The sequence below is a fragment of the Strongylocentrotus purpuratus genome, unplaced genomic scaffold, assembly GCF_000002235.5.
Source record: "Strongylocentrotus purpuratus isolate Spur 01 unplaced genomic scaffold, Spur_5.0 spur5_contig_864, whole genome shotgun sequence".
In the NCBI taxonomy this organism is placed as follows: Eukaryota; Metazoa; Echinodermata; class Echinoidea; order Camarodonta; family Strongylocentrotidae; genus Strongylocentrotus; species Strongylocentrotus purpuratus.
Window position 1 is genome coordinate 1 of NW_022145573.1, and position 60,289 is coordinate 60,289.

The following is a 60,289-nucleotide window of genomic DNA, read 5'->3' on the forward strand; positions in this document are numbered from 1 at the left end:
GAATAAAATTAAACGTGTTCAATATTGATGCTTTTACATAAACATAATTAAACACAAACTTATTTGCAGTATAATATAACTTAACAAAAAAGTAAACGTATAAGTACCTAAACATAATATGTCAATTGTAAATGTTATTTACTTATATATTACAAAAAAAAAACAAATCTGGAGATATTTTACTGAAACAATCCTGCCCCCCTCCCTGCCCCCTACATCCACAGACATACTCACCCTCTATCACACAAACATACTCACCCACTCACACACATACTCACTCACCACCCACCCACCCACCCCCCCCCCCACACACACACACAGTACTCACTCAGTGATGTCTGCCAACATTCTCAACTTAAGAAAAATATACTAAATAAGTTATCCAGGCCGCAAAATCGAGTTACGCTTTTAACAAGCTCACGGTGGAGAAGAAAGCAAATCTTAATTAATCTTAAGCTGCTCCACTTTAAAAAATGTGATCCTAGCTTTCCCATTTTAATTGCTATTTTCTTTTCCTCATCCCTATACTTAAAAATGCTTTTTTTCATCTTTTCTAAAGTTAGTACTCGCCCCCCCGATCTTGACATAAAATGTAACATACTTCACATGAAAATGATAGTATTACACATTTTTATTCTATATGAACTACCTACCAACCCAACAAATATATTCGCCATTCTAAATCTTTAATTTCATCTAACTCAAAAAGTTGTATTAAAAGCCTGCCATAACCTTTGAACGCTCCCACAAGATAAAATAATGTTTGTTGTTTCTATTTCCTGCTTACAAAACGAACATAAATTATCACCAACAAAACCAAATCTATGAAGATGCTCATTAGTGTATATGGCTCCATGCAATAATTTAAATTGAAATTCACGTTGTTTTCTAATGAGTATAGTAATTCTTGGTCTCACAATATTTCTTTAATTTTTATCTATAAAATCATAGTCATTTTGCCCATCCCTTACCTGCAAATCATACGTTCGCTGCAGTGCTTTGATGAAATAATCATAGATTGTTCTTGAACCCACATCCACAAACTGTATTTTTTTACTAGAAATATGGAAATAAGTATTAAAGCTTATCAAATCAACCTCGAGGAATTCTATTGACCCTGAATCATCCTTCCATAACCTGGGTATCGCATCATAAATATCAATAATCATAAGCAAATTATTACCTTTCATACCGAGGTTCATAAATATTTAACAGGCTTAACATGACCTTTTCTCAACCAAATGATTCATTTGAACAATCCCTCTTTCAAACAAGTATCTATCAAATATACTTTTCCATTTATACATATATTCTGATTATTAAAAATAATGGATTAATATAACCCTCCAAATATCTTAAATTACTTGTCTCTTGCCATGCTTGCAACATTTCCATATAGTATGGTGGAATATCTAAAACGAGTTTAATCTTGTTTTTAAATCATAATCACATAAAAATAAATCTACCACCCACAAACTGTAAGCAATGATCAAAAAACAATTTCCATCCCAAACTTTTCTCTCCATATAAAAGACGTTTTATCCACATTATGCGCTGTATTTTAACGGACATTTCAAAATTAATCATTCTTAATCCTCCAAAGTCATAATCCTGATACATTATTGCCCGTTTAATTCTATCTTTCCCCCTCCATATGAATTCAAATGAAATTTTTGCAACTTCTTTATATACCCAATGAGGGACAATAACGAGAGATGAAATATAATTTAATTTTGAAAGCGCATAAGTTTTTAGCAAATGTATTTTACCCATAATAGTTAAATCTCTTTGTTTCCACCATACAAGCATTTTTTTTATTTTACTTAGAATTTCTTTATAATTCAAATCATCTTTTAAACTTCGATCTAATGAATAACTAACCCCTAAAATATGTATTTCCTTAACCAAATTTCCAAATAAAGGCCCATCAGGTTTTTCTCATCCTCACCCATCCACATAAAATGTGTCTTTGTTTTATTCACTTTAAGACCACTAATTTTTTCAAATGATTCAAAAATATATTGCAACCTTCTAACCGAATCAATATCCTTCAAAAATATTGTCATATCATCTGCATATAACACTTGCCTAATTTCAGATTTTTCCAAATGTAATCCCTTTAATACCGTTGTCCCTCCTTACTGCATGCGCCAAAATTTCGATGGCAACCAAAAACAAATATGGCGATAATGGATCCCCTTGCCTTACTCCCCTTTCTATTTCAAAATACCCCGTGGAGTGACCACCGTTCATAACACAACTACTTATCCCTTTATACAATAATTTTACCCAAGAGCAAAATGAATCTCCAAAACCGAACAATTTCAATATTTGAAATAAATATCTATGAGATACAGAGTCGAAAGCTTTCTCAAAATCCACTGCACACACACACAAACACACACACACGCACACACACAAATAATATTAATATATAATATATATATATATATATAATATATAATATATATATATATATATATATACCCTCCCTCACTTTCTTCCCCCTCTCCCTCTTGCCCTACCCCTCCTCTCTCTATCTCTCCTTCCTTTTTCATCCGGTCTCCGTTAGAGATATTGGAAGCTCAGACCCCAATATATGGTGGATGAAAGTGATGTATAGACTGATTATGATTTCTTGGTGGGTAAGATGAGGGAGAGCGAAGTTGAAATAACAGAAATTGTAGATTTTGATTTTGTCGTAAAATTTGTGGGGCTCACAAGACTTTAAAGGGGCTTTAAAGCCCCTGTACACTAGTTTGGCATGGAGGAATTAGACCTCCCTGCGAGATCAGGTGGTTATCTCATCAAATCAGCTCTCTCAATTAACATAAGAAAAAGGGCATCATGGGGGATCAACGGGTATCGCTTTCGGCATTGTGAGCTGTATAAAGGGCGCAATAAGCTATAAGTAGTACAGTAGGGCTTCAGTACTTATGCTATTGAGCGATGTATCTTCTGGTGTAACCTCACTCTGTGTGCCTTTTTCTTACCCACTGGTAAATGTTATTTATATGTTCACATTCTCATGTTCAAATATGTTCTGATATTCTAATTAATACAACGCGTTTTTTCTAATTGAACATTTTCTCTTCCAATTCTTCTAATGGGACTCCTATAAACTAATATTATAATACTGTAAGTTGTACTTTGTTTGGGTATTATGAATATAATATTGTCTAGGTATTATTGTGTTAATGATCTTATTCAACAAATGTTTATTCTCTTTTGTTGGCCCTGTCGCTTATTCTCTTTTTGCACCATATGCAATCAGTAATAACAAACTTTCGTGATTTTTTTATTTGAGTTTAATTGTCTTTCTAATATTTGTATTATAATCTTGAATACTTTGAAGTGATTTTTGTTTGGCATTTACATATATATGAACGATTTGTTTGATATTAACTTTACATGCAAACAATTTGGGTACATTGGTAAACTGATATCTTTGGCCATCAGTCTTCTCTTGGTCAGGATGTCTCGAGTTCCAGCGTTCAATAAAACTTCCACTGGCGTATCCATAAGTGAGAAACCGTACATGGGCAATGGAACCCCCCCCCCTCCCCCACCCCGGAGTATATTATGAGAAGAGCGTGTGTTGTATCCCGGCAGCCCCGGAAGATGTACAGTATATACACTGATTGCAAGTTTCCCTCTCGGTCAGGATGTCTCAAGTTGCAGCGTTCAATTAAACTTCCACTGGCGTATCCATAAGTGAGAAACCGCGGGAGGGGCGGCATCCTCGCTAGAATTATACGTAGAGAGAGTGTGTATGAGAAGTACAGGGTGATGTACACCCATTGTATTAAAGTTACATTGAGTTTCATTTTTCGCGAGGTTTAAATGTGTAATGAGTGTGTAAGGGTGTGTGCTTTAATACTCCGGCTTATAACGTTATCCTCTATATATACGCCTCTGATTTTCGATATTTCTTTGCCCCCCCCCCCCCCCCAAATCAATAGGCCTCGATCCATATGTGTGTTTGATATAATTATTCTTCAAGGTAAAATCAAGATTTTGAACACATTCTCTTGCTTGTTATCCCTCAGGGTTTGACATATATGACACGTGCACTGATCCCAATATCGCCGTGAGGAACTCGGTCTACTTCATCGCTACACAGGATTCATCAAATTGCGACAGGTAGGTTTATACGCGATGAGAATTTACAATGAGAAAGAAGGAGAGAGGGGGAAAGATTTAAGAGGGATGAGGAGAGCAGAGATATGGGGTGGGCTGGAAGAGATGCGGAGTGAGGGAGAGGAGAAGGGGGAAATTTAGGGTGAATAAGAGAGTGGCAAGAGAGAGGTAGGGAGAGAAAGAAGCGGAGCTTCACAGATATCAAAAAGCTACATAATGAAAGAAACGAGAGAGAGAGAAAGAGAGAGAGAGAGAGAGAGAGAGAGATAAAGAAATTAACGAATGAAAAAAATTGCAATGAGGGTACATGCAAACATTTCACGAATGCCTACCGACACCCCCCCCCCCCCCCCCCCCAAAAAAAAAAAAAAAAAAAAACTTTAAATACCCCTCAATCTCCATATTGCTTGCAGCGATCAATCATTACGTATAAGAAATTAGAATCGGAAAATTTCATCGAAAATTGCATCTTCTTCCAAGATAATAACCAATTTCTTTAAGGTGTCTGGTAGCCGTAAGCAAATTAAAGTAAAATTACATACTAGGTGGTAACGTCCCATTCACACCGCTTAGACTAACACCAGACCGGAAATAGACCAACCATAAATATTACCCCCGAATGACCTAGTCCATGTCTGTTATTGATCGATTCGTCGGTGTGACGGGGTTGTAAAATAGCAACAGCTCGAGTCTTCATAGTTATGATTGATGTTGCTTGAATAATTTAAGTCTTACACGTATCAGAAACTCATCGATCGATTGCTCTTTAACTATGCATAATGATGTCTATCCTATATTCTCATAACACAATTTTGTTACCTTTTTGCACTCGAAGGCAAACCTCATTCTATGTCTGGTCGAAGATGAAATAACCTTCCCTTTCATCGAGCCCGATGTAGTTTACACGTTATTCGTATTGTGCATTATATCAGAACATTGCGACGCACATTAATAGATTAATAAGCCAGAGGCCCACGTCCCCTTTAATATGTTTTTTTGCCCTCAAGCAAGCGCTCCGCCCCCAGGATTTACCTTTTCATACAATAGAGTGCATTTCTTGGAAAATATGGGAAGCGGCATTATCAGCAAAACAAAAAGCCCAGCAATCTTTGATTATTAATAAAATAAAAAACAATGGTGGATACAAACAGATTTCAATGTTTTACATTTGTTGAAAAACAAGCTCTAAACTGGCAGTGCAGAAAATGAGAATTTTTAGCAAACTGTACGAAAGGAACGTATAATGGATGCTACTTTGCGATTATTTGCGATGATTTTGTTTGTTTACTTACCTCTTTTCCATTATCACTACTTCAATTTTATTTTCTCACATTACCCGTTCCCCACCCCCTTCCTCCTCTTCCATCAGCCTCTTCATTGTTTTCATTTTCTTCTTTTTTTCTTTATCGGTTGCCTCTTCTTACTCTTTCATCTAACTCTTTCTACTTCATCTTCTTCTTGCTTTCCCCATTTCTCTCTCTCTCTCTCTCTCTCTCTCTCTCTCTCTCTCTCTCTCACACATACACACTCTCCCCTCTCTCTCCTTCTCTTCTTCTTTTTCTTCTTCTTCTTCTTCATCTTCTTCTTCTTCTTCTTCTTCTTCTTCTTCTTCTTCTTCTTCTTTTTCTCCTTTTTATTCTTCTTCTTCTTCATCTTCTTCTTTTTTCTTTTCTTCTTCTTCTTCTTCTTCTTCTTCTTCTTCTTCTTCTTTCTTCTTCTTCTTCTTCTTCTTCTTCTTCTTCTTCTTCTTCTTCTTCTTCTTCTTCTTCTTCTTCTTCTTCTTCAAAGATGAGCACTCTTGGCTGCACCGGCCTCCCCTATTCCGACGATAAAGATAGTAATTTGATCTGTCCACGATCGGAAAAATCCTTCTCGTCATCATAATGAGTAATTACGGGGAACGTGCTTACCCTCTTCCCCTTCCCCGTAGCTACGCAACTGGATGTTGCATTCTAGTTGATAGGGATTATTAGAATGCTCCTTAATCAAACAGATTAACATCATTAGTAGTAGGACCATCAACGCGACCAAAGGAAGGAGGGGGCCTCTCCCTCCATTGGGAAACTTTTCTGAGTTTGCACCTAAAAATTATTTCTTTGTTTTTCTTTCTTTCATTTGAATTCAATGTTCTAGTAAAGCAGTCTATAGCTCCCTCCAGTAGCACCATCGACCACCAGTGCGGCCCTAGGAATGGGGTACCCCCCTTTGCTCTGGGGATCTTCCCTGCATGATATTCATGATTTTTTTTTTTACTCGATCGCAACCATTTTTGAAAAATCGACTCAAGAACAATTCGAATACCTTATTTTACATTCATTAGAAATCATGATCGGATTACGTAATACATCATTGTCATGTTCGCACAATTCAACAGATGACGCACAAGCCAATTGCATCGCCCATGGTTGAGTTTTAGATAATCTTTGTGATAGATCTGTTTGTAATATCCATCTAGTTGATTTTTTTCACGCAGCGAATCTGGTTAATAGTCATTAGCTGCTGTAGCAGTAAGAACATTGAGAAGAAGCATCTCCCCTCAGTGATCTTTTCTGAGTTTGCTCCTAAATGTGAAAACTTTCTATTCATGTTTCTTACTCGACATGCAGTGATTCAGGCCATCAGTCTATAGCTGCCGTAGTAGGACCGTCCACAAGCAGTGCAGCCGTCTCTGTGGCAAGCCTTTTTAATCTCTTCACTCTGCCTCAAGTCAGCTATGCTGCTACCAGTGATATACTCAGCGAATCAAGATTCAAGTAAGTACAACAATCATAGAAGTTCAGAAAACATGCATTTACTTTCTAATCTTTACTTTAAGTTGTATTACAATTTCCATTTATCAAAATGCAAAGGAGTTTTAACATGAAGACGGCGTAAGCACCTACCCCATCCCCCCCCCCCCCGCTTAGAGCCTATTAAAAACTAAGCAAAACTAGCTCCCTAATGGGAACCTGCTACAAACAAAATAATCAAAAAGTATTAAAATCTGAAGCATTCATCCTTTGATATGAAGGGCAATGTATATGCGCCATTGTTGTGGGTAATAACAGTAAATGACTTTCAAAGTCACTTCAAAACGATTTGAAGTTTCTATTTGGAATGCAAGCTAACCGCTGAAAACTGTCACTTTAATTTAAAAAAAATAAACATCCAAGACCATCCTATTTCTCTACGGCCCATTTTGTATTTATTATGGCACCAATGTCATCGAAACCAAAAAAAAACAGAGATTTCCTACAAACTTTACCCAAATTGCTCTTTTTTTTCAAAGAATTCAAAACACATATCATATTTTAGCATCTCTTTGCTACACTGTTTTCTCAACACAGTTAATTTTCTACATATATTTTTCGTTATCTATGAAATTAAGTTTTTCCCTTCATTCTTTCTTCTAGTTACTTTACCCGGACTATCCCGACGGACACGTTCCAAGCCCGAGCCATGGCCCACCTCGCCAACCACTTCGGCTTCCATACCGTCGCCCTGCTCGGTAACGATGAGGGGGCGTACGGCGTGAGCGGCGTCTATGTCTTCGAAGACGAGGCTTCCAAACACAACATCTGCATCGCCTACAAGAAGATCTTCGGCGTCAGCGATGACCGGTCTGACTTCGAGAGAATCGTCACTGATCTCAGGTTAGTGTTCGATGACAGCTACAAAGGGCACAGAAGCAGGTGCCCCGGTCAAATGGCGTTAAGAAAATGAAAAGGGTGAAAAGGAGAGTAAAGGGACAGAAGTAAAGAAAACGTAGAAAGCCACACCTTTCGCACGCCTTCATCTTCTCAGCCCTCTCTGAATTTCATTCACCTGATAAGACCGATGCCCCCCCCCCCTCCCAATGAAGTCGATACCCCCTCAGTGTCTGTACCCACCCAACGCCACTCGTTGATATCTGGGCGCCATAATCTGGGTGCCATAATTGCGTCTATCGCAGTTAGTCTAAGCAACTTTAATTATTAGAAAAGGTCAGGATCCCGTAGAGGTTGGAAATAGCGTAATAATGGCAAGAGTAAATAGGACAATAACACACAAGATATCCTATCCATTATTTTTTTTAAATATAAAAACATACATAAATAATTAACAGTGGATGATAAATATAAGGGGAGCTTAATCTAATCTTACTCCCTATCATGCAAAGTGGCGGATCCAGGGCGATTGGGGGGTGGGGGAATACAAAATCCCCTCTTACAACCAATGTGACATACCTAAAACACACGAACCTCCCTCCCCCCCCCCCACAATCGTGTTTTTGAAGCCCCTTTGGAGGTCCACAGAAAAGTGGCAATCCAATTTCAGGGGAAAGGTTTTAAACGTTTTTTTTTTTTTTTTTTTTTTTTTTTAAGTTTTGAATTTGCCCCCAAGAAATCTTTCGTACAGTTTAAAAATATGGATCTGCCCCCATACATCTTACCTAATTTTTTTTTTTTATGGTCAGTTTTTATTCTTTTCTCTCTTGAAACAAATTATAATCATAGTACAAATTACAATCATCATAACTCTCACTGCAAATGTGATGACATTATAAATCAGTATAAATTTTTGTCTTACAAACGGCTTCAAAAGAAACTTACATAGTTAGTTCCTATACATCATATTTGAAACAAAAATTCATATTTTCAAAGAAAACATATGCAGTTGTATAATCCAATTTTTGTTTTGTTTTAACAATGTAGCAACTTATACTTCTTTTTATACTGTTGTCCTGAGAGAAAAGTTTTCTCTTTTTGTTAACCCTACCCTACCCGACCTCTCCCTTATCCCCATTCCCCCCGGTGGACGACTGGCTCTGGGTTCCAATTGTTTGTCTAATACTCAGGTTTTCCCATTTAGAAAAATGAATAGTGAGAGTTCCCCTCATTGCTGCCAATTTCCTTTCTTCTACTTTATCCCCTATTATACTATTCTTTATTTCATTAAAAGAGGGTGGTTTTTTAAGTTCTCTATTTCTATAAATCAGATATTTAACAAGAATTAAAACATGATTCATTAATTGATATTTTCCTTTATTTCTCTCCTCTTTCCCATACAGAATTTCCTCCAAACTACAGTTATGTATTTCAAAGTCTAAAAATCTCGTGCACATTTCCCACACTGATTGTGCAAATTCACAAGTATAGAATAAATGTTTATATGTTTCTTCATCTTTTTCGCAAAATGAGCATAAGTTAGTCGAGACAAGACCAAAACGGAAGAGGTGATGGTTTGTATATAATATATTATGTATAAGTTTGAACTGAAACTCTCTTAATCGACTGTTAAGTGTACACTGTCTTAGTCTTAAAAATATGTTTTCTATTTCCTTACAAGAAAAACCATAGTTCCTTCCAATTCTCTCAAAAACCAAAGGTTTAAAATCATCTTTCTTTATTAATTGTACATAAATTTGTTTTGATTTTAAATCAGCTATATTAGTTGTTTTCTTCCCCAAAGTGAAATCAGTTCCAGAATTATTTTTTTCTTCTCCCTTTCTAAAATTATTTTTCCAACAAACTGGTAAACAGGTATAAAAGTGCTTGATCTTTTCAATTTCATTTACTTCAACACCTAAATCGATAAAATGCCTGTCACTTTTTAGTTTACCATCGTTTTCCAGAATATGTTTTAATTTGTAAATTCCTTTGTCATACAACCTCTTATCGTATATACAACTTCCTTTATATCGAATAAGTTTATTATTAAAAATTACCACATCACCAATGTCTATACTCCTTATATGTCTCGTATTCACCCAATCTTCTAATAAATCCTTATAAAATTGTGGAGCTGTCACTTTTAATAAACTTGGTATATAGTCACATGAAAATATCAAATCTCCACCCACGTGTTCAGTGACAAAGTTAAAATATTGTTTCCATTTCATGTCTTCATCTTTGTTTAGAAGTTTTTGAATCCACATAATTCGCTGCGATTTAACTTGTGCAGAAAAATTTAACATCTTTAACCCCCCTTGGTTATAGTCTAAGAACATGGTGTTTCTATTGATTTTATCTGTTTTTCCTTTCCATATGAAATCAAAAGTTAATTCATCCAGTGAATCATAAACCCATTTTGGAACAGGAGTAAGTGACGCCCGATAAAGAACTTTAGAATAAATGTGCACTTTCAATAGTTGAATCTTACCCATAAGTGTTAAATCCCTTTGCTTCCAAAAATTTAAAAGTGTTTTTATTTTACTTAAGATTTCTTTATAATTTAGATCTTCTTTCTTGTGTTCATCGAGGGAAAAGAAAATCCCTAAAACCTTAAGAAAGTCAACTATTTCGCCAAAAGCAAAATCACAATCTAAACGTTGACATGAACCTAACCTTAATATTTTAGTCTTGTCGTTGTTTATTTTCAGTCCAGAAATTTTTTCGAAATCTGCAAATAATACTTTTAACCTATTAATTGATTTTTTATTGCGAACAAAAATTGTCATATCATCCGCATAAAGTACTAGTTTAGTTTCCTTATCTCCAAAATTAATTCCGTCCACCAATTTATCTATTCGTAATTTGTGTGCCATTACTTCAATACACAAGATAAAGAGGTACGGAGAAAGAGGGTCTCCCTGTCTTACTCCCCTTTCTACTTTGAAATAACCAGTGGACCCTCCTTCATTTAATACACAACTTAGAGTGTTCATGTATAAAACTTTAACCCACTTTTGAAAGGACGGACCGAAACCAAATGACGACAGAACTTTTTGAAGAAATTGATGTGAAATTGAGTCAAAAGCTTTTTCGAAGTCTACAGCTAACAAAAAACCAGATAAATTGTAACGGGATGTATGAAAAATAATATCATCTATAATGCGAATGGCCTCGCCAATATTCCTCCCTTTCATGTAGCCCACCTGATCTCCCATAATGATCTCATTTAATACTTTCTTGATTCGCTTAGCCAAAATTTTTGTTAAGATTTTATAATCGACATTAAGAAGGGAAATGGGTCTATAATTTTTCAGTGAAAAGGGATCTTTCCCATCTTTAGCGATTAACGTAATTACAGCTTGTTTTTGAGACGATGCTAATTCTCCTAATCTATATGCTTCATTCAAGGCATCTTTAACTAAATCTCCAATATTCGGCCAAAAGGTACGATAAAATTCTGAAGAAAAACCGTCATTTCCAGGTGATTTGTTCTGTTTTAATTCTTTTAAGATTTCTAGGCATTCTTTATTACTTATAGATCCTTCACAGTATTCTCGAGATTTTTCAGTCAATTTCGGTAAACCTTGAAAGAAACTATTATAACAATTATCCGAGCACTCGTACTCTACTTTACTGTACAACATGCTGTAAAACTTCCGGATTTCTTCAGTTATCCTTTTTTCATCGCAGCAAATAGCACCATCTGAGGTTTTAATTTTTTTAATAGTACTCTTTCTTTTGTTATTTTGCATTAATTGATTGAAATAACGCGAATCCCTTTCTCCGCTTTCGTACCACGAGGCTCGTGATCGAATCCTAATTCCTTCATTTACATAGCTATAAACTTCCTTTAATTTCTTTTTTGTATTTTCCAATTTTTCTAAAGTATCTGCATTAGTGCTTTCCGTCAATTGTTGTTCTAAACATTGTATTTCTTTTTCTAAATCTGTTCTTATTGTTCTTCTTTGATCAGCCAATTTTTTTGAAAATTTTTGTGTAAAGCTCCGAATTTTCATTTTAAAAAAATCCCATAACAACCTTTTGTCTTTTATTTTAGTTTGCAATTCGTTTTTTAATTGACAAATTTTCTTTTTTAACTCTCTAACATAATCTTCATTTTCACATAAACTATTATTGAATTTCCAATATGACCCTTTTCTTCCATTCGTTTTATTGACTGTTTTGTCAAATAAACGTAAAAATATTGAATGATGATCAGGGGCAACAGATGGAATTATATCGCACTTCATAACCATTTCCTCTAGACATTCTGATATTATCCAGTAATCTAGTCTACTTTGCATAAAGGGATTGTTTTGCATATAAGTGAATTGCCTTTTTAAAGAATGCCTACATCTCCAAATATCCAAAAGCTGCAAATCTTCCATGAATTTTTCAAATTCTCGATTAAATCTTTTCGAAATCCTGTTTAAAGATTTCCCGTTATAATCAAATTCAATGTCCCTAATCATGTTAAAATCACCACCTATTATAACCGGGTAGTTATCTTTATTTAACTTAGCCAGATTATTGCGTAATTTTCGAAGAAATTGCAATTGATCACTCTCAAAATTTCTTGTTGGAAAATACACATTGCCTAAAATCAACCTTACACCTTGAAACTTACAGTCTATAAAAATATATCTACCCTCACTGTCTTTTAAGACTTGCAATATCTCAATATCTATCCTCGGCGCAATCAAAACGAGAACTCCTTTACTGTGATTAGAACCATGACTAAAATAAGTAGAACCCTCCCACATTGAAGCCCACTTGTCCTCACAATCGCTAGTACTAAATGTTTCTTGTAGGAAAACAATGTCCGCCCCTTTATCTTTACACCAGAAAAATATGCGTTCCCTTTTATCTCTGTCCCTGATCCCTTTCACGTTGAGGGAGAACAATTTACAATTAATCAGAACATCCATAACCTATCACACACAAGAAAATTTAACCCAGTCCCAGAGCCAATCCCCCACCTTAAAGGACCCCACGAAAAGCAAGAACGAAACCCCGTCATCTGGGAAAGAAACTGATACATGTAAGGCATGCAATATTGCAGCTCCCCCGCCCCACCCCTCCCACTCTAAAAATTTCTATTTGAAGGTAACATTCCCGAAAATAAGGCTATAAAGGATTATGTACCCTCTCCACATTGAAGGTGCTATAATAGCCTGACTTACAGAATACACAAAATAAATGCTTCCTTGCAATTATAAAAAAAAAAACATGTCATGTACGAAAATCTTTGAAGGCTCTTGAATCTATTAATCACAAATTGATTAAGTATTCAGGAGTAAATTACATTTCAATAATCAACATATAAAAAGGGAACATCCTTAATAATCACAGGGTTGTAAACCAGTATCTTCCCATATAATAGCTTAACTACCAAGTAAATACCAACATGAAAAACATGCAGCTGGTAAGTACACCTGGGAACAACCAATACTCTCCGAAGCTACATCTTATCTTCTCTTATTAAGGAGTGATGCATTTCACCAACAGTCTCACAATAATAACTACAGACCCTTGGAATTTGCATGCATATAAAAAAAAAAATATTTAAACAAAAAGATGACATTCTTGAGACGCATGTAGTTCGAAGCTTAAATACTTCTCAAACATAAGGAAATTTGACTTGGCAACAGCCCTGAAAAAAAAATGAAGCAATTATTTGACTAAGAATAAGAGTTATCCATTTACATTCCAATACTCTCCGAAGCTACATCTTTTCTTCTCTTATTAAGGAGTGATGTATTTCACCCAATCAACAGTCTCACAATAGAAACTACAGACTCTTGGAATTTGCATGCATATAAAAAAAGTTTTTTTTTAAACAAAAAGATGACATTCTTGAGACGCATGTAGTTCGAAGCTTAAATACTTCTCAAACATAAGGAAATTTGACCTGGCAACAGCCCTGAAAAAAAAAATGAAGCAATTATTTGACTAAGAATAAGAGTTATCCATTTACATTCCAATACTCTCCGAACCCTACATCCGAAGCTAATTACAGTGCATCATCGATCGAAACTGATAGTATTTTTGTCCTTTTCTAATTCCTTCCACTATTGCAGACAAATCCCAGATGTACGGGTAATTGTTGCCTTCGCCAACGAAGCTCCCATGAACCAGCTACTTACCTATTTCGCTGAGAACAACGTCACCGGCTATATGTGGATAGGCAGCGATGGTTGGGGAGCATCAAAAACCGTACTGGACCCAAAGATATCTCGGGTTACCAGCGGAATGATCGGCGTCTTCCCGCACACTGAGACGATCCCCAAGCTCGAAGACTACATTCTCAGTCTGACCCCGAAATCGTTGGACTACCAGGATCCATTCTTGAACGAGTACTGGCAAGACTTCTTCCAGTGTCACTTGCCAGGCGTTTCTGAGAAGAGCGTTTACTACTACGATCGGAAGTGCACGGGAGAAGAGTCCTTTAACTCTTCCCTTGCCTTCTCCAATACATCCTTGGTCTCATCAGTCGTGGATTCTGTGGAAGTTGTTGCCCGTGCTATGCATAAAGCGCTTTCCTGCAACGATGTACAGTGTGACACACGTTCAGGCGGTATCCCAGGGGAAGTTTTGATTGACTACATGAAGAATGTGGACTTCATGGGCCACTCCGGCTACAGGTTGGCTCCGGACGAACGGGGAAATCTTGCGGAAGTCGCCTGGTACGACTTCTACAACTTGCAACCAAAGTATCCATGCTCGAATGAGTTCCATCTAAACATAGTTGGCCATTGGAAGGAAGCTGAAGTTTCGATCTCAAACTTGGAAACGATTTACTGGCCAATGACAGACACTTGTACTCTGAAAACTTTAACGCCGACATCGGTGTGTGGAGAAACATGTTACCCTGGTACTAGACGTATTACCCTTGACTTCAGTAGTTGCTGTTGGATTTGTGTGCCTTGCTCTAATAACCACTACACTAACGAGAGCAACGCCTTATCGTGCTCTCCATGTAGCGATGAACAGGCATCCAGCGAGGACCGAACGGAATGCCTTGACTTACCATATACCTTTACAGAACTAACATCCGAGATCGGTTTGGCCGTCCTGGCAACTGCTATCATCGGCTGGTTAATATGCGTCATCATCATCGTAATCTTCATGCTCAAGGAAAACACAACCATTATTTTCCATGCCTTCGCGCGCACCTGGAAGTTTGTCCTTCTCGGGATCACCATAACGTTCGTCACTGCAACGCTCTCTATCATCCCTGCCTCGGAGCTTACGTGCCTTATCGTAGCTGGTACTCAACTCTTACCTGTATCTGTCACAGAAGGAAGCCTCATTCTTGCTGCCTACTCCACGTACAATCGCAAGCACGTCCAGCTTAACAACTGGGCGCTCTCCATGATCGCGGTCCTCTTCGTTCACGGGCAATGCATCCTGATCTGGATGTTGACCAGTCGCCCCGTCGTCACGAAGACAGTCGATCGCGACCAACGTCTCGTCTACGTCGACTGCGTCAGCTCGGGGAGCTACGATGGCATCATCGTCATCATTGCCTTCTGCATCACTCTTGACGTCGTCGGGATATTTGTCTCCTTCAACATCCGCAACCGAGACAAGAACTTCCAGGAAGGAAAGTTCATCTTCTTTTCCTTTATCATCCAAGTCATGGGTTGGGTGACCATACTGGTCATCTATCTCGTTCTACCCAAAGGTCGTCATTACCGGACTTTTGTCCTCTCTTTCGGCCTTATGTTCTCGAGTGTTGCCAATCTAGGGTGTCTTTTTGTGCCAAAACTGTATGTTGTAAAATGCAAACCTGACATCAATCCGCCGATCAAGAAGAGATATAGAGACAAACTTTGGCAGTGGAAATTCAAGAGGAGAGATGGCGAGGAGGAAGTTTCAGCAGAGGCGAGATTTGGTGAATCAGTACGGGTAATTTATTTTCTTCAGAATGATTTTATTCATAAAATAGAAGAAACAATTTAAAAAATAATAATAATAATAATAATTCTGAAACACATTTTGGTTTCTATGTGCTAAGGAAAATTTAACATATGGTAATATAGTCTTGGTTTTAATACCAAATAATATCGATCATGATGTTATGACACGTATCAAATATTTTAAGACTTTTGTCAAAGGGATGTAGAAACCAGGCGTAACACTTTAAAGTTGCTTTGTGAAAAAAGGGTTTTTAGAGAAACTGTTATTGTTTTGGGAGCTCTTGCGTAACGAGTTGTGTTTAATGTTTAATGCAAGAAATTTTAACAGTTCTTTGGTCAATCTATCCAACTCTTTTTCCATTTTTTCTTTTTCAGAGCCACGCTGCACGTAGTGCAATACTTAATAACTACAGAAAAGCTTTAGCAGCAATACGTGACGAGACGGCGCAGGCTATACGTATGTACGGCATTTGCACCGACCGAATAGACGACATGAAATTAAGGTGAGCATAACAAGACGCTGTAATATTCCAAGTCCATCACATCTTATACAATACAAATTGTTTGGAAGTAATTAAATTGTATTTATATTTCATTTTAATTTTTGTTCTCAATATATTACCCCCCCCCCCCCCCACTCACAACAAAAATAAAAATAAATAAATAGTAGGCTTCGTCGTTTAGCAATGCAGTTGTTGTACAGATGAACAATAAGTTAAAAACCAACACTAAACTTTAAGAATGAAGTAACATTAGGTGCAACATCACAGGGTCATGAACTAAATAACGAAATAATGGAGACAGACAAATAAAGAGTGACTTCACCCTCAACAAATCAGTGGTCATGGAGTAAACTGTTCACTATATATTTTTCCATAATGGAATCAGCCCACTCGTAATTGATCAAAAGATGTTCAACATTACAATCAAGACATTCATTTTAAGTGTTTTTGGCGACGTCTTACAATGATTATTCGTATTCTGATGTCACTTCTTTACGACAAAGCTGGATTTCGTAAAGGATCTCTTTTTAGAAATTCACATTAATGTAATCATCTTCATGCTACATTTTGAAATCATTATTAGCAGAGTTTTATTCGAAAAGGAGCAAAATCTACTTTTGATAAAAATTGAGTTATAGATATCAGAACATTGTTTACTTCAGAGCCTGTCTTTCAACAAAACTATTAACCTAAATTTTGCGAATAACTATGAAAAATGCACCTTTTAATATCACTTTTCCGTAGACGCGTGTACAAAACCTGGTGAACAAATTCTTTTTTCTCTCAAGTTACAAAAATGGATTTAGCTCCGTTTGGAATTAAACTCTTCATTCTTGCTATCATGATCATCCCCATTACAACACCGGCCAGACCGAATGCAATGGATTCAACGTTACTTAAAATATTCGCTGTTGAACTGTACAACATTTTATGGTCTCTAGACTTTGTTTCACAAAAATCATCAGTCCTTATTTGTATTCTGATATCATTCTGTCTTTTTAGACACAGAAGCAAGATGGAGGAGGTTTCCATGACTACCAACAGCATCAAAAGTAGCAGAGTGCAACTCGTCCTCTCTTCACCTTCGATCGAAGTGACGTATTGCTGACGTCACAAATGAATTACCATTTCGAAATGCACCCCAAATTTGAGATATATATAAATATATATATATATAGTTCAAGTTTATATTGCTCTTTTTTTATACTACACATGTACTTAATTGTTCCATAATGGTGCTAGGGTGGCCGTTGAGGTATGCTAGTCGCATGCATTATTGTAATGAATATGAATACTACTTGCGTGCATATTGTGTCACTAATGTAAAGTAATAGCCGATTAACAATCTTGTCGAAAAAGACACCCATTTATCACTTTTGAATTCAATCGGTGTTATAAATAAATATGAGAGAAAACTGTAGGTGTAAACAATGATGGATTATGAACGTACTTTTCAGTTAATAACAAGGAAGACACTGATGGATTGTAACTGTGTTGTGTTTACGCTTTTGTTTCAAATCGGGTTTAACGAACGAAGATTGTCTGATGTCTCGTTTTTTCCTTTGTTAAACGTGATCTGAGACCCGGATTGGGGTTTAACTGAATTGGTAGAATACTGATCAAAGGCTCCGTAGACTTACGTGTCCCATCAGAATAGAATTAAAATGTGTGAATAAGAGACTAACCTAATATTCAATAGCTGGAAAGCTATCAAAATGAATAGCTTTGAATGATTTAACTATATTTGTAAATTCACACAATTAAACAGTGTTCTTATTTGTTTTGTAACCTGGTGGCCAGTACATTAAGATGCGTTGATGAGTTTCAATGAAAGGTAAAGGATTTCTGCAAAAAGAATTTCATCCGTGGGCCTTCTCCCAGTATTCACCAAATACCACATTGAAGTCAATGGCTAGTGAGTCTTAGACTTAACCAAGTGTTCAGTAATACATAAACCACTTTTTCTCAAAATGGCCAAAGTGGGGTTACGTCTTTGTGTCACTGACCCCTCGATATTAAGGAACTATGGCTTTGAGGGAATAATATGGCTATATAATATCGTCATATTTATGAATAGATGAATTAGCAATGTGAGAGTGATTTGAATGATCTAGTGATAACATTGCCAACAAAGAATCTATGTTTTGCAAAAGGGACCTTTCCCATTTCAACAAACACGTAACGATACGTGGTTAGTACGTGCCCACCATCGGCAGTGTGCAGTCAATAGCGATAAAGCGCTAGTTTTTTAAAAGTTTTTATTAAACAAGATGGAAATTCGATGTTGATCCTGGCAGTAGTCAGATGAATTACTTTTTTCTTCTTATGTTTTTAATGGAAGCAGGATGAATCGTCATTATGCGTTTATTCAATCATGTCCATACACTTTGCGGTTTGCTGCCATCACCGGCAATGAAATGTTCATACTTTCTGTAAAGTTATGATTACACGGAAAACATAATTAATGTATTGATGGAGGAAGGGGAGAGGGAGAGGGAGGGGGAGGGAAGGGGGAGGGGGCAACTCAAATTCAAGGGGAAAAAAGTCAATACCTCCTCCCCTTCGTAATATCGAGGGGAACTTATCCCAAAATTCTCTACTCCCCAACTAAGAGACCCAGGAGAGGATCGGCATATTATCCAAATAATAATCCAAAATAATCCTCGTCGCAAACTTTTAAAAAAAAATGGATGTTATCCTCTCACTCTATAACCATGTTTTTGTCGTGATCTCGGGCAATACGTCTTTTCTAAAATAAGAAATACTGATTTACTGTATTTTGATGCAATACTTGTTTTAATCGTACAGAGTGTTTACTTTTGACTATACTTTGACTGTATTATTACGCTGTGACCCCACCCATCCAGCTCCGACTTTTTTGTTTTTAGTTTTGTCTCTCTTACCATTCCCATCCCAATCCTTCGAATTTACAGTGTCAGTCAAAATATGGATATCACGTGGATAATTCTCCGACGACCACCCCCGAGACATTTGTTCTGTGGGGGAGGGGGCGGGGGTGGGGGTGGGGGGGGGGGGGGGGGGGAGAGGGCGCATACTATGTGTATATGTATATGCCAGGGCCCACCCTTCGTCGGTCTTGTAAAATAGTTGCGATTGATCGCAAGCATTTTGCAAAAATTAATGACATCAATCGCAACTCATTAGTAATGAGATAGGAGTTGCGATTGTCTAACTCCCCCACTTCATCTAAGCCACAATGTGTGCAAAGGTCGTTGGTTAAATGCACAAGATAATATGATACATAATGAAAATACGTCCCAAGTTAAATACAAGTGTCTCTGTTCTGAAGTACCTTATTATGTACCTTTTTTTAATAGTTATTATTACTTTTTTTTTAACAGACAGTATTTCGTAGAGTTCAATGTTCACTTTCTCATTGTAGGAACTGTTAAACGTGTGCGTTATTTTACATAAGTTCTTACAATGCTTTTTAAACTCAGAAAACAAAAATCAAAGTATTTGTGATTTTAAAAGTGTTCCTAGCCAGTTACAATAATGTCCGATGTTAATTTTTCTTTTCGTTTTCAATCAAGGGAATTATTCCTAGCCCGTAAATAAAATATGTTTAATATGTGCTAGCGATGCTTGTATTAAAGAATAAACATGTGTGTTATTACCATACCTGATATATTATCTTTAATGTGTATGTGTCACTGTTGGAGAAAAAAGAAACGCAAATAGAAAAAAACCGTACTGAATGTTCTTCATTGGGCCGTTTCTGTAACCATGGTTACCATGGCAATTCAAACAATTATTTTAACAAGCTCTTCTAGCGCATCGTCTCCACCCTATTCCCTACCTAGTACAAGCGTACAACTCTCTCTCTCTCTCTCTCTCTCTCTCTCTCTCTCTTCGATACGCCTTTATTTAGTGTGTATGTTCGGTATTTAAAATTAGGTATTTGAATTTCCATTTCTTTACTAAAAGACATTAACACTTCATCGATTATATTATACAGCCATGAAGCCATAAACATATAAAACAAACTACTGTTTGGAAACCGTTTCTCTTTGCTAACCTTCTTCCAACCGCATAGCATTAGTTGGTTTCAAATCATAATGCATAACCATCACAAAGGATTCTCTTTATATTTAGGTGCACGTCATACAATTTTAATTATATCTCACATCAACAACAGCAAGGTAGTAATAAAAGCTATCTTGAGTAATTTGCAACAAAATGCAAATATTTAAATTCGAAAAGTCATATTTGTAAATGTAATTGAGTTTGACCAATGTTTAGCACATAAAGTCAATTACTACCAGAAGACTATAACTTATCCAATTATCTGTACTATCAGAAGACTAGGAATCTATTTCTGTTCATTATAGTTAAATAATACAGGTTTTTATATTTCATTTGTCTAAAAGTTAATAACCCCATCTTGTTTAGATATTTCAGGCATGCACTACAATATAGATCATGTGCTGTATCAAGCAAGCTTGATTATTATAATTTACATATTGTGCACTCTACATGATACATACGTATATATTGTATAAACATTTTGATATATATATATATAAACGAATCCCACTCAAAAGACTAAATAAAATGTTGAAGGCATATTTTCTGTTCACATAGTACAGTATATCAGTAGAGGAGATCTTCGTCATTGTTAATAACACCTAAAATCAACAAATTTGAAATAGCTAATTTACAATAGGACTGAAGAAATTATGTACATGTATTATATATGATTTATAACAAACAATTAGATACAAGTGTCGCTAATCAGTTTACCCAGGTAATTACATGTATCTGGTAATTCAAGTTCCACTTCTGCATTCTCAAAATTATACGAGACTGCATCCATATTTCGTAGGTTATGACATTTGTCTAGAACAATGCTTGTTTTGGGGTGTTTTTTTGCCAAGATTTAATCATCGTATAGTTATGACAATACAAGTTTGGATGATTCTAGTTTGATAGCAAACGAGAGTTTAATAGCTGGTATTCGAGCAAAAATGATAATAACCTATAACTTCATGGACTTTATGCCATGCATACACACTTGTTACTAACAATGTCTGAAAATTAGCGTGCTTATCTCACGCTTTACATGGTTACATTACATTTGACATTGAAAAGCTAAAAAATAAAAAATAAAAGGAATATATGGATTAAAATCAAAACCTCAACTAGACACAACATGAGCGAGAAAGAACACTTTTCTTTAATCGTTTCTCTAAAAAAAACCTGACAACTTCCGCACTAGCCTACTTCATAGAAAAAATAGGTTGGAATAAGTCGAAATGTGATTTTCAGTACACACTGATATAGCTGAAGCCACAGCGCGCTGCAGCGGAGCAGGGCTAGCTTATCCAAAAAGGTGGAGAGTGGAATTTTCTAAATCATCCTCTTAATTAAACTTTGTTTAGCCTTTCCAAGCCTTTTCTTAACCTGTGTTTTGTGTGTGTGGATTGATGAGACAATTCGACTACCTTCTTTTCTGTACACCATTATTTATCTGCACTTGTAAAAACCAATGCAATTTTAAATAGCCTAAAACCTGCAGATGGATTAAGTAAAATCTAAAATCTTTTACTAAGTAAAATAATTTTTATTAAGATTTATCGTTTATTAATACTTGATGTCAAAAAAAGGAAAAGCACGGGATATTTCGCTTGGTGTTCGTTTCCCTGATAACCCTAAACAATAATGATGAGTACTAATTGACGATTGATCAAATATTTCATCACAACATACAAGAACAAAAATAATTAATTTTGATCCTGTAACATAAAGTTACAGTTAAACGTATCCCCCAGATTAAGTGTATCATATTCAATCAATTATCATGAATGGTAACGTATGATTATTTTCTGTCACAAATAGATATGATCATGGTAATGATGAAATAGAATTAATGCCTCAAGATGGGCTAGATATAACATAATTGTATGATTGATTGTATGTCAAGTTTGTAGTTACAGGCCCTCAAAGGCATGATACTCTTTGCCGTTAGATCTTATGTTTTGTTTAGCAAAATAATGTAAAGTAATGTCTTGGACAATGCCAAAGGACACTTGTGCCGTGACAGGGATTCGAACCCCGTACCTCTTGCTTCATAGTCCAGGGACCTAGCCACCAAGCCACACCTCCCCACTGTGTTTATCCTGTTTTTGTGTGTGAAAGCAGCTCTTACGATGATGCGAATACTCCTACTGTTCAAAATGTAATAGCAATTACAAAAAATAAGAATATTGATAAGGAAAATGATATTAATTATAACAATTATGATATAATGATACAAATTAATAATAATTCATAATAATAATGAATTATAATAATATTAATAATAGTAATGATAATAATCATGATGAGGATGATGATGATAATAGTAATAAAAATAATGACAATATTTATATCATAATTATTATTATACTATTATAATAACATAATTTTTGAAACAATATCACCATCAAAATTTAGTAGAAGTCTTCATGCTGTGGAACTTCCGTTTATTCAGCTATGCCAAGAACTTCATATCTCATGGCCTGGTGCCCCTGCCACGTGACTGGGTGTATTCTGACGTATCGAGCAGTGATTGGTCGAGGGAACAGTATGGTCTCGGGAGTGCCGTGATCGTAGTTTGCTGCGTAGATCTGGAGATCGTGAGGAAGAAATGATAATTTTAAAGGCATTGTATGAATTTTTCTGTTAAATCAAAAAAATAATGTATAACACTATATATTTCGCGGCATAAAGCTGAGTTGCAAATGTGCACTCAAAAAGTAAAATAAAATTCAAAATACAAGTACAGTTCATGGAATACACATTATAGAATTGGGTAATAAGGATGTCTAATAAACACATTTAAGCTGGGTATCAGTATCGAAAATGATTACATATAATCATGTACAACGTAATATATAGTCAAAACTTCTCTCCAGGGGGAGGGGTCACCTCTCTTTCCAAAATATTAACTTTACCGTTGACTTTCTGAATTTGTGAAATGATCAAGCAAATTCAATTTTGACATTTATTAATCTAATGCAGTTTTGCCACGAAACATAGAAGATGAAACCAAAAAAATAGATGTAATTCCAATTAAATCTTGCTGCTCGAATAGGCAACAGCAGTGTGAAATAATGAGCAAGACTGTTGAATAATAGTTTTTGTGTAGAGGAAGGAGGAGGGGTGGTAGCATATACCATGGGAGGCAAAACAAATGTTTACACCTAGAAAATTGCTTAAATATTTAAAAAAAAAAAAATCATCTATGGACAGTAAATTAATATACATCTTATGAAAGAATATTTTTATCCTAGATCATTTGGTATCATTTTTGTGTGGTAAGTGGTTTGTGCCCATGCTTGGATGAAAAGGAGGCATTGATTGCGACTGTGCCTAATACTATCATGAGTTCAAATACAAGCGCAAGCGAGTTAGCACGAGTCGATGACAAATGAAGGGCAAAATACGTGTTGTGAAGTGGGGCTATTTTTAACGTTTAACTTTTATGCGGCCGGCCCCCTCTATTCTGGAATGCACCCAATCTCCCACAGACTACAGTTTTTCTCCTCTTTGTAGGGCCGGGGAAGGCTTTATCGTGAGTGCTATTACATGAACCTTTTTTAATAAATATATTATGCGGAATTCCGACCCAGATTGCACAAAGTAAAATGATGATCATCCCCAATACACTTGCGGTTTACATGTGCACTTCCTCCGTATTCCCTTATCCATGGTTACCGTCACTCCCATTTATGTATGGCCGGCCCCTTCTTCAATAACGGCTCCCAAGCCTTCGGGAATGCCCCCACCATTTGGCCATTTTTAGAGGTGATTTTACACTAACCTTTTTAGGCAACAAGCATGCTTAGAATTTTTGAAAATAAGCTGAATTCCATACTCGGTTGTGCACAAACTAAAGAATTAGAATACAGTCAGTCACCCCGCCCCCTCCATGTGCGCACAATTCACACGCATACCCCCCCCCCCCAGTTTTTGCCTTATTCGCCGTTACTGTCACTGAGAGTGCCATGTCTTTTTCCCTTTCTCAGCCGGCTTCTCTCTTCCTTTTTTTCTTTCTTTCTCTCTCTCTTTCTTTTCTTTTCTCTTTTCTTTTCTCTTCTCCTTATTTTGTCTTCTTCTTCTTTTTTTTTCTCTTAAAAATAAATAAATTATTATTTCCTTCTCTTTATTTTTGCGCCGCCAATAGGGGCACGATGAATATATAAGAGTCTTTAAAGTTCAATGCGAGGCAGTCTGTACAAAAGGCAAGGGGAGATCTTGCTATAAAGTCAATGCTCTTTAATTGTACTTTTTTTAAAGAATGCTGTGGGTCAATTAGTCTTTTAATCATTCGTTATATAATTAAACTTTATTTTCATGACCAACGCTTTGGAATACACATTACCACACCATTATTCTTTGTGTCAGGTCTACTTACCTTGATTTCCTTATCTTTCTATGCTCATTACTCAGCCAGTATACATTTTCTACCAAAATTGTTTAGAAAATGACACTTATTGAGTTCCGTTAGAGTATGTGAGAATTCATTTTTTATAAAACCAGAACTCAAGGTTATCTTTAATGTGCATCAACAACAGGTCGACAATGCAAGATTTCCCTATGCCTTTTGCACACACAGTCTTGCATTGAACGATAACGGCTATATATTGTATATATATGCTCTAAATGACATGTGCTCAGTTTCCGAAGTTGTATCTGACTGGCATAAAGTACTTACTTTTTGTTCACCACATTGTGGTTCCAAAGCGTAAGTCCACATCACGTTATCCAGCGAATAGGACACCTTGACAGAAGTTATCCATTGTACCGACCCGTATCTGCCTTGTACGATAACACCAGTGACGGTAGAGGTCTTTCCAAGATCTATCTGACTCATCAATGCATTAATAGAAGTAAGAATTAGCAACAAGTATAAACTGATAAATAAATATATAATGTATATTTTTAAATAGCTTTGACAACCCAAATATTGGCTACTCTCTTGGAAATAAATACACATTTGTAAGTGATGCAGGTTTTATTAGAGAAAGAAGGCGCGTAGCTCTATCAAAGAGGAAGTGGAAGGCAGATGAGTTTAACAATGACAAGCCGCGGACCTCAGTCGGACGCTAGCTTCGAGCTTGAATACGTGCCAAGTCGTAATATATATTTACAATATATATATATACATAATGTGTGCATGTGTGTATGCATCTGTGTGTGTCTGGTGTTGTGTATAACATGACGACGAAAACAAATTTGAAGAAGAGAGGTTTCATGCTCTTCATCCAATTTTTAAAAAAATTAAATCGCAAATTTCGAAATTTCGAAATTTCGAAATTTTCTAACATCTTTATGTAGTGATCAAGACAACACAATATTAAGAATGAAAATCACTAGAGGTTTTCCAACTGTCTAAGGCAATGTGAAACAAGTTTATAAGTAGGTGTGTTTGCAAAATTTACGTATAGTTACAAGGAAATACTCGCTTTCAAAGCAGTAGGGCGAGGTTATATAAATCATCAATGATTAATACCATCTTTAGGGTTCGGGTTCGGGTTCGGGTTTCATTTGGAATATTGGAGGTAGATAGTGCTATTTAGTTTACGAACTTCAGGAAGAACGGCATTTATGCTGAAGTTGCTTTCCGGGGCAATCGTTACTATAATTAGTTTTGTCGGACTCACCTTGACCCATTTATCTTTGTCATCATCACTGGCAATCCATGCCTCTCCTGATACTCCGCCGTTCAATCTTCCATTTGATGCAGTGTAAGCATTATTATACCTCGACGAGGAGGTGAGACTAGAGTCTGGGATTCGTCCATCTTCCACTCCCATTTCTTCCCCTCGGATAGGACGTGAACAGCTTCCCTCTTCATGGTTCATCGCAGCTGAAGACAACAAACGTACAAACAAACTTTGTCAGTATTTAAAAGAGATCTATTAAGTCTTTTATGGTTAAAAAGCTAGTTGCTATAAAAGAGTTTTCAGAAAACCGAAACTCTTTGAACTCATTTGAGTTCAACTACTGCGAACACACCACAGGCGTGCATAATGGCATAATGATATCGCAACGCACCTCCTACGAACTGGAGATGAACACAAGTGAACTTTTAGAATACCACCTCTAACCAACAACAGAACGAACAAGAAAATACGACTGGCCCCAAGTTTTGAGTCGTTTTGGAGTCGATTTGACGATTTGACTCAGGTATTTATAGCGTCGTAATTAGTGCCGTGCTGGCTAATCTCCAGCCGAATATTTAAACCGTTCGATAACATCACCTACATAGATACTAAGTAATGTGGTCCGGTGGATAAGCCATCGGACTGAAGATCACAGGGTCCGCAGTTTAATTCCCTGTCCTATACAAGTGTCCTTTAGAAAAACATTAATCTATACTTTCCCATGAGTACCTGATATGTTTCAGCGCTAGTTACTCTGGTGGCTCAGCTATAACTAGTGTAACAACAGAGACTTTTGCACGTCGACAAAGTGGACTGCTACGTGTGACGTCCTTGTGGAGGTGTTGTGGTCGAGTGGATACGTTACCGGACTGTCGATCACAAGGTCGGCGGTTCGAGTACCGCCGCGGCACTAATTTCCTTTGGCAAGACATTGATCTACCCTTGCCACACTCAACCCAGGTGAGGTTAATGGGTACCTGGTAGGATTTTTCTTTGAAATGCACTGTGCGCTGATCAGGCTGCCGGAGCTAAAGCTAGGGTAATAATTTCTGAAGCTCTTTGGAAGCGCATAGAGATGTTATTTCATGACGTATTATAGTGCGCAATACAAGTCCTTAAAAAAGACGTCACACGTAGCAGTGCACTATGTCGACGCGCAAATCCATGAGCGCCACAGCATGACGTGAGGGATTAAACAAGTGATATGTCCTTGTTTAAGTGGCCCAAACACGTGGATCAATGTGCGAAGCGCTCTATAACTGCAAGGAAAGGCGTTTCATCAAATAAATGTACCATTTGGTTTGGCTTGAATAAGAAGACATTATTATTATTCCAATCCTTCTTTTGCTGCTGGGTCTTTTTAAGGATCTAGCCTTACCCACCTATTAAGTCATTGAGAGGTCCATAGCCAGTGAGCTCAAGCCTGAGGGACCGGTGTACATTATTGGCCGTCTTTGGATAGATACGAAAGAATCGGCATTCGATCGGCTTAAAGATGGTGTGCACCACAAAACTATTTGGGTCGTAGTTTCCTGTGTAGACCTATTCGAGATAAATACAACCATAGGATAATGAGATTAACTTGAGTTTGAAGCATTAAATTTCAAATATCAAATGATCAAACTAGTTATGTTACTTTTGAAATATTTGTTCCTTTCTTTCTTTGCTACTACTCATTTGTAATACCTCTGTGAAAATTGTTCACTGTTCATTTCTTCGCATTTTAACACTATGATAGAGACAAATCTTCATTTGCACATATTGCCACCTTTTCTGTACATATTGATGTCATTTAATTACCAATATACTCGACCTTCATAAGACCCTTATATTCTTATAACTTTCCGTGTGTCTGTTGACACAATTCTTGATAATAAAATGTCATTCTAAGTGAACGAATAATCAAAACATGGATAAGTTTTTAACAGCTTTCTTTTATTCTTTATTCTAGATTCTCATCACGTCATATTTTTTCTCTTTTTCGCCATACTATTAGGCAGTTAGGTTTTTTTTAATATAAAACATTAACACAGCAATTTGTGATCAGGACACACTTAATGTTTCCGACAAAATGTTGTTTCTGTCAGTTAGATTTTAATGGGGTTTGCACATGTTTTACTACTTTCTAACAACTTCCGACGTACATATCCAATTTTCTGTATAATTTTCTGTGTTTCTGAGTAATATCTTTCTCGTCCCTCCCTCTCTCTCTCTCTCTCTAAAATAATAAGATGATATAAGGGTGGAATAATAAACATCCAATAACGAAGTGAATTCTTTATAGGGGATTTCATTTATGGATATGTTATATTTATACTCAGTGTCGTGGCTGTATGGGGGCAGACGGGGGGGGGGGGGTGAGCACGTGCCCCCTAAGCCACTGATTATAATCATTTATTGCATTGGGATTTAAACTCTTGATATGCCTCAAATAATCTTACTGTGTCACGTTGTATTTATCATTGGATAGACGTACCGAAGGCTTCATGATTATTTAATTGTTTCCTGGGCAAGATCTATACCCGTTTTGGAATGTTGTTACAAAACAAAAACGTGCAAATAAACCTACAAGTTACAATACAAATGAAATACACAACAATGTGAAAAGAGTTAAGTTAATTTAAGTTAATCATCAAAAAGCTTTTTTGAATAAATTTGTCTTAAGACAAACAATCACGATCGGACAAGGGTGATTTTGCTAAACCACTGTCTTGCAGAAAGGCCAGGAAAGCAAACCAAGTGTTAATACCTTGACTGTGTTGGTGTTGATATCCTGGTAGTGGGTCCAAGATGCTCCGTCCATACTGGATGAAACTATGTACGATGTCACCCACTGGTCTGGACTATCTGCTCTGCCTTGCGTCAAGATGGCGGTGATTACATAGGCGGAGTTGAATTTGATCTGAAGCCAGGGGTCTTCGTCATCATCTTTGGGGACCCACGCAGAAGGACTGTTCAGACGGGCTTTTGGTTTACCCAACTTATAATTGTACCTACTCGAGATTGAAATAGCGCTGTTGGGAACCTTACCGCTTTCTAGACCGACTGGACTACCACGAGGTGTGGTACACAGGTTCACTGTTAACAAACAATCACATGTCTTTAAAACTTAGAACGCTTTATCTAACCCCAACACTGACCCTCAACATTACCTTAATCCCTATTAAACCGTATTCTTAAACCTATGGCCCGTATTTATCATTATTATTATTTTTTTTTTTTACTAAATCTTAAACATTTCTAAAAATTTAACATGGAAAATTTAATGTAGGGTCTCAGTTTTCTATCGTTAAATGTTATCTTAGACAAGGTCGTGTTTTTTAAGAATACAGTACTATATCTTTGACAAATTGAAGCCGTGAACAATTGTCGCCTAAGAAAATGTCTGAGCACCGTCTTTTTTTTAGGTGTAAATTTTATTACGAACCTAAAATGAACAGTATGTGCCGAATAACGAGGAGGTTATAGATGGAGAGTCTCAACTAATGATAATAAGTGGCAATTCATTAAGGATGCACAATAAAATAAACAGAGTGTCTTGATTATCTGATGTCTGATGCTTCAAAACTACACAAAAGGGTTTAAGTCAATTTTTTTTTAAACTATAGATAAGAGATGTTTTGAATGTGCAGCTAACTCCTTAAATTAACAAGCACAGAAAATGAATGTGCAGTTGTAGATAATGCCCATGTCTTTCTTAATTTCCATGGCTTTAACATTGAGAATTTCTTGAGAAAAATATTTGACGGAACCCAAATAAATTCCCTTTATAGGGTATTTCAACACCTTTTCGTTAATTAGATTTTCGAAGTTTCATCTTGTTATAGTGAAAGATGTCTGTATGAAATGAAACCAATCAAATCTATAATTCGGTATGTAAAATATAATTGCAATTAGATATTCGTTGATACATATTATATTGTGATGCAGTAAAACAAAGTTTGGTTTGCCGTTTCCTGTCGTATTAGCTGAAGCTAATAAGTCTGTATGTTGTGATTTCATCTATTTCAAGTCTCCTAGTCAGCACACTCCCATTATTCTGAAACACTTACCAGTACAGCAAACAACAGCTATACTCTCCTCCCTAGGATTCATCGCCGCACTCTCTTCGTACCAGCAGTCAGCAATGCTAGTCACATCGACAGGGCATCTCACAGTCACAGCCTCAGAATTATTATCTAAGGACATAATCTCGAAGAGATCTCCTCCCACTGTCGCATATACATCTTTTTGCATATAATAAGGATGAACAAAAAATATGAAAGATCAATTAGAAAAAAATATGTTTGCACTTCTAACTCTAGTTATGATTTGTCTTAATTATATGTAATTGTCTTAAATCCTCAAAGATATTGATGAATTCTGGTCATTGTTTATTTATCTTTATTCAAGGAAATACATATAACATAGTGATAAAAATGTTACATAAAACCCAGGACCGATATTTGAATTACATTAGATGCATCTCACTAGGAGACCTACGCCCTTAAGTCATAAATGACAGTAATGAGGATTAATGCCCCACAGCACATCGACAAACACACAAAAAATGCAATAGATTATCAATAATTCATTGAATCCCCCCCAGTCCCCAACAGAAAAAAATATTCTGTGTGCAGATGCCTTGAGCCATAATGCATGGCCGTACAGAGGATTTTTTAATGTTGGGGACCGGAATTATTGGAAAATTTGTTGCATTTTCTTTTTCTTTTTTATTTGTGGGAACTGCCCCCTACCCTAGCCCCGCTGCGTACAGTCATGGTTCAGTGAAAAAGCAATGGCCTCGTAACTGTGAGGCCCCAGGATCAAAACCTTGTCGATGTGCTATATTAGTGCCCTCTTGTGGGGCATTATTCCTCATTACTGTCCTTTATGACTTAAGGGCGTAGGTCCCCTAGTTGATAAGCATAGCAGCGTACACATGCTTTAGCATTCACGAAAAAAAACACTGGCAATTATTATTCAATAAAATCTGAGAATGTATACTGTTAGCTCGATCTATTAGGAATAAATCGTTGTCAAAATAATTCCATAAACTGGGGTAAAAAAAAATATTCCAACTTTATGATCAACAGTGTATATGGAGAGAATACAGGACTGTAAACTTAATAAAGCATTTACCGTCATATCCTAGATACTTGCAGACCAACCGTGAAACATTCCTGGACCAGTTTAATTGATGGATTAACATGTAGGTTGTAGGGCGAGAACGAGATGTGATAACTATTCTTCCTTCACTTTTACTTCCACCGACTAGTCCCACGGACTGGACGAAGGAGTCTTCATGCAATGAATTGAGCAAAAATACAAAATGTAATGATCCTGTTGCAAAAATGTCAGGACCGACCAAGGATTGATCCCCGGACCATTCGTATGAGAGTTATTAATGATAATAATAATAATATGGATATTTATATAGCGCCGGTATCCGCCAGGCTCTGACGCTCATGGCGCTGTACATATAACAATCACAAACATATCACTTTCTTAACTAAAATAAAGTTAACTAAAACAACACAAATTATTACGCTACATTGAAATAATTAAATAGCACTGAATAGAAAGAGATGGGTTTTAAGAGCAAATTTAAAGTCATGGAGGGCAGTTAAGTTACGAATACAGTACCACTCGTAAGCTCTTGAACTTATTAAAAAAGTTTCCAAAGGTTGTTGTTGTGGAGTTATCCCCCTCTCTTTTTCTTTCTTTCTCTCTCTCTCTCTCTCTCTGTCTCTGTCCGGCTCTCTGTCTCTCCCCGTATCTCTCAATCGCTCATTCGGTGCGTCTCGTTCCCTGTCTCTTTCTCTGTCTCTGTTTATATTTGTTTATATGTCACTCGCTCTGTGACTCTCTTTCGCTCTCTTTCTCATGTAATTAATCTCCTCCTCTTACCGTGTTCGCACCTGTCTCCATAGTAGCTATCCAGGCAAGTGCAGGTAAACCCCTTATCTGTTTCCTCACAGGTTCCTCCATTTTGACAGGGGTTCGATAAACACGCTGAAATTACACCACACAATATGCATGTAACAAGTTATTAACTGGACGCCATTACTTGATGACTTGAAACTGACACTTTGATGTCTTAAACTTTATAACATTTTTTTCGCAGTAAATAAATTATATTTTATATTTCTAGACATGTAACTATACCCATACAAAATAACGTACAAAACAAACACATCTAAGGGAGGTGTGAAATATCAAAATGATAGTACAGTGCAAAAGAAGAAAAAGACATGAAACACGTCATCCAACGAAGTACAACGTTTTTTTTCTTCTCGAGACTCTCTCATGTTGTAACAATGAAACTAATTTGTTTTTAAATTGAATATCTGAGAGCTCTGAAAGCTACATTACGTCATTCATTATAATCATTAATGTATAACCTTCACTCGTCCCCCTCCACAAAGAAAAATGAAAACTGCAAAAAGCATTTATTCTTTTTAATGAGATTTTCGCTCTTCTGAAAAAGAAATGCAATAAAATGCATAATTATGACATTCACACCGACTTATTTTTTAAAGTTTATTCCACCTTTGTTTCCTAAGCTGCGCTCATCCAGACCTTGCCATCAGGAGGGGCAAAATTGTATTTCGCTTCGTCTTCACAGAATGAGTAGTATTTCTAATTTCTCAAAGAGCAACCTTTCAATTATTGACGAACCGGACTATCCTCTGGAAAGAGATTCATTCCTCGAAATGAAAATCCATCTAATTCTGCTATAGATACCCCCATCCCCTTCGTCGCTTGTTTTAACAGTGTTAAAGGTATAGACCAGTTTTGGAAACGCCCCCCTCTCAAAAAATGAAATTGATACTCTTATTACCAATCATGTGAAATAATATGTTTTGACTAATAAGTGATGATACAAATTTTACCGGGAAACCGCCTACTAATTGATATATTTGGTAAATCATTATATCTATCCGGACTGGATAGATATCACGTAGTCCCATACACATCATTCTGTGTACAGTGCCTGCAACTTTACCAAGACTGGGCCAAATTTCTTACAATTTTGATGATTCCAAAACCTTGCAGTACACACTAATACTTATATGCTAGATCACGGGTGGCCAACTTGCGGCCAGCGAGCTCTTCTGGTGCGGCCCGCGGAGCTTTGAAAAAGTAATTATAAAAAAAGCTCATCAATGAAATGCGGCCCGCAAAGCGGCGATGAAATAGGGTTAACAAAATTATACACAGCTATCTCTATTTCCGTAATTTGTTTTCATCATTAAAAACTTATTGACTCGTTACGTGGTTGATACAAAACACCTCTAATTCCCTCTCATTACTTAATTTTAGTTTGTAATTTCCGCACGCAGTAACGTTTGTTAATATACAAATGTTGTGAATCGAGGAATATGTTTGAAATGCCATAGTTTTCTCGAAGCTTAAAACGCTTTCCGCTTGGTACGACGGTTTTTGCTAAATTGCAGGTGTGTACACGTATTGCATGAGTGTGTGGGTGTGTGTGGGGGGATGGGGGGTAAGACTACCTTCACGGCCCGCCAAGTTATGCCAATCGTTAGCTGTGGCCCGCGAGCTTTAAAAGGTTGGCCACCCGTATGCTAGATCATCAACCTTTTTTGATCGATTCCACAATGTTTCTATCACAATGCATTCGCATGACCAGAACTGGCCTATACCTTTAAGTCATATCTATGCTTTTTGTTTATTTATAATGAACGAGCGTTTACAAAACAAGACATACCTTACCGGTTCAAAGTTGTGTTTATTTATTTAGGTGTTTCACAGAAGAAGACTTTCTGAGTACCTAACTTGTATAAAATGACCAACCCCCTTTTTAGCCCATTCAAAACATTTTTTTTTTTTTTTTTTTTTTTTTTGGGGGGGGGGGGGGGTAAGACTACCTACACGGCCCGCCAAGTTATGCCTATCGTTAGCTGTGGCCCGCGAGCTTTAAAAGGTTGGCCACCCGTATGCTAGATCATCAACCTTTTCTGATCGATTCCACAATGTTTCTTTCACAATGCATTTGCATGACCAGAACTGGCCTATACCTTTAAGTCATATCTATGCTTTTTGTTTTTTTGAAATGAACGAGCGTTTTCAAAACAAGACATACCTTACCGGTTCAAAGTTGTGTTTATTTATTTACGTGTTTCACAGAAAAAGACTTTCTGAGTACCTAACTTGTATAGAATGACCAACCCCCTTTTTAGCCCATTCAAAACATTTTTTTTTAGGGGGGTGGGGTAGGGAGTATCGGTAATGATTTAATAATAATCCTTCGGGTGAGTCTATTTGTTATTTGATTTGACTGATGGACAATTAATCTACCTTTTACTCCAGCTTACTGGCTTAGGCAAGGATATGTTGACCGAATGGTTAATATTGAAACTGAAAACTCTACGACTATAGAACAGAACGTGGGAACAGAAAAAAAATCAGTCAGATTGTTCAAAATGATGGAATTATGGGAGCCTATTACAACAAGATAACAACTTAACGCATTCACAAAGAGTCTAACAGATGTATAAATACTCTCGTCAGCTTTTGAGTGGGAAACAGAGTTCCAGTTTCTCTTTTTTCCCAAGAGCTGCTGGTGACCATTATTTATATTTGATTGATCCGCTATGCTTAACAGCATCAATGAAATCCACTTAGCATGCATTATTTGTTACCATGCCTGGCAAGCTTTAGAGTGGTCCAAAATAACTGTTGTTCAAGAATTATACTTACAATTTTAGTATACCGGTCTATTGTTGGCGATATTTGTAAAGTAAAAATTGAAAAGTTGGCATACCTAAATAATAGATTCAATTGAAGGCCGGCCAATGAAGTTGGAAGCGTTGTTTACAAGCTCCGTCAAATGGCTTTTCCATATGAAATACTATTATAATTTGTGGATAGATATGTATTTAGCTTACAGGACCACTTGGGTTAGCACGTTGGTAAGGTTATCTGAGAAAGATGTGTAGACTGACAAGGAATTGTCCTTGACTATATTGTATAACCATGTAACTATTGTAAATTCAGTGTCAGAATAACTGTAATCAATTGTCTCAGATATAGATCGTCTGTGTTATTGCGTCTTTCTAGTTAAAAAAAGAAAATATCCAAAATATCTACGACTTGTTTTCCCGTGTATGATAACAAGCTTTTTTTTTATTTTATAAATTCGTTACTAGAATGCAAATTGACCTAGGTCTTATTTATTTATTAATTTATTTTATTTCCAGGGAAGATGATAACATACAAAACATCACAAGTTTGACAAAATTATATAACATTAACATAATGATATTTAGCACTGAGGATCACCAAAAAGAATTTAAAATTTCTGTCTAGAGTCTCTCCACATTGGCTGGTGCATACATAAAACAGAATATATAAAGAAAAGGTCAACATAATTTATAAATGAATGAATGTGTGACTAAAATTAATGCTTTAATTTATCCTGATGTGCAGTTGTACTTTCATTTTGTTAGAGTATCTTACCCGATATTGCAAATAAGTAAACTTTAGACAAGTCAAAAGATAAGACCGAATATACATGGAATGAATGAGGTTATAATTACCATTACAATTCTTTCCCAGTATTGAACAAAACCACCTTTTTGATAACTCCTATGAAAAATCAAATAAACTTGATATGGATTAAGGAATGAAGTGCTGTTGGAGTGATGTTGTACCAAACCTACGGCTCACCTGGTATCAAACAGTGGTGCCATCTTGATACCTTCGAGGGTACATTAAATACACTTGGTACGCCTGAAGTTATGACCTCCTTTAAGACTAATTGTATAACCTCCCCACTTTCCAACGTCTTCGATGGGCACATAATCTTGATAGAACAGGGTTGCTCAGCGGCAAAAGCTGTAAATTTTCAATAAAATAGTAACACTTTTCTCAGTTTGTGAATATAAAGAAGACACCAGCCATATAATTCAGAATGGAACATTTCTAAAGGGGCAAGAAAAAAGGGCAAGGAACGAAGTTAATAAAGAAAGAACTGCTCTCTTAGAATAAATTGATATGAATTAATTTAGACTTCTTTGAGCAACTAAGCTTTAAGTTTTTAAATGAATCAGGAAAGTCGATACTTATATTTTTACTAGGATTGATTTTTTTTTTTTTTTTTTACCTGAAACGTATTTTGGTGTATTCTCCCATGTTTCACTTCGTTACATTACATTTTCTACTTAATCAAGACAAGAAATAAAAAAATTGCCTGAAATAGAACTGAATATTTATTCCTCGTTTCGTTAGTAACTTCATAATATATACATTACATATAGGCCTTCGGTTCCTACCTGTTCCTTGAAGTAGAATCATATGCAACGTGAACACTAACACAAACATGACGAAACTGTTCACCACGCGACACTGTGAAAATAACAAACAAATTAACAAGAAATATAACCAGAATATTTTTTGAGGCTAAGTTCCCCTTCCTTAGATATCATATATATAAATATTATAAAAGCTACATTTAAGAGCAGCAGGGCGCATGCACCCCCATGTGTACGTGCATTCTTTTTTATTGGGCAATCCAACCTTTGTAATAAGTTAATTTGTATGTTATCAGGATAAATAGAGAAACAGAATGGCGAAAGCTCGAAATAAACCGGACCGAGATCGTTTAAAATATAAAATCACTAAGTTTATCCAAACGTGACATTGATAATTTGGTCAGTTGAATGTGACACAGTCGCGGATAACCAAAGAGATACTAGCTGGTATCTCTTTGGGATAACTCTCCCGTTTGTCTCAGTAAAGAAACATTTTTTTCTTTTTTTAAGTGCCTTCTCCCTTGGGGTACTTCTCAAAATATATTATTGATAGCTAATTATTATAGGTCATGTAAAGGAAAAAGACCCTCCTAAATATTTCATTTAGAAAACATGAAACTTTAGTCATTTTATGTGTTGGAAGAAATGAGAAAACTGTCCGCCTCAAAATCACAAAAGCTTTACCAATTTCGCTAATTTGAGGTCCCTATACCTATAGTGATTACAATTTTCAAAAATTAATAACTTTCTCACTTTGGTCCAATTTTATTCAAACTTTCCTCAGTCTTCTTCTCTGATTTTTTATGCTTTCTTCTAGAGTAGTTGTTATCAAGGTTGGATTTCATTTTAACACTTCACCTGATTAGAAAATTCTTTCCCCTAAACATATATGCTCTTAAAAAGTACATGTACGCCGTATTCCACAAATAAATGTTACTTTGAATTGAAACGAGTTGAATTGAATTGCATAACAGATATTTTACGAAAAATCTGCTTATCAGGAATAAATTCTTTCAACTAAACAAATTTCCTTCCAAAAATTCTTTGAAAATATAGGTTCTATATAAATTTAAGTAAAAGCAAAGTTTCTTGTACATCTAAGCTCTTGTGAAATTCCAAACAATTGCTAAAATTAATATGAACAGAACATTCAACGTGAATAAAGCCTTGTTTTACATGTGGCTGTAAATTACTTTTCTTCGATAAAGTCTCCAACGTGTAAATAATCGTACGTACCTGTCTTATTTTGATAAACAAAGCGGACACATCTTCCAGTTATATATTCACGGACAGATATCTTTCTCTTGCATCAAGCGTGTAAACCCCTGAAATTCAACAATCAGCGTTAGATGTTGAATCACAGTTGAAGTTTCAGGAATACTCCTCTTATCAAAACAGTGCACCGCTTACTAAGAACACGTTGAACGGGTCAAATGCCTGGTAGGAACTGTCAATTAATTACTCAGCAAGATATTTACCCGATTCTACATAGATCTATCCGATTGATCTGAAATGAGCCACTCTCGAACGCGGGCGATGAGTGTTTATGTACAATGGCGTGTGTGTGTGTGGGCGTACGTGTGTGTGAGATAGAGAGAAAGAGAGAGAGAGAGGGAGAGGGGATGCAAGGGGGGGGGGGCGGTTGTGGGGAGTAAAAGCAATGTAATGGAAAGTCAGGATGAGAATTGTGCGTTTAAAGGCCCACCATACTACTTGTAGCTACTTGCTCCCTCTATATAGAAAACAATGATTAATTGGTGACTATTGGTCCCCCATGATCCTCTTCTTCTTATGTTAATTGAGAGCTGAGTTGATGAGATAGCCACCTGTCAGTGACCTTCCTGGGTGGTCTAATCCCTCCTAGTCAAACTAGTACAGATGGGCTTTAAAACTCAGAACTAGGAACAAAGTTGTCATTTAGTCTCATGTCATTTCAAAGACCACGTTTACACATTATTTGTCAGAGGAATAATCACAATATTTTGAGTTGCCTCAATTCATCATCATCACCAATAACTAAATAATAAATAAATAATTTCTTAAAGGAATTCGGTTTCTTTGCCTCAGATATTAAACAAAAATCCTGGATTCAGCTCATGCTGCAATCCTGATTATAAACCTTCAAGTCGGTCAGGGATCCCGTGACTTTTACAAGCCGATCGCCTGCCTGATTATCAAGATATTTATGGTCAGAAATCGAAATTTCAAAAACCGTTTTCCAATTGGTTTGTATAACTCTACAGTCTATTGGGGAAAACAAGTATGGTAAAACAGTACACTCAAAGATTTTTAATTTTCTGAGGCACTTCATAGTTGTATTGTATATTGTATTGTATTCATTAAACTTCATTGATGTACATCAATATTGATAATTCTGAAGCGCAATTTGTTTAGGGCTTCAATATTACACCATATCACAGACACTGCTACCACGGCACGTAGGGCCATACATCTCATGATCTCAGAATAAACATTGCTAAACGATGCCTTTAAGCAACTCCAAAATTAATGTTCACTGCTTGGTAGGAACTTGTTCTTTACCGAATTATTACATACACAATGAAACATCTAACTCAATTTTAAATAAAGGAATTTACGATTAAACAAATAATTTTAATGAAAATAAATGTGGAAATGTAGTCACAAGTTGTGCCTGCACTGTCGACAATACGGACGAAAAAGCCTGGACTTGTGCTTAATTTGAACCAAGGCTTGCAAATGAATTTATAAATCATTTAATCATTAAAGTAAACATACAGATCATTTAAACATTAATGTCAATGAAATCATTCTCCAGTAACTTTGATATTTTTAGAGAAGAATTGAAAATGAATCATCATAATGTACATACATTTCTGAATTTTTAAAGTGTAATGAGTTTGAATAAATTCAACAAAAAACCACATCAACAACATAAACAGATAGTTTTAAAATATGAAAATGGTATAATCAATGGCCTGTACGGGAGGGGGGGGGGGGCTGAATAACGCTTTGTGTCGCAGTAGGTCGATGCGGTTGAAGCATCTAACCGTGCTACCGACCTGGGGTCCAGGGGTAGGCACCCGGCCATCAGCCTTTTGGTTGGAGGTTATTTTTACCTGACTGCTAAGAAAGCATAAATGCTTGTAAGTGAGCAACGAGACGGACGACGGCTTTAGGTCCTCTCCGAGGGACCTTGTAATGAGGATTAATGCCTTACAAAAGGGCACTAGCGCACGACTTGGCTTCGAAGGGGACAGGTGAAGAAGGTACTGACCTGATGTGGCGTCTCTGTTGCAATATCTGGAATAGTAGGGAGTGACCCAAGGACTGGTGTAGAGCTGTTTTTATACCATTGCCAAAGAAGGGAGATCTGAAAGAATGTGCAAATCACCGAACGATCAGCTTGATTTGTCATGCAAGCAAAATACTTCTGAAGGTGATTAGCAGAAGAATGAAAATCAAACTGCATAGCAAAGCTTTTGACTGTGTGAGCCACTCTCATTTGTGGAATACAATGGCAAAGATGGGGTTCCCAAGTCACATCATCGAACTGATCAAAAACCTCTATCATGACCAAGAAGCAACAGTGAGAACCAGTAACGGCAATACTAAATGGTTTGAAATTGGCAGGGGAGTACATCAAGGCTGTATACTGTCTCCTAACCTTTTTAATATTTACTCTGAGGACATTATGAGAAATGCTCTGGAAGGATTCAAAGGGGGAGTTAAGTTTGGAGGTAAAAAGATCACGTATCTAAGGTATGCTGATGACACCACTCTTGTTCGCAGCAGCAGGGAGGAGCTGATTGATTTATTGAATCGCATCAAACAGGCAAGTGAAGAGAAAGACCTTCTTCTAAACACCAAAAAGACAAAAATAATGGTTGTCGATAGAGATTATGATAACACTGACTTCACCGTAGCTGGGAAAAAGATTGAAGTAGTAAATCGGTTTGAGTACTTGGGTTCAATTATCAATAACAAAGGAGAGAGCACCACATAGATCAGAAGAAGGATGGCAATGGCAAGATCAACATAACAGAATATGTCCCACATCTAGAAGAGCCGAGGCCTATCTCTCGGTCTGAAGGTTCGTCTACTTCAAGCAACTTCTTTCTCTATTGCTACTTACGGAAGTGAGTCCTGGGCCATGACAAAGAATGACAGAAAGAGAGTGGATGCCTTTGAAATGTGGTGCTACAGGAGGCTGTTGCAGGTGTCATGGAAGGATAAAAAGACAAATGTGTGGGTCCTGGAAAAGATTGGAACAGACTTGACCATCAGAAGGGGAAATCATGGAAAGAAAACTTAAATATTTTGGGCACATTGTTAGGAGATCTGAAGGTATTGAGAAGCAAATACTGCAATGAGCAGTCGAAGGAAAACGGGGTAAGAGGTCGTCCACCAATATCTTGGACTGATGATATCAAGAAAGTGTCTTGACAAGGAATGAAAGGTGCAACACAAATGTCAGGTGAAAGAGTTGCATGGCGTGCTCTCGTGAAGGCCACAGCAGCGCTTTACAGCGCCACCTGAAGTTGATGATGATTCTGCTACCTAAACCTGGGAAACCTGAAAAATTGCATTACAATGTAAATTCATCGTAACTGAAAATGTAAAAATATACAACAATGAGCAAATTATTGTTTCCAGACCAATTATTTAAGTGAGAAGAACTAACATTTAATATTGAAGCTGTTGTCGTTTGTATATACATTAACTTCAAGTAATAAGTAGGCTTGAAAATGTCGCAATATATCATGTGTGAGGGAGCTTGAAGCTTAATGGTGTAGGTTTTTTGAGACTATATAGCCTTAACACTGTTTCATTAATGAGATATATCTACAATCAAATCAAACTGAGTGATGTTATCGAGCAACTTAATAAATAAACCTGGCAAACCTGAACATTGCATAACAATTTAAATTCATCGTAACTGAAAATGTAATACAATATACAACAATGGGCAAATAATTGTTTCCAGACATATGATTGATATGAGAAGAACTAACATTTAATATTGACGCTGTTTGCCGACTATATTTTACACTGTTTCATTAATGAGATAAATCTCCAAACAAAATCAAAGTGAATGATGTTATCGAACAACTTAACAACATTAATCTGGCTTAAAGTGACTCGGTAACACTGATGAAGGTTGATGAAAAAACTGCGTAATTTTTGTATGGATTTTTACTTATTATATTCCTTCTACTGTACTTACACCGAAAAAAATCCACTGTGCGCCACCCTCTAACAGTAAATTTCTCCAACCCGTTTTGACTATTTCCAAACGTTTTTGCACGAAAATAGAACATATAACAGGCTATTAAAAATCTTCAACACTCAGTGCACGATATATTTGATTTTTATTTAAATTTAATTTTGAAATCTTTCCATATTTGATGAACAAGGAATTTCTAAGGAATCCAAAGATAGAGAGAAAAAAAACCTTTTTAAAGAAATTTCCGGGTGAAAAGTCAAATACAACCCCTTTTTTTTTTTTACAATTCTCGGGTCGGACTTTGTGTTTTCATTACATGCTTGGGAACATGAATGCGGTCCCTTCGACCCCGGAGTGGGAGGGGGGGGGGGATATCACGTAGTGTTTTCAGACATACTTTCCTTTTGTGTATCCACCTTGTTTTTTATTTTTATTTTGCTTTGTATTATCTTCATGACGCAGATCCAACCATTATACCGAACGTATCGATTGCGCATGCACACAAACTGATATATACCGTTTGTGAGCACGCTTTGAAGCACAGTTTTCGCTATACCATATTGTATACTCCACTCTTCTCCGATAAATGAAATGGCTTTTGATGATATACTTCTAACTGTAGGAGAGTTTGGTACCTACCAAAAGATCACTTATGCATTGGTTTTTATGTTTTGGTTCCCAGCTGCAGCCAATGTTCTTGCTGTGGTTTTCTTGGCAGGTTCGTCAGACCATTGGTGCCAGGTAAGTTGAGTCAAGATCAGCAATTTTCGTAATACCATCATGTGCAGGTCTGAATAGGATAAATTTATGTATATACAAGCTTTTTGCGATTGTTCTTTATTTTCGTTGGAGAAGGACGAAAAACAGTATAGTTTAGTTTATGTGTTTCGAGGAGACATGTTCATAAAAGTATTCAGGTACTTCACATGATCTTGATTTATAGAGAGTCTATCTACAATTGACGGAACTATGTACATTGAATGATCTATATTTTATGATATTCTGAGTAAGCAATAATTATACAGTAGGCTTATGGTTGTACCATGTGAGAGAGGAGAATTCTACTTATTGTTGTATTATATTGATCTCACCACTGTGTTTCAAGTTTAATGACGATTCAGTTCTTCCCTTCAATGATTGCAAATAAAATATATTAAGTTATTTTGAAGAAAAAAATAGGTTAAAGAAGATGCAGAATAACATATGAGAACAACCAACAAAGTTGTATTTAACAAGCCTAGTGTATTGCTGTCACATGGATAGCTTAATGTGCCTTTCTTATTCTTTTATAAGACACGTCGAGAAATCAAGTAAAAATGTGCGGGAGCATTGATTTGGCTGGCAACAATCCCAAATTATCAGGAAACTCAGTTTTGTTAATTGTTTCCTCGTAGATATGGCATCATAAATTATTTCGGATTTATTTGTCCTGCGGTATAGGCCGACGACACGAATAAAATGGTTATCGTTCTATTGAGAATTAACGTTGAGGTGCATTTTAAAGGCCGGCTGTACTAGTTTGGCCAGGAGGGATTAGACCACACAGCGTGGTCAATGACAGGTGGCTATCTCATCTACTCAGCTCTCAATTAACATAAGAAAATATGATCATGGGGGACCAATAGTCACCGATTGGGCATTGTGTTCTAGATAGAGGGAGCAAGTAGCTACAAGTAAGTGGGGCTTGAATATTCAGAAAATCAGGATTGTAAATCTTGTTTTACACAACAAAGCTAAATGAGTATATCTTTTGAAATATGAACTAGGCCCATATTCATTGACTCAAATTTAGTACAACTTTTAAATTGTTACTTTCGGGAACGAATAAAGGTCATCGTTGTCCTGTGATAACATCCTTTCTGTCAAAAGGGTGAGCCTGTAGGTTAAATCTAGGGTCTATTTACTAACAACACAACTTTGTCGTCTGGCCTACTTTTTCGTGAGGACCATTAGTATAATTTCGGAAACTCCAATAGACCTCCCGAATCTCTCGAAAGGCTCTGGGCCAGGGGTTCTTCTGCAAAACAAAATAAGTGCCCGACCAGAAATTATCTTAATAACAATATGATTTTTTTTTTAAATCGGAAAATGCCAGTTTTGGGAGTCTAATTCCTGCATTTCCTCATTTTATATCCGTTCAGAAACATTTTCTCTGGACACCTACCTCATCTCACTATCTCCTAATTTCTAGAATACCTCGCCCGCCACTGTTTCCCCTAATAACAATATGATTTTTTTTTTAAATCGGAAAATGCCAGTTTTGGGAGTCTAATTCCTGCATTTCCTCATTTTATATCCGTTCAGAAACATTTTCTCTGGACACCCTACCTCATCTCACTATCTCCTAATTTCTAGAATACCTCGCCCGCCACTGTTTCCTTTGCGACGTGTAAACATCCTAGTGTAAAGGTTGTAGCGGTTGTCCTAGGTTGTCAAAACAGTGAAACTAAACAGAGCTAAAGCTAGATAAGGCAATATAGATCTAACGAGGTAGATATTTATCATGCAATCTGTTTTATATTCAGTTATTGTTGTGGCGTTAGTCAATAGAGCCTAGATTTAGCGTGCAGGCTGTACATTTAATTTATTGGACCAATATTTCACAACATGATATTCTATTTGCTTGTCTTCAACACTTTTACACGGTTATTGCCAAAACTAAACTATGGTCCTAATAAATCAAATGTTAGTTTTAAATTAACCTTTAACCGGTGGAGGTCTCTGGTGGTACAATACTTGAACTTAAACAAGTACAAATAGAAAGAGGTGATTTAAAAACTATTCAGAGTTTCAAACAAAAAAATCCCACCAATACCCAGTGGAGGATGGTCGCACGTGATCGATACCAGAGGTTTCACGTAACAACCCTCCCTCCTGCGGATCCTCCCCCATTTAAAGGGTTTAAAGTGTTTTTTCTGTTAGCTTCGCTAGAGGGGAATCATCGTATTAATCGGTTTGTTGACCGGGAGAGAGGAATGAATGGGAGGAGGTCTTTATATCTTCCTCGTTCGTCATTCTCCCTCTTCCCTACATTTTCTCTACTGTTCTCCCCTCCTTTTTCGGGGGTGGGGGGGGGGGGGATTCGATAGAATCGGGGTCGTGCATCTGGCCATCTACGCCACTGAAAAGTAATGTTCTTTACTGCTATACCAATTTACATCTCCCTTATGCGCTTATTAATTTATCGTCCTGCAAGTTAAGAAACGTGATCAAAGTATACTACAATAGAAATTTGCATATATTTTGTATTTTGATGAATAACACTAAACTGTAACAAAAGATTCGGTTTGAAGTCAATTTTTTACTTCTTGCATAGGTATCTGAATGGAACAACGCTGACTGCACTGGGTTGGGATTAAATGAGAGCGATTGCTCATTCTACAAAAAATATCTCAGCATTCCACATTCCGTAGCAGACGACGATACGATTGTATACGATCAATGTCACAAGTACGATGTCTCCCAGGTATCGTTTAGTGATGCGATGGCATACTTTTCGGAAAACACCAATCAGAGTGGATCTCGCTATGACTTCATGTCATGTGATCAAGGATGGGTGCACGACAGGGCGTTATCAGCATACACCCTTACCCAGTCGGTAGGCATAAAACATCTATTTCTTATTATTCCTCCTTCTCCTACTCCTTTTTCTCATCTTTCTTTTACTTCTTCCTCTTCTTCTTCTTCGTCGTCGTCGTTGACGTTTTCTTCTTCTTCTTCTTCTTTTTCCTCTTCTTCTTCTTCTTCTTCTTCTTCTTCTTCTTCTTCTTCTTCTTCTTCTTCTTCTTCTTTTCCCTCTTCTTCTTCTCCTTCTTCTTCTTCTTCACTCTCATGTTGTAATTAATTAAAGTTTACATTTCTTGCACGATACGTGTTGTCTTTTCATTAGACGTTTATTGATTATATCAGCCCTTCCTGGCATGTGGAAGATTGGCTGCAAAGAGTGATTTGATCTAGCATGTGTTTAATAGCAATAATTGTGCCAGAAATTAACGGTTGATTTGACTAAATTCATATTTGAAGATCTGTTAATGAAAGGGAAGTGTCAGCTATTCGCCAGAAAGTGCTGGCAATTCAATATGCAGAAATGACTACTGATTATTTCTAACCAAGTGAGAGTCAAACTTTCAATAGAATATCTTTAAAAAAGAGCTTGATGATGAAAGCAATAACCTTGCCTTCCAAATATACATTTACTAATCCGGCAAGCCATTGCTAACAATTTTGAAAAATACATTATTTGGTTATGGTAAGTGAGCAGTCATTATGATAAGAATACATATATGAGCTATTTATTATCTGGAGAGGGATATGGGAAATTTGTATTTCTTCATTTCAAGGCACTTTCGTTCATCTAAAGGTTAACCGAAATGCGTAAGAAATTGTATCTACATCAGCAATGAAATGACATAGTTGTTGATTTCTTTTGGATTTCCTTGCAGTTTGACCTGGTTTGTGACCGGAAATACCTGATCAATCTGTCTCAATCCATCTTCTTCATAGGCGTACTCATAGGCTCTGTCCTTTTTGGTGCAATTGCAGATAGGTAGGCCTAAGGTCAACACTATTAAACGAAAAGTCAGTGGCTTTATAATTGTGTTTTTGATATAACAAAGAACGAAAAAGAAAAAAATTTCTCGAAAAAATGTTCTCTTATCAGTTAAAAAAAGGTCCGATTTCTAACCTGAATATGTTTTGAAAATAATGTGTGCCCTTCTGGCTCGAATGACGGGTGAGGAAGCGCGGGGCGGGGGCGGGGGGAGGGGCACTGGTGTGGAAGAAATGCTCTGTGATGGGGGAGATGGAGTAGGGCAGGGTTTTTCATGAAAATGTAATAGCATTGTCGGTTAATAATTGTCACGATATGATTCATGATAATGAAAATAATCCGTTTTTTATTTGGGCATTTTTTGATACATTATGTATCTAGGCGTTTCCCAAGGACTTTGGAATTTATTTTACCTGTTTTAAGCTCCCTCATTAACGCACAGTGCATTCAAGAAAGAATTATCTTACCATGTACCCACTCACTACACCTGGTTTACAGTTTGACAAAGGACGTCATAGTCATGACAGGGATTCAAACAGCGCGACACCTTGTAATTTACAGTCCGGTGATTTATCTTATCCGCATCCCCTTTATATGTTTCCATTCCTCAATGTCGTGCTATCTCCCCCTTTTAGATTTGCTTCAATTCGATTTTGGGGAATGGGTGGGGTGGCAAGCGCCCCTATACCTTGCTCCATCACTGATATTTCATCACAGATACGTAGAATCTTGTGGATATATCCAGTGGCGGATCCAGGGGGGGGGGGGGGGGGGCCGGGGGCCCGCCCCCCCCCCTTGAGAAAAAAAAACCATGTAAAAACACGTGATTTTTACCTTTTTGGGGGGTTGGGTCCCCCCCTGGTGGTCAAGGGGAGTGCAAATTTTTAAATTTTCGAGGACCCCCCCCCCCAAAAAAAATGTGCTCACTACCCCCCCCCCCCCTCCACTGAGCGACTTTTCAAATTTTCGGGAGCAAAAAAAAAAGAGAAAAGTTGGGCCCCCTCCCCTAAGAAATCCTGAATCCGCGCCTGGATATTTCACTGGACTGTGGGTCATATGGTTTGCAGCTCGAGTCTCCTTGCAGCATAATTCCTTTGACAAGACATTAATCTGCAGGTGTCACTCTCGATCCAGGTTAAGTTAATGGGTACCCGTTAAGAAAAAATTCCTTGAATGCTTTAGAACCTTATCATGGAGGCTCAGCTACAGCCGGAGCAACAATATGATACTTTGTATTAAGTGCAGTAAAGTATAGTTACTGTACTATATAAATGGACATATTATCAATATATTCATTGTTATAATCATTATTGTTATTATCATTATCATTATTATTGTTATTATCATTATCATTATTATTATTGTTTATATCATCGTTATTATTATTTTATCATTACTAGACCTGTTAATATTCTTATTATTGTTATTAATATTATTACTTTATTATAATTAATATCATTTGTCCTATTATTGTTATTGATATTATTACTAAACTAATAACTACTACTATTATTATTTAAGACTCTGGTACTCAGTGCTAGTACATCAGTTTCCTCATGAAGAAACTCTAATCATGTATTGTTTATCTGTGTTTGTAGATATGGAAGAAAAATAACACTCATCATCTCCAATGTTCTCGTGGTTGTATTCGGTGTCGGTGCTGCTTTTTCTCCGAACTACATAACTTTCGTCGTGGCGAGGACTTTTCATGCTGCAGGATGTTACGGGATGATTAACGTCTCCCACTTGATAGGTTAGTTAGAGCTCACCAAAGCCTAGTCTTTCTTACTTAGTTGCTATATACACACCAACGATACCGACACCAAACAGACAAAAGACCTCCAATCGCCAAGAATCGGTCGGTGCGGAGTCAGTTTGGGCGGTGTGACTGTTAGGCACCCCCCCCCCCCCAACAAAAAAAAGAAGAAGATAATTTGGTTGTCATTTGGTTGTCATTTTCGGCCCGCTTGTATTATTATCATTTGTTTATAATTATATAGATATTAATTTTCTTTTTGGGGGAGCAATCTTAAACGCCAAACATACCATTTTATGCATATTGCAAGGATCAAAATGTGTCCCGTCGCCAATTTGGTCTTTTCAGTACGCAATTATGTCTTTATATTATAATATATAAAGATTTAGAGTAGAGGAGGGAGTTTTTGGTCAGATGGCAACTTTCGGCGGGTCTGTTTTATGCATGGTAACAGTAGCGGATCCAGGGGGGGGGGGGGGGTGGACACAGAGGACACGTGCCTCCCCCCCCCCCCCGGCCAAAAAAAAATATGTTAAAATCAGCCCTAAACTCGCCCAAAATATACTGAAAAACAGGGACGTGCCCCCCGGTCAAAAAAAAGTTATTTCTAATTTAATTATAACAAAAACAAAAACAAAAACAACAAAAAATGCCAATGGCCTACCTGAATAGGTGTCCTTACCCCACCCCCCCCCCCCGCAAACGGAGCAAAATGTCAAATTAAAAAATTTCGTGACCAAATAAAAAGAAAAAAAGTGTCCTCTTGAATGAATGGGGGCACCTTCCCCACATGCAACCAATTTGGAACCCAAATATACGTGTGTGTGTGTGTGTGTGTGTGTGCGTGCGTGTGTGTGTGTGTGTGCGCGCGCGGGTGTATGTGCGTGTGTACGCGCGGGTGTTTGGGTGTATGTGCGTGTGTATATCAATCTTGTAAATAAATTGCAACATGGATTCGTAACTTTTACAAACTCAATATTCTGTGTTCTTTATTGGTTCTATACATTTTTCGTTTGATAAAAAATATTTTCAGTTATCACACAGCATACGTAACGCCTTTATACACATCATTGGCAATCACCCTATTATTGTTCAATTAGGTTCCACTCTGCTAAAATTCTAAAACGACTAAAACACTTTCTACTAGACATGTTCTGGTGGCACGCATACTGCTCTCACTATCATTGACTAACCGGATATTCAACTTAAACTTTAGACTGAACACTATACCTAGGTCAGAACCTAAGCTAAATCGTTCGAATAGGGCTATATCATGAAAAGGTTCTCCCTGTCCGAATTATGGTTCTCGGATCTAATAGATTTTCTACATTTTATATTTATTTTTATCGGCATCAATAAGTTACCAGTCTGCGGTTTTCCTATTCTTTTCATAGGTACCGAGTTCGTGGGTCCATCGAGACGTGCATTTGTTGGCATCTTCATCTCCGTGTCGTTTTCCTTGGGGTATCTTCTACTCACCTTTTATGCGTATCTGATCAGAAATTGGCGCTATCTTCTACTAACACTGAATATGACCTTTGCCCTTTTCTTCTTCTTTTACCCGTGAGTACACCTCGTTCTAGGATTTCTTAATTTTGACTGACCTGTTTTTTAAGATTTCTTTTATCGAAATAAACAGCTATATCAGGGTTTATCATCATTTACTTCTTCAGACTCCAAACTTCTAGGTACAAGTTTATTGCATTTATTCAAGACAAAAATTAACGTCGACCTTTTAAAAAAGTGCTGTTACCTCTCTATCGCCATTCAAAAAGAATGAGACTCCTATGGGTTTTGTTTGCTGCTTAACCCTTACGTAACATTGCTTTCCACTTGTTTCGCTTGATCAAACATGAACGATTAAAGACGGAAATATTAATGTAAATACTTCTTTTCTTCACAAATAGTTACGTTTAAAGCAGAAATTAGTGCTGGGCGGAAGCAATGTTTTTCATCAGGAGTGGTGTTTGGAAATACCCCGTGCTAGGCGGGCCCGCCCGGCGCCGCACACCGTAGCTATGACGCTGATGTCAACAACAGAATGTCTCGGCAAATCTTTAAAAAGTATGAAAGATAAAAACAAAATTTATGACAACACAATAGTCAAAATTTTATAAACAATCGAGGTATATGTGGGATATAATAGTCCATTTACTTGACTATCATTTCAGGGTTTGAGGGGTCGAATTAGTGCTCGGCACTTACAGTCATTTGACAGGACATTAATCTACATTGGCCACTCTCCACCTAGGTTTAAATTGGTACTTGGCAACTGCTGTGGTAGTAATAAGAACAGCATGGGTGCTGGAGGGGCATCGCTCGGTAAAAAGAAATGTATTCGTATTATTAATATTATTGGTAGTAGTAGTAGTAGTAGTAGTAGTAGTAGTAGTACACGGGGACGATGGGCGATTCGCCCCCGTGAGCTCCATAATCGCCCCCGTCAGGTTGCTCACGGGGGCGATTGAAAAATTAAAAATCGCCCCCGTGGAATTAAATAATTAAAATAAAGATTATCTTTTCTGATATAACTTTAACACAATATTGAGTATCAATTTTCAAACCTCAAACCAATGAAATGGAATTTAGATGGCGCTTTCTCTCCCATCTCTATAAGTATTACCGATACAAACAACGGAAGCTCGCAGTACAGCTAGTGCGGCCCTCAGCAGTGGCTATACTGCGCCGGTAGTACCGGTGTGCACGCTGACGCCCAATATCTGCTGGAGCTGGAGACGATCGCGCAAGTAATGAAACATGGAGAAGTTTTTCGTTGTGAAAAGTGTGAATCCTCTGAAATCTGGTTATTCTAAAAGGCCAGCAAATAATGTAACTCGACCAGTAAATCAATATTGAGAAGGAGATCACCAAAGATGTTGCAGGGTGTAAAGTTGTGAAATGTTTTATTACACGGCTTGACGCAACCCGTGTTTAAGGAGTGAACCATTCCATGTTGTGTAAAGTCGTTACACAACGAATTTGCAGTGCACACACATGTAAATCTGAGATTGTTCATTAATATTATGTTATTAAATACAGTTCGCAGAATCATCTGTAAATAACTATGTTAAGCATTTACAGTCTATAAAAAATAGTTCCATAAATTAATATATCTCTGTGTTTGGATCAAGCAAAACAAATGCGTTTCCGGAAGCGAGAAAAAAAATATGGAAAGAGGGGAAGGTCGAAATCTGTTTACGTGCAATACTTTTAGTGTACCGCGAGGACAACTATATTATGTCAAAGTCATGTTAATCCAGATAAGGTTATTCGAGGAATAAACTTTCAGATTCATATTTAAATCCCAATAAATAATTTGTAGTCAAAATTAAAAATAATAAGGTACAATCGACATGTCTACGGGTGCTTCCACTAAACGACATGACTTGAAAAAATAATAGAAAAGCACGCACGTGCCACGAGGACAAAATAAGAATAAGATAACAGCCCAGTATATCCATCTTTCGAAACTAACTACGAGGGTGGCGCTAATTTTCTCTTTCGATTCATAATTAAATAGAAAACAGGATTAGCTCAGAGTTTTTATGTCGACCATTACCATTAAAACCATTTTTTTCTTCTTCCGCGAAATCAGGGGGGGGGGTGGTCTGGTCTAGGTCTCTACTTTTCTGAAGAGGAGTGTTAATTACTCTTGTGTAATAAGATTGACAAGGTCTTCATGTCTTTTGTCCTTCTGCTATTTATTCTGAATAGTGTAGTTGTGTTTTGTGGCCAAGTTTCTAGTTCGACATCCCCCCCGCGTGAGAACAGTGAAGATATATATTTTCAAGCTCAAGTACTTCCTTATTTCAGCTTTTAATCCACTACAAAGGCGATATGGGCGCGACAAAAAAAATTAACAAAATAGGCTAAAGTTCAGTCGATTGCAACGGTTTTTCCCTCTGGCATTCACGAGTGTTCATAAAATTATATAATACTTGTATATGTTTAAGAGAACTAGTCCTAACGAACAAAGGAAACTCCAATTTGACTTTTTTTTTTTTTTTTCAACGGCTTTCAACGGCTGGTTCAAATTATCTAATATTTGTGGTGGTACACAAGTCTTAGAAATCGTTATACTTATGGATATTTCAGCCGTCTCTGAACCGATTTTGATCAAACAAAGATGATTTTTTTTTATATTCAAATTGTATGTTCTTTCAAATTTGAGAATCAGTTTTTCATTATCTCACAAACAAATTATTTTGTGTAGTGCCCTCTACAACAGAACTCAACTATCCCTTTAATATACGATTACTTGATTAATTTCTAATCAATATTCTTTTTTTTTTTTAATTCTTTTTATATTAGCTTTATCACTGAATCTGTAAGATGGCAGATCTCTAAAGGTCGATATAAACAAGCTGAAATAAACATTAGAAAGGTCGCTAAGATCAATAAGGTTAAACTCACAGATGGATTCTTCGGGCAACACAACTTCTACAACTCCAAGGTATGTAACATATAATATGTCATATTAATTCAAGGTTCTCAGGGAGACCTAATACTTACTTATTAAGATACTCACTAAGACTAAATACTGACAATGCTACCTTGGGTGACCATGGCATATTTTCAGTGTTAGTATTGTTATTATTGCTTTTATTATTATGATTTTTATAATCCTTATTATTATTCTAATATTATTATTAATCATTCATAATATTGCTGTTATTATTATTATTATTAGTAGTAGTATTAGTATTAGTAGGAGTAGTAGTATGAGTAGAAGTAGTAGTAGTAGTAGTAGTAGTAGTAGTAGAAGTAATAGTAGAAGTAGTAGTAGTAGTAAGAGTAGTAGTATTTTCATCAATATATGATGGTGATGATAATGATGATGATAATGATTATTTATTATTATTATTATTATCAGTACTATTATTGTAATCAATATTAACCATTGTTTTTGTTGCGCCAATTTCCCTCCATAGCACGGACCAGGTGACACGAAACGTGATACGAATCTTACCGATCTCTTTCGCACACCTGTCCTTCGAAAGAGAATGTTTGTTTTGATAATTGTTTGGTAAGTGTGACATTGTGCAAATAATGGATGTGAACCTTAATAATGAATCTGTACATGAAAACCAATATTTCATGAAAAAATGTGGATTTGAATGGAACAAAAAAATGTAGTGAAATCAATTACAATATTTATTATATTTTATTTTATTTTATTCAATATACTTATAAGCTTCTCCATTGCGGTATGAGATTTTATCCTGTTTTGAGAGAAACTTCTTTAAAAATGTAGGGCATGTCCACATGAGTAAGCCCAAATGTCAATAATGTCGAAGAGTTTTAATGCTTTAACAATTATCCAGTAGCTAATGATCCTGGCTTTATTTCGTCATGATATTGGCTCGTGCGTAGAACTAAAATCAGGAGGATGGTGGTTGTGTAGATTTCCATATCTTATAAACCGCTCAGATTCGTTGAGACGTAATTCGATTGTCTTCGATTTTGAGCCGATTCGGCTTTCATTCCGACTAGAAGAGTTTAAATAAGTGCACTAGAATTCCGGCTATTAGTAGTCTTATCATGATTTAGAACCTAAATCAAGAAGGATGGTGGTTGTTTAGATTTTCATATCTTATAAACCGCCCTTTCGACGAAAATCGTATCGAGGGGGAATCTTGTAGTATGCACCGGGCTTTGTACCCTGCTCAGTCTCTGCTCTGCTCAACCGTCGTTCCTCCCTGCTCATTGCTGCACCCCATCATGTTTGTAGGGCGTTTCATAATAATTCCTTTACTAAAATTCACCGTATAGGATGACCAATAACCTGATCTACTACGGCTTGCATCTAAGCACTGGCAGCTTCGGAGTCGATATCTATCTGAGTTTCGTCATCTCGGGCGTTGTCGAGATCGTTTCAGTCGTGCTCTGTGTCCCTTTGATCGAATGGATTGGTCGTCGATACAGCATGATTGCTTCCTTGGTGATTGCCGGCGTGGCGAGCTTTATCGTCATGTTCGTCCGTAAGTACACTCGTACCGTTACAGGGGCATAGCTAGATGATAAGTACACCCACAACAAAAAGTGAGTCACCCTTACTCAAATTGATGAGTCACTGGTTTGTCCGTACAGCGAAACACTTGAAGGATCATGTGAGTCACTATGACTCGATACAACAAACCAGTGACTCATCAATTTGAGTAAGGGTGACTCACTTTTTGTTGTGGGTGCATCATGACATAGACCCCCTACTCCCTAGGCCTATCACACACATACCATACCATGCCAGAGTCACTGTCCACATTTGCAATGGAAAATATATCCTAAAATATCACATTTTAGCGATGTAATCGGTGGTCCCGCTACCCGAATCTGAAAAATCTACTTTGTACGCACTAAATTAAGCCTTAACTTGAGATTTATTTGTCACCCATACTGTCACGAAACAATCTTGAATTAATTCGTTTTACATCAAATAACAAGGATCTAGGATTTTCGTTGTATAAAACAATGATGCAAGATCATGCATGTTTTCATTCGACACGGCTTCGTGCGATACAGTAGAATCTATACACTATGAACATGACTGACAATGAGAGCGGACAAAATATACAGTTCCTCAGGTAGACAAAGGAACATCCCTTCACAGCTATTATGTAAAAAGGTGAATATGCATGTGACACCTGTTCTACACATTTTTACATAATAGCAGTAAGGGATGTTCCTTTGTCTACCTGAGGAACTGTATATTTTGTCCGCTCTCATTGTCAGTCATGTTCATAGTGATAGTTAAGTTACACACAGCCTCATCAACTCGAGTGCGGATATCGTAAAATGAACGCATGCATCATTTGTATAATAATCAGAAGATTCAGCCCACGAATCCAGTCATAAAAATCATCGTTTAAAACCATATGAATAATTATGCGTACCAATTTTTCACTAGCTGCAGTCAAAACTCTTCTGAATCCAAGATATAAGATGGCGACGTCGCGTCGTCGATCGGGAATTCAAATATGGCTCGAGAATGCGCATTTTGGATGACGTCACGAAAGCATGCGCGCGCATGCATACAGCCTCACTTTCAAGTTGACTCACTTTTTTCTTCTAAAATGCTCTTATGTCGATCTTGACTCATTTTTTACGACCATGTGAGTCAGTCGAAGCATTTTGCAAATGCGTCAGCTCATGATTGACACACTGGTGAAATATAAATGAGTCAATAGAGACTCATTGGTTGTTACTAATGAGTCAATTTACACCTGACTCACGAAAATTATGCTTAAATGTGTCAAATGACTCACTTTTTGTTGTGGGTGTAAGATGATGTGTATATAAGCAAGTGATGCAATAACATCAACAGGTTTTTTCTTATATCACTTATTAAGCTATTTGGTTGTTGAACTGGTCACATGTTTATTTGTACATGGTTTAAACGGTTAGGCTTGGTACAAAATAATGGTTAGCTTGGGTGCATCAATCAAAGGGGATGTTCGATGCTCGTACGTACAAAGTACTCTAATTAACATGGCTTGAGCCCAGCTGCCCTAAAACTCCAGGGATAATTTTTTATCAGGTACCTGTTTGCTACGCCTGGGTGGAGAGTGGCATGTGTAGATTCTTATTTTGTCAATAGACCTTAGTTTTGCACGAAATGCGAACTATTTGATCCAAAGTGCATTGACGTATCAGCTACACCATGATCCTGATGATACCTTTGCATCTATGTTTCTTTTTTCACAGATGCTGGTGCGGCCAAAACTTCAATCGCCATGGTCGGAAAGTTTGGAATCGCTGGCTCCTGGGCTATTTGTGGAATTTATGTCATCGAAATCCTACCAACTCCTACCAGGTAACTCGTCAAGTAGTTTATACTTTATACTAAAAGGTTACAGACCGGAAATCATGGGTGTCAATCCCCGGGGGGGGGGGGGGATGGGGGGGGGGGATATATCCCCCCAATATTTCAGGTGGGGGGATGGCCTGTACAATCATCCCCCCCCCAATAATTCACCATCAAATTTTTTTTTTTAAATGAAGAGAAAAATTAATGGTGAGAGTCCAATGAGAGTAGTTAATAGTTATTACTCGCAAGATGACCACCAATATGCACATTTTGCTATCTCATTTCCATAATACATACATATATACGAAGTAAATAAGACAACCGTATATGAGACAACAATAAATTGAATTCTCGCTCATACGGCTTCATCAGGAATTGATGAATTTATTCAATTTGTTCAATCAACAGCATCATAGAAATGCAGTGCGCCAAATGCAAAGACGGAGCATCAAAAGCAACGAGCTAAATGTTCAGCGCGAAGCACAAAAGTAGCAATCTCCAATGCACATCAGACAATCCTGGACAGTGTAAACATAGATGAACTCTGTGACGATTTCGTGATGAGATCGGAGACAAGGAGAAAGATTTTCGGACATTAGTATGACTTATAAAATAGTTCACTAGTTGTTATGTTGTTTACGTTCACCCTTTTAAAAATTCACGTCATTGTATCTTTATTTTTATTTTTTTCACTCATTTTATTTCCTGATATTTCCTAAAAACATTTTGCATTTTTGGAGAAAGATTATTATGTCACAACTTATTTGTAACACAACTTATTTTCAGTGGGGAAACTGAATTCAGACAAGGATTATTGTAGAGAACAGTACAACGAATCGTCTTCTTTCTCTAATAATGTAATAACATGTGAAAGCTTCCGCGCTTCGCGCAGGAATGGGCAAAAATGATTTCAGACAAGGATTAAGAGTCGAGAATGGTACAAAAAATCGTCTTCTTTCTTTCTTCCGCGCTACGCGCGGGGGAGGGGGAACTTGATTCAAACATTAATGATTAAGAGTCGAGAATGGTACATCGAATCGTCTTCTTCCTTTTAATAATCTAATGAAACGTAACAGCTATCGCGCTACGCGCGGAGGAAGGGGAATTTGATTCAAACAAGGATTAAGAGTCGAGAATGGTACATAGAATCGTCTTCTTTTAATCTAATGAAAAGTCAGAGCTTCCGCGCGACGCGCGGTGGAAGGGGAACTTGATTCAAACAAGGACTAAGAGTCGAGAATGGTACATCGAATCGTCTTCTTTCTTTAATAATCTAATGAAACGTCAGAGCTATCGCGCTACGCGCGGAGGAAGGGGAATTTGATTCAAACAAGGATTAAGAGTCGAGAACAGTCCAACGAATCGTCTTCTTTCTTTAATAATCTAATGAAAAGTCAGAGCTATCGCGCTACAAGCGGAGGAAGGGGAATTTGATTCAAACAAGGATTAAGAGTCGAGAACAGTCCAACGAATCGTCTTCTTTCTCTAATAATTTAATGAAACGTCAAAGCTTCCGCGCTTTGTGCGCGGGGGGGGGGGGGGACTCCCCCTCCCTGCACCCAAACCCCTAGAAACCGCGCTTCGCGTGCTCACTACCGCCTCCCTAAAATTAAATCCTGGCTACGCGCTTGGGAGGGGTGCAACTTGCCACACGCTTCTACCACTTTGGTTGCTTTGATCCATTGTCGAAAATATTTTGGCACCTATCATCCCCCCAACCACGGATACAAATCGACACCCTTGCCGGGAACATAGTTCAGCGATATAGGTGCTACACTCTCCGCTTTACCCGCGGATTTTTAGAACCACAAATTATTCCTGTGATTGATAGAATATCGAGACCATATTTGTTATTCTAATATTGCAATAAAGGTGTCAGCGTGGCTATTAATATCTGGCAATTATAATAATAACAATTAACTCTAATGATGGAAATTATGAAAATGATTTATAAATCATGTACACAAAATACGTGTAAGATGAATGACACTGACAATGAGGCTCTACAAATACGACATAAAGAGCCAACTAACGAAAGTACGTACTATTCTGCATGAATTATAAAGTTCAAAAGTAGACTCGGGGTCAATCGACTTGGGGTCAGGCGACCCCAAATCAATTTCAGGGGGGTACTCCCATTGCTGAATATACATATATATATATATATGTATACAATTCTTTGAAATGCTGGAGCACCGTAATGGCAGCACAGCTAAAGCCATGGTAATAATCTCCAAGTTTGGAAGAGTAACGTAACAAGCACTATATAAGAACTGAGTATCATTATTATTATCATTATATAGTGTTCACTTTCTGTGCTAAGAAAACAAGGCCCTGAGAATATCACAAAATGTGCATCCCTTCTGCTATATCACCATAACAGGAGTGTTGGTATTGGAATCTGCTCCATGGCATCTCGCATCGTTGCTATAGCAACCCCTCTACTGCTGCTCCTCTATGATGTATGGGCGCCTGGTCCCCTTGTTCTCCAGACCATAGCTGCTCTGGTGACGGCTGGATTGTGCTTTATCCTCCCAGAGACGAGAGGCAAGAAACTACCAGAGACTCTTGAAGATGGTGAAACGTTTGGAATGTAGGTGAACCAGTTATTATAATAAAGAAAGATACATATTTAGGTCTTTTTACTCAGAGTTGTCACATTAGTGTTAATTATGCTCTTCCTGGATGCCATGCAATGATAAATATTATTTCCCAAAACATTGCTGAATACTACAACTGGGTTGACAGAGGCAAATGTGGGTATTACACACAAAAACACGTTTTCGAAGGATTTAATCATCGAGTAAATGTTACATTTCCAAAATAATTATGCAGATTCATGTTAAGAATGAATTCCAAGCGACTTATAACTTAAACGTAGGAAAATTTAACATATTCTAATATCAAACGCATAATTTTTGTTTGTTTTTCTCACAATCATCATTTCCAGAAAATCGACAGAAGAAATTCAAAGCATGGACAAATTACGGTGCGTCTGCAACATGAACCAAAGTGGACAAAGAATGACGAAATCTATTTTACATCGCTGACATGATTTTGTACATAATGACACAATCAAATACCCACGCGATAATCTAAAAGAAAATGTATCATTATAATTTTGATGGATTTGTTTTTCTTCTTCTCGCTGCAGCAGGCCTGAATCAATATGTTACTAAGATTTATGACGAATTTTGTAATGAATTAACGGTTACAATACAGATTCAGATTCTCATTAATGTTATTTCTTTATCTGTTAATATTGCAAAAAAGAAGTCACAGTTTATTATCATTGTTTTCTAAGGATTTTAACAAAATGTATTACGGACTACTTTCGGGACACCGTGATTTCAATGACATATTTTTGAATATTTCTTTTGTCTTTCAAAACAAATATTTTAAGAATATAGTTCAAGATTACCGTCAAAAATTGACGTATGGAAGAATAAACAGAGCATTTGGTGAAAAATACTTTTTACAAAATCATTGGTTTGAAAACTAGCCTTTTCAACTATTTTTGAACCCAAATGCTTAATGTCGGGATTGTATTTAATGTTATACTGTATCAATAATAAAAAAAAAAAAGATATTGGACTGTATCCAAATCTTGTAGTTTTGTTTCACAAACATGATGTGTATCGAGAAACATAAGAACATTAATTGATAATTAAATTTCAGTTTATTTCTCCTCATCTACTAGTCGTGGGAAATCGATACATAAAGTTTGGTGTAATAGAAAAGTCATCATTTGACGAATCATTTAACTTTTTCCAGTATATCATAGATTACGATAGATTGACAAAAGTTGATAGTTTTATATTCTTACAGGAATATTTAAACCCAGTTACGTGTGATATCAACAGCTCAATTGGAATACTTAGAGGTAGAACGAAGGCAACAACTTAAGTAGAAGGCAGGGGATGTCAAGTCCAAGGTGTTTGAAAAGAGGGAACGAAGGAAAAGGGTTTGGGGCTAGATTGTTTCTTTCAATAAAGTAACGATTCATAGCTTCAATTATGTGGATGATATATTGAGAATTATGAAAATCCAAAGTTTTACCATAAAAAAAGCAAAACTTGTTTTAGTTTTTTGTGATGAAGTAAATGTGCAGTGCGTTAATATTTTCCCATTATGTAATTGTGCTATATCTTAGTCATAGTCATTGGAATGTATAATGATGAATTATGTTGTATTTACGTTCGTTTATCAAATGACAAAAAGCTTTGTTATAATTATAATTCAGATTGTATAAGCAAAGACTACGGAACATTTTTTGTTTCTATGATATGTACAAACAAGAATTGGATTTTTGATAAATAAAATTCTATGAATTACAAAACAAAGTATACCGTAAAGTTATATCCATGTTAACTAAACTTTCGCATCATTCAAACACAAGATACAGGGACAATGCTTAGTCATCACTATATCACATGTCAAGTTCACGGAGGCTAGCTATGGCAGGCGCTCAATGCCATAAAGATCGATCGTAAATGCATAAAACAGGGCAAAACGCTTAGTCACCCATGAATCGCATATCAGACTCATTGGGGCTTTGGTAAAAGTTTGTTCTCTTTTAGAATTATCAGGCAAAGATCAATCTCTTTGAACATTCTTAATGACACTTTAATGCCCACGATGCAATACCGTATCTAACTTTGCAATTAATAAAACAAACTTGTGTAAGCAACTAAAGTACAAAGGTAAAAACACCAATGAAGTATAAGAGGAATATGCATACAAATTATGAAAAGAGGGGGATGCAGACGTAGCACCGCCATTACAAGTTAATGGATTTTCTACATTATTGTCAGCGAATCTCAACATTTATGACTTTTCTTTTGGTT

At 36.8% G+C, this 60,289-nt stretch overlaps 4 protein-coding genes across 4 annotated transcripts; 2 read left to right on the forward strand and 2 right to left on the reverse strand.

Annotated features, from left to right (window-relative positions):
• Positions 1 to 4,027: 4,027 nt before the first annotated feature.
• On the forward strand, positions 4,028 to 19,077 carry LOC574680 (metabotropic glutamate receptor 3; the record flags this gene model as incomplete). Its single annotated transcript, XM_030972883.1, has 6 exons — positions 4,028 to 4,143; positions 6,747 to 6,893; positions 7,533 to 7,772; positions 13,853 to 15,683; positions 16,070 to 16,197; positions 17,200 to 19,077. Coding segments are annotated over 6 exons (2,568 nt in total), but the record flags the coding sequence as incomplete, so codon positions are not given.
• Positions 19,078 to 22,661: 3,584 nt separating this feature from the next.
• On the reverse strand, positions 22,662 to 26,043 carry LOC115919386 (lactadherin-like). Its single transcript, XM_030973025.1, has 3 exons — positions 25,866 to 26,043; positions 24,917 to 25,066; positions 22,662 to 22,826 (listed from the first exon to the last, which is right to left on the reverse strand). Exons 1-3 carry the CDS (start codon positions 26,016 to 26,018, stop codon positions 22,683 to 22,685), a joined length of 447 nt encoding a protein of 148 aa, XP_030828885.1. The 5' UTR covers positions 26,019 to 26,043; the 3' UTR covers positions 22,662 to 22,682.
• A 1,199-nt stretch (positions 26,044 to 27,242) lies between these two features.
• LOC574619 (lactadherin-like) lies at positions 27,243 to 30,056 on the reverse strand. Its single transcript, XM_030972875.1, has 3 exons — positions 29,921 to 30,056; positions 28,618 to 28,946; positions 27,243 to 27,410 (listed from the first exon to the last, which is right to left on the reverse strand). The coding sequence occupies exons 1-3, from the start codon at positions 30,054 to 30,056 to the stop codon at positions 27,243 to 27,245; spliced, it is 633 nt and encodes a 210-aa protein (XP_030828735.1).
• An 11,853-nt stretch (positions 30,057 to 41,909) lies between these two features.
• On the forward strand, positions 41,910 to 58,632 carry LOC105444387 (organic cation transporter-like protein). The gene is given in 13 exon segments (XM_030972986.1): positions 41,910 to 41,997; positions 42,000 to 42,019; positions 42,021 to 42,074; positions 44,650 to 44,931; positions 45,776 to 45,879; positions 47,481 to 47,635; positions 49,033 to 49,102; positions 51,950 to 52,091; positions 52,570 to 52,664; positions 53,411 to 53,619; positions 55,340 to 55,448; positions 57,826 to 58,035; positions 58,393 to 58,632. Coding segments are annotated over 13 exon segments (1,623 nt in total). The 5' UTR covers positions 41,910 to 41,924; the 3' UTR covers positions 58,493 to 58,632.
• The last annotated feature ends 1,657 nt before the right edge of the window (positions 58,633 to 60,289 follow it).

Excerpts from the sequence above, each read along its gene's own strand:
- LOC115919386 (XM_030973025.1), bottom strand. The coding sequence starts at position 26,018 with ATGGGAGTGGAAGATGGACGAATCCCAGACTCTAGTCTCACCTCCTCG. Across the intron at positions 25,067-25,865 it reads ACAAAGATAAATGGGTCAAG|ATAGATCTTGGAAAGACCTC; the intron begins GTGAGTCCGACA and ends TTGATGAGTCAG. Across the intron at positions 22,827-24,916 it reads CACAATGTGGTGAACAAAAA|ATCTACGCAGCAAACTACGA; the intron begins GTAAGTACTTTA and ends CACGATCTCCAG.
- LOC574619 (XM_030972875.1), bottom strand. The coding sequence starts at position 30,056 with ATGTCCTTAGATAATAATTCTGAGGCTGTGACTGTGAGATGCCCTGTC. Across the intron at positions 28,947-29,920 it reads AGCTGTTGTTTGCTGTACTG|TGAACCTGTGTACCACACCT; the intron begins GTAAGTGTTTCA and ends GTTTGTTAACAG. Across the intron at positions 27,411-28,617 it reads TCAACACCAACACAGTCAAG|GTCTACACAGGAAACTACGA; the intron begins GTATTAACACTT and ends TATCTCGAATAG.